We start from the raw sequence: 72089 nt of genomic DNA, 5'->3' as shown, positions 1-72089 counted from the left end.
AATGAGTGCTGGGACCCTGACCAGGACTATGCGGTTCATTGATGATGTATGTATTTTCTGATATGTACCTTCAAGTTCTATAATGCTTTGTAACGTATATCTAATCTGGAGGTCACTCATCCATAAGAGGCTCAAAGTTCATGAGTGAGGGCACCTCTCGAGTGAGGTGTTCCATGCATGTCCAACTGGGAGGAAGCCCGGGGCACTGCATCAATATTGCCCTTGACAATCTCGTGGGAGATGCTAGGAAGAAGGACATGGGGCCCCTTGTGCTGAGCCTGCAGCCAAAACCTCATCACAGAATAAGGCCTTTTCTCGAAGCAGATCTTCAAGACAGTGAAATATTATTGTTGTGACAACCAACAAACAGCAGTGTTTTAAATGGTATCTTCAGAGGAATTCAGTCGAGGGGCATTTCTGTCAGAAACACGCCAAACTGCATGCAAACAGACTGTCCAGCTTCCTCTGACTCACTCCTTTAAACATGCAAATGTGATTAGAGACAGGTGGCTGCTCTTCCCTCACAGTTGCAGAGGATGAGATCCCACTCAGACACGGAAATACTCTGAAGTGAATCCCAGAGTTTTGGACGTCTTTAATGACCTGATTCTATTCTATACGCCTGTCATTACTTGAACATAAATACAAGCCAAGAGAAAATAGAAAAGAGAAATAAATGAAAGCTAAACAAAATAACTGACTGTTTAGGGCGTAAGTAGAACATGATAAAATGCAGCGGTACAATAATGTATTTGTACAGCACTGTACACTTGACAACAAGTTGGGATGGAAAGCCCTGAAGGTTTCCATTTCCATTCATAAAGTTTAATTTAATGTCCTGTGCCGAAGTTGCAGTGGATGTTTCTTTACTTCTCCTTTCGGGAGATAAAGGAAATTGATATTCATTAGGTGGCAGGCTATCTGCAGGGAAAGTTCCTTTGCCCTTCCCGAAACTCGTCCTTGTCTAGAAGAAAAGATTACAGCCGCCTGCTGTCCGTTTTCAGTGACCCTGGCTTCGTGGTGCTCCTCTTACTTTTATTCATGAGTTTACCACTGTATAACATTATTATTGTTATTATTATTATTATTATTATTATTATAATTACAGTCACAACAACACTGAAGGCCTTAAAGTTGCCATTAACTGTGTAGACTTTTGTTGAGTGTATTAATGGAGGACTGCAGCCCACAGATCATGTTTCTATCATCCATAACTGTCTGAAACACAGGGAATCGAACACATCACATCCTCAGAAGTGCATTCATTTTATCAAAATACATGGGGCAGTGAAAATGATAAAGAGCGTCATTAGATCCAAACGAAACGGGATCTGCCCGAATTGCATCTGTCCGTTGGTTTCTTTGTCGACGGTAGCCTTAAATGAAACATGGCCTCACCTCCAGCATATTAATATTGACACTGTGCATTTAAAGCGATTAAGCAGCCGCTGCGATGCTGAGATGAGCAGCAGGACGGTAATTCTGTTGCTTCTGCTGCTAACTCTGTTGTTGCTCAGCACCGATTCTCATTTATCTTCAATTATCGAGCCGCTACGAGTCCGGAATAGTTAAACATGACATTAGGTAGGAGCGACGTATCGGAGCGTCACTGAAAATATACTTGCTCCAAAGGAACGGTGAGAGGCCTTTGACTGCCAAACAACCTTTTACAAAATGTTAAAGCAACAATATGTCGATCTATTAGCTTGAAATCCCACTTTACAGCATCATCAATTTCCTCGTGGTCTGCTCTCATTTCTCGCTTTCAGGTTCCGTGCAGTGAAACCTGATTGTAAACCACTTTATGTGTTGCGGCAGACATGACCTGCTCTATTGATACAGGATTCTCATAACACCTATTTAGTGCCGGCAAGTCGGCTGGTCAGGGGCCGCGAACTGTCGGATCCGTCTAGTTTCAAACTTGCGCTTGCTCTCTCTCACTCCCTGTGGGTTTTGTCTGCGTGGTTGGCAGTGGTAATGCATGAGTTCAGATGTTAGAAAGCACATGTTCCTCAGTGGTATTTGAGTCGTCCCGAGGCCAGGAATTCAGCAGATTTTAACCACGCGCACGCTTGGTTGCAGCACATGTAGCCTGCAGTGTCTCTGTTGCTCTCAGAAATTAATGCGATTTGTAGAAGTGAACAGTGGTGGCCATAAGGGGATGGATGGGAAATAAAACCCTCACTGTGTCAGGCGCTCTTCAAGATAATCATTACATGAGCTGTCGCCTTTTCTTTTTCATTTCAGACGAATCCGGCTCATTCATCCTCACTTGTTCTGTGAATTTGAACATCTGTAGTAGCCTGTGATGTCTATCAAACTCTTTCATACTATGACTGAGTGAAAAGGTGTCAAATGAACTATATCTGTGTTCCTGTTACTACGTACTCAGCAACCATGAAATTGTGGGATGAATTAGAAAACATTTTTTTCTCCATATATGGACCATTCAGAACTCCTTAACATGCCCTTATGCAGAAATAATAGAATTGTTGGTGGGGAGCACGGTGACATCGAAGATCGGTCTGCTCAAAAGATGTTGGCCAGCATGAGCAGTGGCTTTTAAGAACTTGTTGTTGCGCCGGCAGATCTATACATTAGTAATGCTCACCATTAACACGGTGGAAATCCAGGGGATGGAAGTGCAGTGAAGAGCTGCCAATATCTGCCTGTAAAAAGGAGGGTTTGCTTGGTGTTCTGGTGCTTGCCAAGAGTGGGTCTGCTTGATTCAAGGTTACCGTTCATGAGCTTATAATGGTTACGATTCGTCCACCCTTTGTTCACTCTTCTTCTTTCAAGTGTTGAGCAACAGTCTCCGAAAGCTGACAGAGAGGTCATCGGAAAAATATGTTGTTTTTTAAAGAAATTAGCTGTAGAAAAATAGCACAAAAGTGACACAGTCACAGAAGTCGCACACCATTTGGTCTTAAATCTCTGATCGCCATTGTGTGGAAACGGTTCTGCTGCATTGCAAGATAAAGGATTTGTGCTTTCAGTTCGATGTGTGTTAGAAAGCAACAATTCTGCTACAGCAACAAAAGCATTCATAAATTAACCGAGGGTAACTGACAAATATAAATACTCATGAAAACTGGCTTCAGCATGTTGCATTTTGCTCTGCCAGTTTGTGGATGAAGTCTTGTTCTTCTGCATCTCCTTGGTCTTGTTTTTCAAACGCTCATTTGACTCCATGCTCATGGACTCGATTCACAGACTGATTTCAAATGCCTTCATCCAGAGTTCAGTATGAAGGAGTAGTATGTATGTATGAGCTACAGTCTGCTTTTTTTTCTAGTAAAAAGCCAATAACACTGAAAAGTCATTTGACCAGAACCTTTCAGATTGCTGTTCATAAAGTGCTTTACGGACAAAACAGGACATTGACAGGGACTGTGAAGAATTGAATGGTTACAGATACACATGCATAGAAATGCATGGAGACATGAAGTTACAATGTTTAGGTGAGATTAATTTACAGCTTCAAGTTATATAATATAAGTTATATAATAGTCAATGTTAACCCTCAACCTTCGCAACCACCAAGTGTTCAGGGCCACGTGTGACTTAGAAATGGGACACCCCTAAAATGAAGTGAGATAAATAATGTCCATTAACAAAGAAAATACAATTGTAGCTCACTTTCTTTGTCATTTTTTATTGGCTGAAAATATGCAGAGCATTCTGGGTAGTCTGGGTATTCCTCAACCCTAAAGTAGGTGCTTCCGCAGTCTCGCTCAACAACTTAACTTCCTTAGAAATGGGACCTAACTCTTCGCGGAAGCGCACATTTTTGAGGTTGAGGACTGAGGTTGTGGAAGAAGGAAGAAATTGGTATTCACTCAAAGTCTTGCCTCTTACTTACAGAGCACTTTCCATGCTTATCCAGCAACCAGGGTTAAGTGTCTTCCTCAGGGACAGAACGTCCAACAAACAGGGGCAGGAATTGAACCAGGCACCACTCGGTCACAGTTTAACCACTCCTCCGTCTGAGCTGTGATTCTAAGCTATCAAGGTATTATAAGTTATATCTGTAACTGGGTCACTAACTCATTTTCTGTATTTTGAATATGTATATTTGTGGGGTGTTTACATGCGGGTCATCAGTCCGTGGAATGTTCCAAGAATTATATAAGCAAAGAAACAAGTCCAAAGTCAATAGGTCCTCGGTTGGATCTGTTAAACCCCCTTCTCTCCAGAGGCCACAACACTATTTACCCTCTGTGCTCTGACCTGTTGACTCGCCAGGAGGGAAAGTTGTTGAGGGAATGTTTAATAAGTCTCAGTGATTTAAACGGGTAAGGAAAAACAAAGATGGAATGTTTTTTGTAATTTGTAATTGTTTTCCAATCGAAAATTATATATATATATATATAATAAAATGAAGTAAAATAAAATCCTTATTTTCGTTGTCCAAATTGTCCTTGTTGAGAGGAGTGTTTGCTGACTGACAGAAGACACGGAGGACGAGATTAAATTAACAATTTCATAACAGACGAACAAGATACACAGACAAACTGAAGAGAAGAACAAAAGGCGCCGGGACCCAAAACGCGGACCGGGAGCTACATGTAGGGACTGGGGAAAAATCTGAAACAAAGGCGAATTAGAATCAAGCCTGTTTAAAGAGGAGAACACAAACGCACTTGGAGATAAGCTCATGAGACTTACGAAACAAAAAGCGCTCGGTAGTGGCCAAAACACACACTCACACGAGGATATAACGACTTCTACGATAAATGAGAAATGAGGCTAATAGAAACGCTCACACGCGGGTAGATATAGCGGAGGAGAGGGGAGTAGACAGAAAACGGAGCGAGGAAGAACGAGGAACAAAGGAAGTGGCTGAGACGGAACTCGAGCGCGCACAGGAATTGAGAATATTCAGAAAGCGAACGAGAGAGTGGAGTCTTGAGAGAATTTACCATTGGAACGTGACGAAACGAAACCACCTGGTAACTCGAGCTGGCGTTGACGGGGAGATATCCATGGGAGCGCTGATGAGAAGATGAACGCCAGCTGAGTTGCCAGTGAAGCTGGGGAAACACAAGGAAACGGAAACGAGACACAACCGAGGATCACCAAAATAAAAGTGTGACGGACGTGCGCATGACAGCTTCAGGGGAATATGGATGCTGTTTCTCAAGAATAGTATTGCTCCAGGAGTAAAGTGGAAGCACATGATATGCTGGCAAATCCTAACCGGCAAGGGGATATAATGTGCGAATGATTAGGAGAGAGAAGGTAGTAACAGTGAAGGAAAGAGAAGGTTGGAGTTAATTCTGTGAGCCGGACTCATAATACTCATAGGAACAATCAACTTCTGTGAAGTTTTTTCTCTGCCCAACTGTCGGATATAGACCGATCGCCTCGCAAGTAAGACACGTTTCCTTCCCAGGATGAGTTCTTTTCTTCTACAGCTGTTCCTTAAACGAAGAATCTCTCGTATCTCAAACTCAAACTGCCCCTCCTTTTTGAAATATGACATTGTGTGCACAACACACGTATCACATCACCCAGCATAAATATGTGCTGCTGAGCTGAAAGCCCATGTAAAAATGTTTGCTCCCACGCACTCCTTCGCCTCTGCTCTTGCACATAGTGGAAACTAGCTTTCATGTTTTGAAATGCAAATTGGCCAAACATTAGTCCCATTTGAATCGCATTCATTATCAGCTGCCAAACTAACATAGGGCACATTTCCACACTAAGACGCTTGTGAACCTAAAACCCAGTTGACGTACGAGCAATAAATGTTGTGTCAATGGCTGAAGTCTGTGCTATTTAGCGGTCAAAATCCAGAGATGTGTCTTCCCTCTGTACAAAGGTGGCATCAGTATAAATAAATCGTGACGACAACGCATCCAAAATATGCTTCACAGAAACTAAAGATGCTTTCTCATTGCGGGTTCTGTCTCGAGACAAAGTTCTTTCGGCTCAGAAGCCCGAGATGTGAACACAAGCAAGTCGGGTTTTGGCCGCGGACTTGATTCCATCTCGGGAAACTCTCAGCGGGCGGTGAGCTTGTCGACTCAGGCGACTCGGTGCTAGATGCCAGAAACTACGTATACAGCACGACTCTACACAAACATGATAAATGCCAGGCAGTAAAGGGTCTGATCGCTGTCCGGGTGCACAACATCGTCCCCAAAACTACTTCTCGAACTCCCAGAACACTGAGGTGTGCAGCTGGGAGCTGCAAGAAAATTGCACCCGGGAACGGGAGCCGTCCGGGACTCGCGATGTGAGTGGATGTGTGATAACTCACGCCTTTATTGGGCTGATAAACATCTGATTTTATTGACAGACAGATTTGCTTAAATGAATAATGCTGTGCTCTACAGTAACTGTTTTATTTATATATTCAACTGCAAAGAAACAGCAAAGAGGAAAGACTTTGAAATTAAATGGGAAATGTCAAGACCCACACCTTGTTCCAACTGAACCTCTTCATCTCATCTTTTAATATCACGCTAATAACGCCAGCCTGATTATGTTAACAAACAAACGGGGCTGAGAGCATCGCCTCCTTGGTGCTGGTCATTATGTAATAACTTGCTAATTGGTCTCATCATCTATTATTGGAGCACCACGACCACAAACTCCGGTGCTGCTGTTTCTATAGTTACCGGAATCAAGGTTGCAGATCATACATTAGTTCACTGACTGGCTGCGTTAACACCAGCAAGACCTTTGATGCGGTGAGGACCGGGATGATCAATGCTCTGGGAAACCAGTTTACTGCATGGCAAACACTCTCCAGTCAGATTGTTTTGGGAAACAGCGGATCATTTGAACGGAGCAGTAGCACCCTGATGCACCATTGTCACCGTGCAGGTTTCAGAAGTCGGCAGAGCAAAAGGTTTTCACCCTGGAAAATTAATTTTTCAGTTCATAAAGCGCGATGTAAAAAAACGGGGGTTATCTTTGCAATGTTTTATTTTCTTTTTACAACACTGAATGCCAAAAACAGCACACCTCAAATATGGCTATCGCTCATACAGCAACAGATCTGAGTTCTGAGCGGTTTGAGTTCTGATAAAGTCTTGTTTTGTGGAGAACTGTCTTAGAAAAACAAATGGCTGAGTGGTCAGTATCCCCCACTTGGTAGGACCGTAATTTCCAGATTATTGAGTACAACTGAATATTGAATATAAGCCGCACCCACTAAATTTAAGACAAAAATTGGTTTTGGACAAACCATACCTGTCTATATGCGCCGCAGAAAGGTCAGCGTTACTGGTTTAAGAATACATCACTTCTGAACACCTTTTGAAAATAGTGTTTAGCACTGAGATTGGTGATGAAACCAAACTTGGCGATGTTCTGGTAGCGACACATCAGATGAATTAAAGCACAGATGTTTTATTTACATTAGCACTCAATGAGCTGTGTATAGTCCCAGGACTTTCTTCTATTGTACATGGAGTCCATGCGGCAGCTGACACCTGGTGTTGAGGCGGAGCTCCAGAAACACCGTAGCAAATACACAAAAGCAAAAAGAGTGCATTGAGTGCTTTAATGTAAATAAAATAGCTGCCATTTCATTCGTCTGGTGTGATAAGGTTCAATAGCTTGACGGAAAGAAAAACATTTGCCTTTAAAAATCCATGTGCAGTGTTAGTATGCTGCAATGTTTAAGCCGCAGAGTTCAGAGTGTGTCAACAAAGTACTGCCTTATAGCCCGGGAATTATGGCAACTGTGTTTGAACGGAAACATATATTGATGCGAAAATGTATACGTCAAGATTCTATATAGCACGATTCCACTCCAGGCTCCTGCAGGTGATGCTGTGTGGGAGGAAGGAAGAGGTCTGAATTATTAACGCAAAAAAACATGTCCCGGCTAAACTGTCAAAATTGTGCGGATGGGAGGAAAAACAAATCTCTTCTCACAGGTCTACTCCTTGAAAATCTTGACTGAGAGAAATATTCGTTTTAACATCTGCTCTTGATTTCCATTATCGGCACCAAGGCTGGCAATATGTGACACCTGTGCGGCAACGGCTTCGATAAGATAAAATGTTCTGGTTCAGTTGATAAAGAATCCGAATGAAACTATGAGTTTGCAAGGGCCTGGTTTAAACAGGTGGGTCTTCTGTTTTGATGCGAAGTTGTGCAGGATGCTGACATTCCAGATGCGGGGTGGGAAAGAGTTTCTTAACATTGCACTAAAGCAGTCAGGTGAGGTGGACACAAGTGGAGGATCTGAGCGAAACGTCGAGGTTGTGGATAGCTTTGTATGTGAGTAAGACACACAGAACTGCGATTTCAACATCACGATTTCCCGGCAGAACTGGTAAGTACACAGGACAGAAAAGGACGAAAGGACTCAGGCACTGCTGAGTTCTTTAATGTGAATATCTAAATGTATAAATATGAACCCCTCCTACAACAGATCATGGAGCTGGAGAGCGTTTGGTTGAGAGCCCAGTTGTTTCCTTCATTTGAGGTTGATTCATGCTATCTTGACCCTACAGGTCATTGTCAGTGCTTCAGTGAAGCCTGGATGAATTATAAAGTTCAGTCAGATTCTTTTAAAAGGAAAGCGATGTTGCTTCAACTGTGAAAAGTTGCTGCCCTGAATGAAATTATCCTGAAGTTGTGCAGGTGTGGGAGTAAAGGGTTGGTGTCGGAGAGTGACTCTTCACCAAGTGAGCGCTAAGTTCTCATGTGTCACAGTGTGTAACAGTGAGTGAGTATGACATGAGCATCGACATGAATCACTTGTTTGTTCCTCTGGATGATGTGAAGAATAAGTCAATGTTGTGTTTAGAAAACTTTGTCAAGCTGTCTACAACATGAGAACGCTGACCTATTGATGTGAGTTATGATACATGAATAGAAACCTCTGTGTTGTCTGTCCTTTAGATGTTGGCAGACAGTCGACTCTTGTCCTCAGTAATTGGCCCTTCTGCCATGAAAGTGCAGTGTTGTTCTTTCACTGCACAGATGCATAGCATCAAACAAGGCAATACTCAAAAGAGACCCATTTTTCCCACATAAAACCCTAAAGAGTAAGCAGAAGTAGTGGATGTTCCACTTTGTCAGTTAATTTTCACAAGGCATGTTTAATATGGAGCAGACATGGAAATAGGACAAAAGAACAGTCAGAGTTCAGAGAGTTACTGAGTCTGGGAGGAGTTAGTGAGACAGACATCGTGATTGTGGTTTATATAACCGAAGTAATACTAAATATGTGCAGTATAATGTATATGGAGTAGAGTCCTGGCATTAGTTTAGAACTTTTAATGGCAACCTGTTCTCATTCCTGAGGCCCGTCAGGCTTCTGTGTTGCAGCTCCTCAACTTCAGTGATCTAAGTCTGTATTTTGGCTTAAACTCCAGTTTCTTTGAGTCGGGTGTCTGGCCAATGAGTTGGAAACCACAGGTGGCGATGTTCCGTGAGCTTGCTAACCACTTCAATAATTGCTTTGGCATTTTAAGTTTGTTGCTGTCAATAATATTCACAGAGTAAAATGAGATGACAGTTGTTATTTTTGCATCGGCCTCCATGGAACCTGGCTGTCATCCCTGTCGTCTGAGGACTTTTTAGCATCACATCTGTCATGAAGTACGTCTGAGCACGAAACTCTTTCTCCACGCTGCTTGTAAATATATCCTCGTTTCCCTCCGATATCTGTGTGGCACGTACAGTCCCGCAGCCGTCCGTGCGTAATAGCTCCTCCTCAAACGCCGCTAAAATATTCACGCCTCAGAAACAATCAGTCTTGTTTAGCCAAAGCCCTTGAACCTTCAGGATCAGAAACTTTCTGCAATGAATTCCGATGCCATGAATCCCTGACTAATAAATTAGCCCAGCTCGGCACAAACATCAAAACAAACCATCTCCGTCGTGTGCTGTTGAGTCACAGAAAGCACGGGCTGCATGATGCAAACAAGGAGGATTCGCAGTTTGTTTATTAATGTCTTCCCCGCCGCTCTCCATGCGGCGGCTGCCCCATCCCGATTCCCACGCCCTGCCCGACCTCCTGCTGTGAGGCACCATTTTGTTTGAGATTTATGGTCTTCAAGAGGTTTTCACCCCCAAGTTCCACAACGCATCACTGCACCTGTCCTGGTTTTGAAAGCTCAAGAGCCTTGGAGGAGACTCTGTAAAACACTTTACCAGGCCACTTTCTATTTCCACATCTGCCACAGCGTTATTGTCTCTCATTAAAAAGACCAATTAGTAATAAAAATATGAATCCCAGCATAAGTTTCTCCCTGGGTTTTTGCTTCGGATTTAATTGCTTTTACCCACAATGTTGTTGTTGTCTGTTTTTTTCTTCTTTCTTGGTCGACTTCCATCTTGATAATTGAGACGCTGAGGGCTTCTCGGTAGCCTGCTGTTTTAATTGTATTAACTATCCAAATACAAATTGGAAATTATTCCTCTCATCATTTTTTTCGGGCTGCTGTCGACCCACTTTATGGTGTTATGTTATGTTTCACACAATTCTTCTTCGTCTTTACTCGTGTTAGTGTCCCATCACTCCCTGTCAGGGCTTGCCGCAGCCAGTGAGCATGTTTTCACGCAGAGAGCAGTCGGACAAAGGCAACAGCTCCATCATATTGCCGAGTGGGACTGTCCAGATTTTCATGCAATATCTGTTGAGCCAAGTCTTTGAGGAATGATGCTTCTGTGGTGAGGGCTTCTTTTGCTTCAACTGTCCATACTGAAATTGTCAATAGGAAGGAATTATTATTATTATTATTACTATTATTATGTGGGTTAAATTGACAATTTATTTTGAGATTTATTATGCTTGATATTAAATTATGAGGGTAGCTCAGTCTGACTGAGAGCAATAATATTAACATTAACACAATGATATTAACACAATATTAAAGTCTGATCTTAAACAAAAATTCGCAAATATAATAATAACAACAACAACAATAATAATAATAATAATAATAATAATAATAATAACAATAATAATAATAATAATTATAATAATAATTATAATAATAATAATAATAATAATAAATATTATTAATATTATTATTAATAATAATAAATATTATTATTATTATTATTATTATTATTATTATTATTATTATTATTATTATTATTATTATTATTGTTATTATTATTATTATGTGGGTTAAATTGACAATTTATTTTGAGATTTATTATGCTTGATATTAAAAGCAATATCAGGGTAGCTCAGTCTGACTGAGAGCAATAATATTAACATTAACACAATAATGTTAACACAATATTAAAGTCTGATCTTAAACAAAAAATGGCAAATAATAATATTATTATTATTATTATTATTATTATTATTATTATTATTATTATTATTATTATTATTATTATGTGGGTTAAATTGACAATTTATTTAGAGAATTACTATGCTTGATATTAAAAGCATTATCAAGGTAGCTCAGTCTGACTGAGAGCAATAATATTAACATTAACACAATAATATTAACACAATATTAAAGTCTGATCTTAAACAAAAAAAATGGCAAATAATAATAATAATAATAATAATAATAATAATAATAATAATAATAATTCTTCTTCTTATTATTATTATTATTATTATTATTATTATTATTATTATTATTATTATTATGTGGGTTAAATTGACTATTTATTTTGAGAATTATTATGCTTGATATTAAAAGCATTATCAGGGTAGCTCAGTCTGACTGAGAGCATTAATATTAACATTAACACAATAATATTAACACAATATTAAAGTCTGATTTTAAACAAAAAATAGCAAATTATTATTATTATTATTATTATTATTATGTGGGTTAAATTGGCGATTTATTATGCGAATTACTATGATAAAAATAAATAAATAAATAAATAAATAACGTAATCAATCCTATTTATATAAATTGATCATTTATTCGCTTTTATTTTATGGACCATAAAGTGAATCAAACCCATAAAAGGAGATTATTTTCCTTTTTGAAAAAAAACACCTTTGTTGTTCAATAGGTAGTACAATGGAAAAGTTAAAAATTATAAAAATATTATTCCTAGATTTTGGGTAGTCGTGTGAAAATCCCTTATTTTAACAAAAAGAAGTGCAACATTTTAGTCAAACGGTTATGGTGACAGTACACTGAGGTGACCTGCACTGCAAAGATCAACCGTCTTAATGTCACCAGACGTGTTGTGGCTCAGATGGAGGCTCTCGCTGCGGCGACAAAGCATTAGTTGCATGGCACCGGATTTCCGTGCCGCTGTCCAGAAGCCATCTTTGCTTTTGCGATTATCATAACAGCTTGAGAGTCGATGACCCGCCAGATGTTTGTAATCTCACACGGAGGAGCGAGTGGCTGCAATCTGATAAGGCACCGGATTATGAACGGTGACGGTGAGGAAAGAGAGATGTCGAGCGTCCTCTTTTCGCCCCGTCCCAGGCCACATAGTACTGGAATTGCAAGTTAGGTGACCGTGAATAAGCAGGATTCACAGCTCTCAAAGTGTTCATTTCGCTCCTCGGAGTGTGTGTGCGCAGGTTAATGATAACATCTTGAGAGCGATTTTTAATTATGGGCAGATTAATGAGCTTCTCTGGCCCCGAGTTACTCTACTTAGAGAAACATCAAAAGATCTTTCCACCACAGCATCTCCATCTTACTCACTTCATCGCGCTCTATAATTTACCATGCACCGTTCCCACCAGTCCAAACCCTGAAATGGAAAGTCATGAGGGAGCCACAGTGATGAATGAGTACACAATGGGGCACATTAAAAGAAATCCGTCATACATGAAGGGAGAGCAGCCAAGAATCCCGTTGCTTAAATTTATCACAAGGTTGTTGGTCATGGAGGACAAAAAGTTAGTTAAGCTTTACTCACTGCATTTTTCAGTCACAGTTTGTTTGTTTTTTTCAACTCAACTGCGACTCCAAAGTTTTGAAAGTATGCCATTTCTTTTTTTCAGTGTAACTCTTAGCATAAATTCAGTTTTAAATTGCCATCTTAATTATCAGCAGTGCTGTTAGTTCAGCTCTCAGCGAGAAGGTCAAACGGGTCAGGGTCAGTCTCTCGCCCCAGCAGTTTGCCATATGGGAAAGAGATTGAAATTTCAGTCTGAGCGGTCGGCAAAACTGACAAAAATGTGTCACGCTCAGGGTTGGTTTGATGTTTCATAATACACGAACGTCACTGAGGAGGAAGGAGAGGTTTGGACTGGCAGGCAGAACACACATTTCACAAGAACTGGCTTTAGGTTTGGGTTAGAAGTGGGGACGACTGTGATGTCAGAGAACCTGCTCAAGAGAAGGGAAAGAGAAGGTGGAAGAGATGAAGGGTGTGTTTGGGAGTGGCACAGAACAGCACTTCCACTACATGTAAACAATCGTGGTGCTCAGCAAATATTATGATTCAGATGTTATAAATGTAAATTATATCATATGAATCACTCATGTACTTATAATAAATATAAAGTATACATCTGTGCAAATTTACAGACCATAATAAGAACTTTAAATAGTATTCAGCAAATATGACGCTGTTCTCCAAATAATTTAAAATGAAAAATGCACACTGGTGTCTCCACTTCCTGTCTGGTCGTACTGCCTGTCACTCAAGAGTGGTGGCTGCATCGATCAAGAAGGTCGTCCTTCAAGCCAGAAGTCCTGCTTTATCACAGTTTATAAAACAAAGTGGCAGCATCAAAACAAGCGGGAAATAGGCAAACATGGAGTCAGACATTGTGCCGTTGGTTTGTCCACCTGTCCAGACAACTGAAGGAATGGTTTCCCTTGTTTGTACAGGGAAACCCAAACATTACTCCTTCAAAGAATTATCCGTGCTGCAGAAAAGAAAAGGAAAAATACATGTTTCTGTTCCCTCTGACGCTTAGTTGCGCGGGTGTGTCATAGTGAAGAAAACAGAGGCTCCAGACTTCTTTTTTAACTACTTAGCAGTGGAACATGTCTCACTCCATTAGAGAGTGAAAATTGGAGGCATGCAAGTGTAAAGAATTGGACATCAGTCTCTCTGAGCCCCCGAGGGACATCAAGAAAGGCTGGCTTGCCAAGCTCTCCCAGTTAAGAGCATGTTCTGCCTGTGAAGACCGCTTTGCTGCACAGAGGACACATTAATGCAACATGTGACTCCTGCGGACAAACACTCCTTTGCGCACAGGGGGCGCTATTACGCTCATCTCTTCAATGGGGACCACTGCCGTTGCAAATGAATGTTGCGGAACTTGTTTTAACTAATTCAAACAGGGAAAATGTTGGTTGGTCGCTGAAATTTCAATACAAGACATTACATTTTTGCATTCATGAAATTGAACAAAATTATTGAGCGATAAGTGAAGTACAGCAATACTTTCAGAGGTCACATTCTCCGTCTGCAGTGTACGCTTCTTTTTCTGCCAACAGGATTATGGAAAATAAATACATTTGAATTTCATGAAACGGCGATGTGGATGGAGAAAAGCAGGGTAGATTAGACTGCTGGTCAAATGCATGAAAAGTCCCATCATTTTTTTTCTCACTGTTCACCTTTCCATTTTGCTGAATCGAAAGATTCGGGCAGCTCACAGTGCAGCTGTAAAAATTAACCAATGATGTCTCAACTTTATTGTTTAGATAGATGTTTAGTCATCTGCATCCACTGAGTCAAAGCATGACGCTAAATAAAATGTTGGCGTGTTATGCTTTATTTTGGTGAAGGTACGCCTGAGCATTGCTGTGTGTTCACTCGAGGGCAAATCTCAAAATACCTAAGTCACATTCATACCACAAAGTATGACTTCATAATTCATAAGTTCCAAAGCTCGAGTGGTTTCTGTTCTACGTGATGGAAAACAGATCACTGTCTATTTATATAAATAAATAACCGTAAACATTATGAAGGGTACAAATGTCTTAGAGTGACAGCTTTTTGCTTGTTTTGGCTTGTCGGACTCTCTGCTGGAAGATTTGACCGATGACTCTGTTCAGATTAAGTCTAAAAGGGTGTTGAACTTGAAATGCTTTGCAAAGCACATTCACCGACAAATACTTCCCGTCGCTGCAGACACATCATGACGAAGTGTTGATGGTTGTTTACGCTGAGCTGAGAAGCCGTAGTACACCATCTGCTTTCCATCTGCAGTCACTGAAAAAAAAAAAACATCACAGCTTCGAAAACATTCAGTGAAAACGCGTGCTAACAATGACGCTTTAACAACAGAATGATTAAATGAAGTGGAAAAAATGACCCGATTATGTGTCCATGAACACGCAGATGATTTGGGAGGAAAACACTTCACGTTCATCCTCACAGGTTTGTGTGTAGCATCAGGTGGGGATTAGCTGCTCCGACGTCTGGTGTTTGTCTTGTCAGAAGTGAGAAGTCAGAGTCCCTGCCCTGGTTGTGGGCATTTGGTTTGAGAAAGGTTATGGTTCATGGCCAGTCCTACATCATGTTCACAAACAAAACGCCTCGTGTTGAACGCGCCTTAGTTGTGTTTGTGACAAAAGTGAGCATGAAAAGCTTCTTACTCACATCAAGACATATCATTCGATGGGACCACTTACTCAGTCAGAGCTTTCAGGAGTCAGACGGGATCAAATCCCATTGGATGTCTGCCTAATCTTTCACAAATGCACTGCAGTTTGGGACGCTCAGTGAGGGCATGGACGTCAGCATATGCAAAGCATTCATTTGGCTGAATCGGGATTGAGAACAAATTGCCACTCTGCATTCCAAATCCAGACATGATCGAGAAAAAAATGAGTGGCTCAGCCCACGGAAATGGTTCACGAGATTATCCACCTCGGAGTTGTACTGCTCAGATTTGACACATAACCCTCGCAGGTCTTATTATAAACATTATATTGAGGCCTCTTCATGTGACAAAATTGTATCTGGCGTTTCAAATGATGTTACCGTCACTGATGGGGCAGCAGCCCAGAGTCAAATGTCTATGACAAAACCAACATGGCAACTGTGGAAGAAGCATTGACAACCTACCTCTTGCATTGAAGATGAAAACGGAAGCTTCGTGGTATGAGGCGTGGGTCAGTGAGGCTGTCAAATATATCCCAACTGAAGGATGGAGAATATCCACCATTGCCTACTTTGAGTCGGGTAGTAACAGCAACACTGCCCCCACAGCTTCTGGTGGTACTGCTCCGTTTGGTCCGTAGTGATAAGCTTTGTGGGAATGTGCAGTAATTCGGATGAAATAAACGCAGTGCACGGACAGAAGACACCCTCCGCATCCGGATCTGTATGTTACATTGAGCATGAATGGGCCTTTAGAGGGGAATGGGAATTGCACAGTGACTTATAATTCAGCAGCATATTGGACCACATTTGGGAGTTGATAAATCGATGGGAGGAAGAATATATATGGTTCTGGTTTGATGACTAGTAGAGGTGATGTGTGACAGCATGGTGGCTCCAAACCCCCCACCGTGGTACTTGGACATCATGCAGCCACTCCCTCAGTGACTGACCGATACACTGGCAGCGTGTGAAGGAGAGATAGCAGAAATCCTCTGGAGCAGCTGTTAAACCATTGTGTCGTTCCAGTGACCACGCAAACATACACAGGCAGACAAAAAAGCTCTGCTGCCATATCTGCTGCTTCAATGCATTGGTAGTAAAAAAGTTATCTTTCTTATCTCGAAAATATGACAAGACAAGAACATATATTCTGTTAGTATTTTCCTTGCCTCTTCAATCCCTCGCTTTTCTACTCTCTAAATTGCAGTACATCATGAGTTGATAGTAGCATACTCCCTGCTGAAATGCTCAGTCCCTGTCATCCTATGCTGAGAAAGACGTATTTGGGATAAGAGCTTAGCAGCCATTCATGCCACGGTAGTACGCAGGGCAAAAATAGAAATGGTCATCAGTTAAGAAGGATCAGAGGTTTCTACTGATGTGGCTGTCTGTGAGCTCCAGTGGAGTAAATCCCACCAATATTTTCATTCAAGTTCAGCGGGGTTACCCGGATTGTCCAATATACCTCTTGTGTTCATGACAGTACTTGTGTCACAAATTCTGAGCCATCGTTTTTTTTTTCTTCCATTGGGTCTAAATTTAACACAATGAATGACCTCCTTATGTAACAAAAATACAACAGACTTTTGTAGATATTGTCACTGGTACTTCTATTCTAGTAAAGAAGTGCTGAATGACGTTCAGCTCAAGCAAGATAAATCAAGGATAGTTTTGGTTTTTGCAACCACTTTCACAGATCATACATTTCAAACACAAGGCTTGAGGGCCAAACCCGGTCAGACAAATACTTTTATGTGTCTCAGTCCCCCTCATCCTGCTTTTATTTTACTCCCTCCGCTCCCTCTTGACAGTGCGTCAAGAGTGCGTATTTTCGCCTTGGGTTACTTGTGTGTTTTGGGTTTTTTTTCTCTCCTGGTTGGCCACAGTGCCTTAGACTTTTAGTTGTTGCGCTCATTCGGTTCTCTTGTTACAGTTGTTCATGGCGTGTGTTCCCCGACCGTGCCTGCCTCTACTGAACTCTGGACTAGTTTTCTCTGATTCTTGGATCGTGGACTTTGGACAGTGGATATTTTACCTCGTGTTTCACTGCGTTGGAGTTGCTTACTTTTTTGCTGTTTTATTCACTTCTTTTGTGAATAATGTATTTATTTATTTTTACTCTGATCGGTCCTGACTCTTACAATCATTCTGAGGCAGTAAAGTGCCGCTGAAAGGGAATTATATTCAAATTAAATTAACATGTGAGTCTCTCTGGTTCAATGCTCAAAACAAATTGGAGTTCAGTCTTAACAGTGTTCAAATATCAGTTGGAAATTAATTTAAAATTGCCGAGCTTTGCTTTCCTTCTTATTGTTGATACTTTTCCCCTTTTATTTGGAATCAACATGAGTGGGCTCTCTTGAGTGAGCAATAAAAAGGCCTGAATAAACTACACTGCCGTTTGGTGCCTAAGGTAAATGTTTTGGCAGAGTTTTCTCTGTCTGTCTAGCAGCACAACATGTTTGTTTATGGAACTCTGGGAATCTGGAAGTGCAAAGTAAGTAAGTAAGCAAAAAAAAAATAAATGCCGCAACTGAGTTTGACCTTGTTAGCAAACATCAGTGATCTCAACAGGGATTCTCTTTTGCATTTGTGGATGTGGTGAATGAGAACGCGTGGCTAGGGAGGATGCTCATGCTAGGTTAAGGTGAAACAGGTTTACTTTCACAACCCTCATGGGAAGCGATGTGGAAGTAGTTTCTGACTTTACCACAATTATCAACTGTGAAGTCTGAACTACAATTCACAGAAACTAAGAACTTAGTCTTTCCAAAGTCCTTGGAAACGTAAGGTGCGCACTTCCATATTGATATTCCAGTGAGGTTCAGTGCAAAACCTCGTGTTCCAAGGGTTGCTGTTAAAATTACTGACTAATACCATATACAAGATGCGGAAGTGAAACGCTTTAAAACCTCGAGTGAAAATTCTATGCAATGAGCTGTCTAAGCTTTCTCATTTAGACTCTCGCCTCCAGCCATCCGCTCAAGTATTTCAGTCACATTCGCCCAGCGCCTGAAAATAGTTCCTTATTCCTCTTGATCAAAGGTGATGTTTTCTAGAGGAGACACAAGGCGTCTGCTAGAATTTGCATTCGGTGTTGCTGGCAGGTCATTTATGAAGAGCAGGGAGACAACTGCAGATTCAGATTTGTTATTGTGAACTCAGTTTTATCAAGTTTAGGTTGATGCAAAAGTATTTGTTACAATACTGGACAAAACGCTTTCCACAAACATAAAAAGGAAGGAGATGTTTTCAATCAATGATTTAGGCCAAAACAAGTCAAGAAGTTGCTTATATCCGGCCAAGGCACGTGTGAGAATAACTTTCATGCTATCATTGTCTTCTTTTCCGACTTCGATAACTGTAACACAACTTCCCACATTCCAAGCTGACTGGAACACAGCATAAATTCTAATATTGTTCTTGATGTTTTCTACCAGAAGCTTCAGGAAACTTTATATTATACTGTTACTTCTTTGCTCTAGTTGCAGTGTGACTTCTGCGTAGTGTTGCGGATGACCGCAGCATGTCAGCCCCAGCTAATAACAACCAACATTCATGTGGGACCAGGCCCGGCTTATATTAGTTATCACACCATAGTATAAGTAACCATCGTATACCATAGTATTAATAGCATGACAAACAAGTGTTGTATCCCGATAGTGTTTCCACTTTGTGGGCATCAATATTTTTGACAACCTTGGATGCATTATATCCACATGCTCCAGGGATTTTCAACTGGAGTTGTTTTGTTTGTATTTATTTTATTTACATTTTGGATCATGGCTTGTCAATAAGGAGTCATGGTGGGTCTAGACTACGGGAGACTATAATCGCTGCCTCCGACCCTTGTCAAAGAAAGCCTGTCTAAGTTGTCATAAGACACAACATTGGGATATTTTTTTAGTGACCTGGAATGGCAGTTTAACTATGTCTTTATGAGTGTCGGAGATATTCAATTCGACCAAGAGCAGAACCTTGCTGAGGTCATAAACCCCCTTTTTTGTTTGAACAATACAGAGCAAAGAACGGAGAATGGTGGAATCAGAGGCATAGAATGCAATAACTAAGTTCCTGGCCTCCGTTCCCAAACTCAGATGATCCTGTTTCCAGCTTTTGTTGAAGGGACACAGCATGGTAATGCTGCTGACCGTCTCCGAGTCTGCCAGCCAGTTTTAGGGGATTGTGGACTGGTCTGTCTGATGGCTTTTTAGTCTCACTGGGTTTCCTGCTGGGAGGAAATTGGAACGAGTCTGTGGCGAGCTTCTGTGTGCATCAATGTGTTCTTTGTGTGATGTGATGGTGTATGACAGTCAGGCACATTCACTCGCCCTCCGAATGAGAACATACACGCTGAAAAGGACTTTCAAATGACCGCAAATTCCAACCATGACCATTCCAAATGACTGAAAGAGGAATCTTAAGTGTGCGCTGGGGTGAGTGAGGGATCATTGTCCGTATCAAACTGCCCAAGTGAAGAAGCCTGGAGGAGGAAAAAATAGTTCTGAGTGAGCGGCTGCAAAGGCACGAGAAGGTAGCGTGTTATATTTTTATGCAGCAGTGAAACTATTTCCAAACATTGCAGCATTATTTCGCAACTGCACGGAAAGAAATATGTCTTACAACGTGAGCAGTTTTATGAACCATTTATAGGACTGGAACTTAATCGTGATTTGACTCGTTCTCCAAGGTCAGCACACGTTCACCATCAGGAGTGCACAACTGTACAGGTGCGACCCCTTGATATTTTTTAAATCAACAAATCTATATTGAACGCTCACATAAGTGAAGCGGAATCATTTTTTTCTGACACACTTACTGTTTATTTTTCCTCTCATGGATTCAGGGCATAACAATAAATATGCTATTGTCAGAAAAGGCTCATGTTAAGATAATGACTCTGTTTTTTTTACTCAGATGATAACTCCCTCAAGGCTTTCTCGACTCTGATAACAAGTCCAAGATGTGAGTGTCATCTTCTGATATTATCATATCAGGATTTCCATAGGCTGGTGGACAGTTCTCCCACGAGCAGCATCTCTTTTGGCTGCGTTTGTTATATTTATAGCCAGGTCTAATTACATGCAGAGATTTTGACTTGCCTGGGGCATTTCTATCACCATGCTCAGTGTGCAGCGCTGCTTTAAGAATGCAAAAACATTGCAGGAATAATTGTCGCACGCGGATGCTGAACTTTGTTTTAAATTTCACGTCTTGGCATAAATATTGATTTGTTTGATCTCACAGAAAGCCTTGAAGGACTTTTGTTCCCCGAGAGTGCTGGTTGTAACTAATAAAGATCAAACGCAGAGACGGGATATTTAATTCAGGAAAGGTTGCTCGGCGGCCAGGGCTGCGTTGACCTACGCAGAGCTAAAATTAAATCGCTGTTTGCATTTAGCTATAAAAACAGGGTTGTAAATGCATAGTAGGAGGAATAGATTCTGGTTGACTGTGAGTCCAGCAGGCCAGGATTCAACTCAGCAATGCCAATATACATACATTGGAGCCTCTCCCAACTTAATCTAGACCTGTCACTGGTATGAGAATGAATAAAAAACAGATGAAAAATAACAATTGAAACCAGTGGAAGAAGAAGTACGGATGGCAAGTTCACAAACAAGAGAGCGTGAGGACAATCCAGGTTAGCAGAGTATATAGGTCATCCCTACCCCTTCAGCAGTCGAGTAGTGCACTACAAGTCACTGACATTCTTAAATAACACTTCGAATTAAAGGGGCCCTATTGTGTTTTTTTTTTCTCACATTTTAAGTCATCTTCTGTGCAAGCAAGATAATAATAACAAATTATTTATATGACGCTTAGAACGCTGTTCACAAAGTGCTTCACTGGCAAAACGGCAAACATTGTTTTCACTTGCTCGAACACAAAGGTGGGCAGCTGGGCCTTCAGTGAGCGAAAACAAAGGTAATATTAGGAGGATAACATAAATAAATGTGCGCCAATAAAAGTGAGTTTTGAGCAGGGATTTAAAGTTGGCGGTGCACGTTGAGTTTCCGGTCTCCTCAGTTCAGGAGCCAAGACAGAAAAGGCTCTATCACCTCTAGATTTAAGTCTAGATTTAGGTACAACTAGCAGAGACCCACCTGAAGGTCCTGGTTGGCTCATAGGGGGGTAAGCAGTTCTACATTGTAGCCAGGGGCCTGGCCAAGACGGGCTGTAAAAGTTGTCAGTACAATCTTGAAAATCAATTCTGAAGTGGACAGGAGCCAGCACAGTGAAGCTAACACTGGAGTGATGTGCTGCCGTCTGTTTGAAGCCTCGCTGCTGAGCTCTGAACCAGCTGGAGGCGTGAGAGAGATTTCTTGTTCATGCCAGGGAGGAGAGAGTCACAGACGTCCAGGCGGCAGAATGTCAACGCATGAATTTGTTTTTTCAAAGTCAGCATGTGAGAGCATGGGATTGATTTACAGATCATTTTCAAACAGGATTTGACTGTTTTTTTTGTTTTGGAGACGGGGGGCGAGGCTGCCATCGTCCACTTGGTGACATCGTCACGACACGGACAGCAGCTGCACCTTGAGAGTTCTTTATGGAGAAGTACATCTGTGTGTCATCCGCATAGCAGTGGAACGACACGTTTTGAGGCTGGATCATCTGAAAGTGGAAGTGGAAGCCATGTTCGTCCAGCTCCAAGTTCATAGGTTTAAACAACATGTCTGTCTCTACCTGGTTCATTCAACACAGCGCATCCATGTCATCCTCAAAGTATAATGGCACACAGTCCTGTATAAACTCCTCCTCGACTGTGATGTCAGATCTCCCTTTTACTCGGCTTTTACAGTTTACATTTTCTCCAGAGATAGGGAAGTGTGTTTTTGGCTGTGAGAGAGGGAGAATATGTCTTTTTTCCAAGATGGCAGCTGGGCTGTACCAAATTCACCCTATGCAGCAAACATTTCAAAGCTGACAAATTGACAGACGTGAATTGCTGCATTGCAGGTTTGCAGAAAACCGCTCACGCTCACTCAAGGAGCTTTTCCAAAGATTCCTCCTGGATTTGAACTTAGATGTCAATAAACACTTTTCGGAATGAATAAAATGGTGAACTTTCTTTTGTCCTCAGCGAGAATGAGGACAATCATGTTAAGTGCGGGAGGAAGAGAACATCTTTGACAGCAACAACACAGCGCGCCTCAGATTTAGAGTCTCCGTTGGGGCGCCAGATGATTTTGAGGTCCCAAATTGAACAAACGTCTTCCTGAGATGACTTGTGAGTGACTTTTGTTTTGTTTTTTATAAACAAATGGATTCCTTTCAGCTTCTCTACATCTTTTATTTTAGTTTTATGAGATTTGGTTATTGAGGAAAACACACCAATGGGGCCCGAAACATTTGCAAAGCAAATTTGAATGCATATGAAACATTCCTGGAGTAAAATTGCTTCAAGAACAAGATGAAGGTAATTGGTCTTGAAAATATAGAGCTCTTTTCGTTTATGTAATGAATATGAATGTAATGAAACCAACCTAACTATTATAGTCATTTCTAGGGACGTCCGATAATATCGGCCGACCGATTATATCTGCCCAATATTTCATATAGTATTTGTTATCGTATCCAAATTTACCCGATAATGAAAAGCCTACATTTAGCCAAACTGTCAAGGTTAGTCAGAAACTAAATATGATAAATACTACAAAGCAAGTGAGATCAGTTCTGCTTCCATTTCACGCTTGCCTCTAGCTCTGTCACCATGGTGTCCCCACATTCCACCCTTTTTTCACCCCACTTGATCACTGTGCATTAGTGTGGATGCTTGACTCCAATGTCTTCAGTGGCATGGCTCAGATGGTAGAGTGTCCCCTGGACCACCTCTCGATCTCTTGGTATTAATGTGCTCCTGGTGGTTCAGCTGGCACACTCCGGCTGCCACCAGTTTGCAAGTGAGTAAGGATGTGTCGGAACGTTTTGTCTGAAGCACTTTGGGTGCTGAATAAGTAAGTAAGAGATCACCAATCTGAACTTACCTACCTTCACTCCATACTGACGTCAGCTTTTTGAGGCTTCATGAGCTTCCAGTATGCGTAGCGGTTGCTGTTTATAGCGACTTATAACCTTTGTTATGTTCATTGTGTTTCTATTTTATCTTCATTGTATTTCTATTTAGAGTTTCTCCATTGAAACGCCTTCACGTCAACATGCAATGTGGAAGGCTGCCCTTGTCGTCACTGTGGGATGCAAAAGTCCCACTGTCAGTATATTACGCCATGTGAGCGAGGCTATGTTGTTGCAGTATATTGTATAACGCAGGTTATCGGTATATTTCAATCATTGCTGCCCTACTATCAGTTATTTTGTACTTAAGATGGCTGGTAGTCTTCCAAGATTTCTTCTGCATCTTGATGAACGGTGACATGAATGTGAAGAAAATTATGGTTGATCTTGGCCAGCGAGAGCGCTAAACCCACGTGTACTACTGTTGCAACGTGTAACTAGCCACATTTATGTGCTAAATATTCATGATAGCTCGCAAATGTCAGCGATAATAGACAGTGACATTATAATGTATTCTCTTACTGCTTCCATCGAGCGGCACTTTAAGATCGCGCTCTGTTGATCTGAAACTCATGAGTAATTATATTGTTTATTACTTCCGATTACATTTTAATCTCAATTAATCGCACTAGAGGTGTGTTTACCCACGATTAATGGCAAATTACTCACATATTTTCTATCTATTTTCAAGGTAAATGGAGTAAACAACTGTTTACATGAAGAATACAACAATGGCCAGTCTTACTTTGAAAATAATGTTTATAATAATGTATTCATATTTAAAGTTTAATTTTGCACTGAAAGCTGGTCACTTATTTTTGTTTTAAAGTTAAGAAATAAAAAACAATATTTTCCCCTCTGAACATGAATAATTATGATCAATAATCTCGATTGCAATACTGATCCAACATAGTGTTAGATAAATAAACTACTTCCACTCACGCCATGATGGCTTTCTTCTGCTTAAAACTCTTTCTAGAAATTGTGCAATTCACTGAGGGACTACAAATAAAATACAAAAAGTATGAAATAGGAATTTTTATTTATCGTATATTCATACTTTTACACAAGTAAAATAAAATGCATATCTATAGTTCCATTTAAACAAATGACAGCGTCCTTTTGGCTACCATTTTATCCCTTTTCTCATGAAAATAGAACTAAAACTGTGGCAGGTAATAAACATAAAAAACATAAATGTACCCAACAAATGCATCACTTTCAATAAATAATGAGCGGAGATCATTTGTCCTTATGAAACATTCTTTCTGTACGATCTGTCAGTCCATTTCTTCCCAATGTTTTGTTTTTTTTCTTCCTCCTTTTTTTGTTTTCTGTTGGTTCGTCTGAGCAGCAAACTCTTCAGAGTGGGCGGGGGCAATGGAATCTCCAAAGTGTACTTCAGACAACGTACAATAAAGTACATAGAGAACAAACAATTTGGGCACCGATTCATTATTTACATTAACTCTGTAGTGTTCTGTAAAGGCATCCATTTTGTAAATTGTACTCTGTCTTCCTCTGATTTGTCCAGCTTTAACCGTGTGAGGTCAACGTGACCGCCCCTCCAGTCACTGTCCGGTGACGATGCCAGAGCATCTTCAGTTAAAATTGTCATGAGCATCACCAATCTCAAGTGTTCATCGAGGAGATCAGAAGTCCTAAGACATGGCTAAAGATATCCAGATCATTGGAATGACGACAAATGGCAGCGATCGCACATTAGATCCGTGACCTCTAATACAGTGGGAATCCGATCTTGGCTTCTTGGAGCACTTCTTTTTCTTTTTGTTTGTTGCTGTCGACGACTCCAGATTGTCTATGAGGTCTGGGTTTAAATTCTCCATGGACTTGTCCAAGGTGTTGGATAAGGTTCCAAGAGGTCCATCGTTCTGCTTGTTTTGGGTCTCGTTTTTCATTCTGTCCATCTCTTTGTATTTGGTCTTGGACATGTTCTCTTTTTCTTTAAGGGGGTTGTTGGTGATTTGGCGACTTTTACCGGAGAGAATAGAAGACTTGTCGTTATCGCCAAGACAACAGCGGGGAAGGGTGTCACCCAGAGGGTTTTCAGTGGAGAGGAATTTGCCGGATTGTCCTTTAGAGCTGAAAAGACTTGTCTGGATTTGGGGGGTTTCCACGCATCCTTCCAAATCTTCACTTTTTAGCCTCTTCAGGTCCTTGCCGAGCAGGAACTCAGGAACGTTGCACTCTAACTCAGAGCTCGAACCTTTGAAACGCTTGAACCACTCCCACAAGGTCCTTGCACGGCAGTCACAGATCCACTGGTTTCCATTTAGTCGCAAATACTGCAGTGATGCAAGCGGGTCCATGGTTTCCCCAGTCAAGACGGTCAGGTTGTTGAAAAACAGAAATAAAGACTTCAGCTTCCCAAGGTCATTAAACGCCCTGGGTTGGACATACACAACACGGTTTTGGTGGAGCAGCAGCCGATCCAAATTGATCAATCCCCGGAACATGTTGTCGGTCACTATCTTGATTTTGTTGTTGTGTAGGTAGAGATAGGTGAGGTTGGCAAGGTCCAGAAAGGTGTCATCGTACAGCGTTAGAATGTTATTGTCCTGTAAGTAAAGGTATTGTAGGGAGAACATTCCTCGAAAAACGCCAACAGGCAACTCTGACAACCCGCACCTGTGCAGGTGGAGGGTGTGCAGCTTAGTAAGGCCCCGGAAGGCCGTCGGGCTGATGATGCGGAGGTTGCTGTTGTCCCCAATGTCCAGCTCCTCCAGTTTGTCCAAGCCGAAAAAGGCCCCTGCCTCAATGTGGCTCAAATTGTTCGAATACAGCCAGAGAACGGTGAGATTGTGGCAGGAACTGAAGCTGGTGGACCTGACCACCGTGAGCTTGTTGCTCTGGAGGAATATCCTCTGGCTCCGCACCGGGATCTCAGTGGGGATGGAAAACAGTCCTTGTTGTTGGCAGGCCACGGTGGGTCTTGGCTCACTGAAGCACACACACTTGGCTGGGCAGCTGTCAGTTTGAGGCACAAGGTTCAGCCACATCACCAGAAGCAGGAGTCGCCCCCCTACGGAAAGACAGACATTCTGTGGTCAGTAAACTGATGCACATTACGTCAGAATTGTTATGGGAATGATTTGCAATTCCCACTCAGTTATCAGGAAACTAATACAGCATATTTAGGAGGCGGATACCTGGATAGTTTCCAAATACCACCTAGTTTTTAGCATCAAAATTAATGTAAGAAAATGACTAGTACAATTATTTTGAGCTGCAAAAATATCAATAAACACATTTGGACTAAATAAAACCATCCACGAACATGGATGAGGACAAACATATTGTAGCTGTCCTTGACATTTTTTATGAGGTGAAACTGGAACGGAGTCATGGGCACAGCGCATCAGCCGCATTTCTTTTTATAGACACTCATTTGGTGTACCTGAAAAAAACGTTCATTTTGTATTCTTTTTCGAAACAAAACTAGTAGACTTTAAATTGGAGTTAAAAACATGAGAAATTGGGCACAATGTTTGTTCAGCAACGCCCTAAAATTCCCTAAATTTGGCTGCATAGTGCCATAATCGTAGTGCCATCATCCTGGTTTCCATGAAAACGGTATTTCTTGCCAGTGATTTTGGAGAATTAGATTGAAACGGATTCTCCTGCCTTCGTGGATCCGATCATGTACGCCGTATTTGTCTTCTGGGGAAACCTCGTGGTTATCCGCATCCCGGACTCAAATAAAGGAGAAAGTAAACATTATGATTTGAGTCATAAATAAGTAGAGTAAATGAGACAAAACGTTGGAAAACAGAGTTTCAAGGGGGTTAAAGATCACTGTAATTGGTGGGATGTCTAACACTGCTGGCGATTCATATTGCCGATAATTGTGTCCACATTCAAATAAAGGAGAAAGTGAAAATGAGCATTTGACTCTGAAATAAGCAGAGTAATGGAGAGAAGACGTTCCTCAAAATGTGGCACCCACGATGGAAATAGGGGGTTCACATTTCACGGGGAGCATGCTCCTAGAGGGCTCACGCTTTCAGCATTAAATAGTCTTCAAATACAAAAGTGGGACACCAAAATCCTAGCTGAAAGCCTGCTTTATGATGTATGTCTAAAATTCAAAGTGAAACCAGACTGATTAAAAAACTGTGGAGGTGGCTTCTTTGTGTAAAAGGCTTTCTTTGTCTGAGTAAAATGATGTGTCACTAAAACTGTATCTGAAAAATATATCAATTTTTAAACAGCCGTCTGACTAAAATTCTGATTCATGCACCAAGGTGACGAACCCATAACCCACGACTGCAGCATTCGGATGAGATATACATGAGATGCGGCAAAGGCTCAGGGCCAGATTCCTGTACACGTTTGCCCTCCAGGCATCCATGTTTAAAAGGAGTCGTATTGTGCATTTGCTCATATCAATTATTTCTGCCCATGCTGCGCCACAGCCTTTTTATAAATGTGCGAGATCCATGGTGAGTTTCACCAAACGTTCAACGAAGAGCTGAGATTCATTGGACCGACAAGTCCTGTGGTGGTTCAGCAAAGAAGGCAAAACAGAATATTCACTGTTTTCAGTATTGTTTACATCGGGATCTAACGTAAACAATAAAAATATATGACAATAAAAATGACTTTAACAGAAACTATTACGGTCAACAGTACTTTTCTGCATGTACATGATGTATGTGGGCTTTAAACCATCCACTCTCATGCATCAATACATGTCTTGGGATCAGCATACAAAGAGCCTGTCAAATCCTGAATCCTCTATAGCTCATGCCCTGGTGAGAGAGTTCAAATCTCTGCTCCCTTGCACATGTGTGAAAGCCCAAGCCCCTGCATCTGACACGGAGTGATACCCTGGTGGAAATGCATCAGCCTTACTCAGCCTTCCCTCTGTACCTGTTCTCATTGCCCCTGCATTGTGTTGTGGTGCTGCTCATCTCTGGACCTTGTTAAACGTAGCTCTGGTGTGGCCCCGACAGCAGCCCTCCGCTGCACTTTCTCTCCAATCTCCATGCTCAGCCGTCAGACTGTCACCTAAAAGCTGTCAAGACTTCCCTCTCTTTCTGCATCGCAGCACTTTTCCTTTCTCAGCACTGCCTAACAATAGTATAGTATTGCACAGCACGCTTCACGTAGCCCGTCCGCCGTCTTCATTTTTAACCACGCTGCTGTCTGTTCATTAACAGGCTATTTCCACCCACGCGTTGCGCGCCAAAGCCTGGTTTCCTCGCCGCATAATAGGTCCCGCCATTGTTAGCATCTGTTTGAATGACAGCGTAAGCCCCACAATGTCATCAACTCCAACCCTATTATATCTGCTTACTAACAGCCTCATACAGTAGGCAGCTGTCTATACTATGCTTAAAAGCTTTGTGCAAAACATTGTGATAGTTTTCAGTCAAGTACCGCACAATTTCTTCAAGTCCTTTGTCTTGATATTTGCTGTCCTTACAAAAAAAAAAAAAACTACTTTTGTAGCTCTGAAAATACAATTTTATTTTGTTAATCTGAACTGAAGAAAAAAATGTACGTCCTTTGGTTCAAGGTTTCACATGGAAGTTATTCAATAGCTTAGTATTGATTTGTGTGAGTGATTGATGATGTAATGAAGAAGAGAGGTGATGAGTGAAAGATGAATCTTGTAAATGGAACTGATATAAAGCAGGACTTTGCTCAGTCAAAAAATAATTCATCTGGATCGCAAAAATGTATTTTATCTCATGACTTTTCCACAACGAGTCTTTTGGAAGCTTTTGGAATAAGGTTGCAAAAAATACAGTCTTTCTACTTTTTCTTTTTCCACACTCAACCTCCAAACCATTTGTCAAAATTATTAAATAAACCAATGCACATTCAAGTTAGCACCTCAAAAGGTCTGATGCTGTTTTCAAGAATATGTAGATAATAAATATCAGAAATTCATCAGCAATCGTACAAAAACCTAAACGTCAGTGGGAAGCAATTACTATGGAAGACAGAAAAACAGGAGCAAGTTTGTGTTTCAAGTAGAAAAGCCAGTGTCTCTTGTGTTGAGTTTCAGTCAGTCAGTGACTGATAATGAACTCTTCTTTTTATTTATTTCATTGTTTTACCAGCCCATGACTTGAACTGTTTTTTTGTATCACACCTGTAGTTGAGTTTGATACATCTGCTTTAAACTATATCTAGTCCCAATTCCTTCTCAGATCTAGAGTGGCGTGTCGTGTTGAGACCAAGTCGAGACCAAACTGAAGACGGAACAAACTACTAGTGTTTTCTGGATGAGAGCATTTCAGTTAATTTATTTTAACTGTTTCTTTTGCACAAAGAAATAAATGTATGACCTACAGACTATTGCTTCTGAATTCTTGTATTCAGTTTGGTCTTGGTCCCTTCATTGGTATTGGTTTTGACTCGATCTTGGGCCTTAAAAGTCTTGTACTTGTCTCTGTACGCTTCTGGTCTGGGTCTCGGGTTTGGTGGTATCGAGTACATGAAAGCCCTGAATGAATGTTAGTTTCGCACGGTGTTCACTGCCATCATGACTGATGGAAGACTTGAGAGCTGCCCAAAATATTGTCCAGTAAAAGGGTGGTTGGTAAATGATCTAGTCATACTTTTGACTGGCCAGTGCATTGTTTAAAGAGACTCGCAGTCCTCCTCCAGAGTCCTGAAACATCTTTGCGTAACTTGAGCCTTTGTGTGCGACCTGTTTTGACTGGGAACCTGTCCAATGGTGTGCTCACTCTCATTCCATAGTCAGTTAGGATTTGATCTTTCCGTTTTCCAGAAGCCCCCGAGGATTAACACCAAAATGTTTCACACTGACACATCTCATCTGACGGTAAAACACAGGAGCCTCATAACTAAGTGGAAGGCTAGAATGATAAATTATGACACAAACACGGCATAAATCTGCAATACTAAGGAGACGCAAGAGGCATGATCCATTTGTAAGCACAGGAAAGCACTCCAACAATCTTTAATGTAATAGGAGAGTATACTGCCCACATATTTAGCAGTAACAAACAGAATACAACAGCAAGTGCAACTTCCTTTGCAGGAAACATGTTGGATGCTTGGCTCTAAAGAAAACTCAAACAAACGGGGAGATGGGATCATGTTGGTGGCAGCTGTTGGGACGGGCTCAGATCCATCACGGTGACTTAACTTGGAAGGGTTTTAGATTGTGTTGATACTGCGAACATGACAGTCTTATACCCTCGGCCCTGTGTACAAGCGAAGTCTGTCAGAGATGAATCACAGCGGCTCTCTACAGGGACCTTCTGCCCTCTTTCTCAAATCATACATTTTTTTTTTTTTTTATACTCATATCACACGTCATATTGCTGAGCTCTTCCAATCCTATGGCTGTATATCCATATATAAGAAAGTCTCATGCCATATTTAGAGTTAGAAGAAACAGAATGAGACATTTTTCGACTTCAAGTGGTTCAGAAGAGGTACAACAAGAGTGGGGAGCTATGAATCCTTTCTGGATGAATAATACATTGTTTTGGTTCAGGTAAAAGTTAAAACATGCAGCCCAAAAACACAAACATTTTCTTCCCACCATTAACAAAACCACCTCAATGAATGACACTCGGCTCTCGGATAAAGATGCCAGATGTCAAACAGCCTACACAGGACATGACGGACAAGAAAGTTAGGCTGCGCTTCCTTGGCCTCTGATCTGCAAGGGTCGCTGCGATGGCTCCGGCATGCAGACGAGAGCGGTAGATGTAAGACAGAGGCTGGTGGTGGGAGTGGAGGGGGGGACAGATGAAGTCCTGTTTGACACACATTGGACATCGCGCCGACCCAAGCAGATGGCTCATGAATAGCTGAGAAACGTAGTTTGTGTGTCGTGAGCACGACATGCACGGTATACTGACCCACATTCACACCTGTTACACAGTACTTTCAGAGAAATATTCAAGATTTGAATCGGTAACAACGAGATGAAGATAAAAAAAATGAAAAAAATTTGCTGCAACATTACCAACCAGATTATATGAGTGAAAATTGGTGGTGAAAACACTACTACAACTAAATACTACAACTACTACTACTACTACTAATAATAATAATAATAATGATAATAATAACATAGTAATATATAATAATATAGTCATATATAATAATAGCATGTCACTTGGCAATTGTTCAATATCTCATTCAATACTGCTAGAGTTGTTATGCTTTCTATCTGAATCCATATGCTTGTAGCAATGTTTACTGTGAATGCCTAGTTCTAGAGCGAATGTGGCGGGGACATGGCTAATACTTTGCTAAATGTTAAAGCTCAGCTATTCCCACGCTGCTGCATAGTTGACTGCCTTCAGTTACTCAAGAAGCAATGCGTTATCGTGTGAATTGCACTTAGAGAAGGTTTAAATGGCGTTAGGTAGGCTTAAATGTCACAGCAGTGGATTAATAGCTGCGTGGCGGCACAGCGCTGCGGGAGTAGAGGGCAAAAAATGGCACATCCCTCAACACTCCTTTGTACAGTTGGCAGCCAACCAAGTCACCCTCACTGCAGCTGTGGCTCGACTGACACAAGTGTAGGGGTCAACTCCAGCTTCACTGCAGTCATAGTTCCACATAACCCACGTAACTGCATAATTTAAGACATTTAGTCTGAAAACAATGGCGACTTCCTCCAAGCTTTATTGAGTGGGGGTGATTCGATGCACTGCTGAAGCAAACAGACGACCGTAGAAAATGGCCTACTTCTTTTTTTTTGCCAGTACCGCAGCCATGCAGTTTTGCTTTACAGAGCGTATAAGACTTTATCTTATCGGCACACGGAGGGAGAGAAAAGAAATGAGGCTAGCTGTGACTGTGCGTGTCTCATGTGACTGTGTTCCTGCTCTTTGATTTGAATTTAGAACAGGTGTGAAACATTTTACTCGCCTTTTTTGTGTGACGAAAACTGTGTCATCTCCCTGGGCTATTTACTGCTGTAGAACACTTCTTAAATTCAAGTTCAGAACAGGCCACGGAACTCGGCCCTGTCAAAATAAATGACAACAGGCTTCTGCGTTCACAGCTGCATGTCTCGTGGAACCAGTGTGTTAGCAAATAAACTAAAAAAGAAAAGAGCGACGGAGGTATTTAAATTGCATTTTTAGGAAATCGATTTGTGAAATTGATAGTGGCACAAGTAGCTGATGATTACAGTTTTGGTCGTGCCCTGGTGTCCCACTTGCTTCGTCACATTACAGTATTGAGTGTGCTTCAGGACATGACTCCACCTGCAGTTGCATTGAACCCATTGCTATCAATGTGTTTCCACTTGCCAAGAAAGGTATTGAATTATAGAGATTCGATAAATGTAGGACAATACTGGTGTAGATAGACGGATTTCCTGTCTTTACTTTTGGTGTTGAAAATGAATGAATAAATGTATAAATAATATTATGAACAATGTGTTGCAAAAAAATCCAAACTACACGAAATGTTCATCATATAGACATCTTTGTTGAAATGGTGAGTAATTTGTAGAGTAGTCTCCTACACTTCATAGACATCATCAAAGTTTTCTGAAATTCTACTTTACAGATGTGAATGTGAACAATGCCCAAAATTCAAAATGACATATTTAATATGAATTTATAGCTGACAATGCAGTTCCAAAGACACATTATGAACATAAATTAAGAGGAATACGGAAATGTGAAAGAATGAATAACTACTTTTTAGCTGTCATTTGTGTTAAATTATCCGTATTGCGGTGTTTTGAATGCAAAACTGGCTCAGCGCCCCCATACCATTGTTTTCACCAGCCGCCACTGCACTTTGGATCTAACTTTTTGGAATCACTGAACTCTTTTTATACCAGAAAACTGCCTTAAGTTCCATGTTTGAGTCAACGTTTTCACAAACGTTACAAAGCTTGACATCTCTATTAAAGCCTCAAGCAAGCGTTCGCTTTGTTTTTGAAGTTGTGGGCCTCATATCACTTCCCAGAACTATCTCCTTTGATGTAAGGCACAAACCTCGGTAATTTGGGTTGCGCTTGATGCCAGAGAAAGATCCTTTATAAGGGGCTGGTCATTTGAGTTTAGGCTTGACTTTCCACCTACTCAAAAGCTGCTTTTCTTTCAGTGATTCTTCATGATTCAGACAGCTTTGATTTTTTGAAGGACTCAAGATAGGCAGTGAGAAACCATTTTGAATGTCATGGATAAAGAATCTCAATGTCAATGTCAAGCCACAAGGAGAGTGTTTTACTGGGGTGTAAAAATGAGTGTTCACAGCTGAGTCTTGGTTGAATTGGGGGCTTTGTATCATGTTATGTCATTTCATGTCTTGAAAGCAAGTGAATAAGAGGCTCCTTGGCAGTATTACATGATGGCCTCGGACCATGCTGACACCAGCTGGTGTCAGCTGGAGAGGGAAAGAAAAATGGAAGTACAGTGGTACCTCGGTTCTCGATCACAATCCGTTCCAGAAGGCGGTTCGAGAAGCGATTTGTTTGAAATCCGAATCGATTTTTCCCATTACAATGAATGGAAAAAGAAATAATGCGTTCCAAGCCTTAAAATAGTCTTTTGTAGGAGTGCATGTAGAGTGTCTGCTGCAGGTGCGCTGTTCCTCTATGTGTGTGGCCGCTGCATGTGGGAGGGGTTGCCGAGTGAGTGACGTCTCTCCAGAAGTGAAGAGGTGCCCGGTGCGTGTCCAGCTCTGAATGTGCGCTTCTGTGCAGTTTGGCTGTGACAAAGTCATAAACCAAGTCACGCTCTGTCCCAGACTCGCCTCATCCCTGTCCCAGCTCCAGCCCACAACAGGACATCACACCCTGGAGTGAGCGCTCCAGCCTCGGAGGTGTCGAGGGGCACCACGGTCCAGTGCGGAGACAGGAAAGGCTGGCTTGCTCTCCTCTCCAGAAATTATCCACTTCACATCATGAAGGGCTATAGCAACACAATTCCATAGCTTTGATAGAATATCATCTTGAGAGGAAAATGGGGAGCGGCAGCTTGAAGACGGTGGTTGTTGTGAGACCTAGACTGGTGCCCTGAACACTAATCCCAAGGTCACAGGAAATGACTGTCGAGTGGAGTTTGTCTGCAGCACATTTACGTCTCAGAAATTGGACTTCTTCACAGGCAAATAATGATTGACACCTTTTAACTGCAGTAATGTGTCATCCATCCGTCCTCCACCAGCTCCAATTTCACCCTAATGCATTCTGCAGGATTTGACCAGCTGACTAGGCAGGCGAGAAAAAGAAAAAAAAGAAGAAGAAGCAGCCTGAAAGTCTCAGTGTTCAGGATGTTGGAAAAGTTAATCATATGGATCTCTCTAATAAACTCAGCTCACAGAGAACACAAGCACAAGTGTTTCCACCGGTTTCTGGGATGGGAGAACTGGACAGAACTGGAATAATATGAAAACATTGCTGCGTGTATTCCTCATACATTCAGCATGTGAATAGTGTTGAACATAACTTTGAAAATCATGGTCTTGACATGAGGAATCTGCTTCACCGGCAGAAGTCGGCAAAGGACCCGAAGTAGCGCAGAGGGCCGAGACCAGAGCTAGAATGCCGTTACAGCACCATACGTTTGTGTGGCTGCCTCTCAGCTCCGGGGAGACTGAAAGGACGCACTGATGTGTAAATAGGATAAACAAGAAGAGTTGATCTAATAAAAGTACAAGTAAGGTTGAAAGTGACCTTCAACTGTCTCTTGTAATCTTGTGCAAAATTTAGAATTAAATTCCATCCTCCAGGGAGGCGGGTCGAGGACGTTGGACACCAGGTGTAGCGTATCCGTGTTCTCCTCATAAGCCAGCACAAATACGAGCCCTGACATATAATTCAGAATAACACGTTGGCTCCATAAATCATTCTCCACCTGGAAATATGTGCACCTCGTGCTCCACACACAGCACCCACACAATGTTCCTCACGAGGGCCCTATAGCACATTGATGCATATAAATGAGATCATTGGTTCTTTACGGTGAATCGTAGCCACGGTGGAGCGGTGGACCAGAGGAAGCAACTTTAATGACATGGAAACCCGGGTGCCAACAGTGAAGGTGCATGTTCGATTATTCAGTGACCACATGACTCGAGGAAAGGAAGAAGAATAAAACTAAATTTGAGGGAAGCAGTTTTTGCCAAGAAGGACAGCGCTCGGTGAGGAATCCGGCCACGTATGCAGGCGTTCCCAGACATTTACATAATCCATATGTGCCAGCAGAGGTGACAGTAGGAGCCAATGTGTTTGGCAGCCACAAATGTCTCCAGTGTGCGCCTGACAGCGCAGACATATTCACTGCATAAATTACGAGAAAATCCCCTGCTTTCTACGATCTCCGGCAATAGCTGTGGAGTTTTTGAATTGATTTAATATTAGCTCCCAACAATGGCTATGGTGTCTTGGTCATGCAGGTACAAAGCCATTTTTTTTGTTCATGTTTAATGTATGCAGTGGGACCGAAGCCAAACGTTTCTCATCCTGTCACCACCTGAGCTATCCTGTTCATCAGCAGTGCTTCCAGAGATCATGTTTGAGAAGCCGTGCTGATGAAATCTTGTCTGAAGTTTAAGATGACTGAGTCGATGTCTTTGAAGTTTAGTGTCCGAGACGCACCAAGTTGTTGAGCCTTTGACAACCAAGCGATTTCCAGCCAAACACATCCAAGAGGATGTGTGTGTTTATCAAGTATTAGATTTATTTACACATAGAAGAATCATTGGATGAGCTGATTCAATTGTGTATAAATTCACAAAATACTCCACAGCAAAACCAAGTTTTATTAGTTTAGTTATGTATATCATTTTTGCTGGTGATTCAGGCTTCAAAATCTTGGTCTACTTAAAATCGGAATCTTCATGAAAAAAAAAGAAAGTAATAATTTTCCATTGTAAACCAAATATTAATAATATAAAGATAATAAAATAGTCATGTAATGCTGCTTTTTTTAACTTTTGCGTCTTATACGATAAAGGCAGCCATTTGTTTTGCACGTTGATGCATTGGCGTTTCAGTAGAATACAATTTTGTTTTCCCTTGTAGCGCTCTGTAGCAAGGGGAGGTGGAACACGTGCTTCAGTTGAAAGTCTAATGCATCAATCTGTAACACGGAAGGCTGCCTTTATCGTCAGTATAGGACTCAAAAGTTCACTTTGCCAACGTTGCTATATTAGGCCATGGGAGTGAGGATGGGTTGATGAAACACTACGTAGAGCCATAAGCGTAGAAGCTTGAACTCATCGTAACTTCAATTGACTCCTTCGTGCCCAGACAGTGATGTTGGATAAGCAGTGACACAGCTGGACTTCAGGGTCCTGGAACAGTAGCTGTATATCAGACGATAAACTTGGGATGAGAACTAGTAGTTTTTCAACTCTTCAGGGTTGAAAAACTACAGTATACAGCCTGGTGGGGTTTCACCAAATTGTTGTCAAAGGTTTGACAGGATTATGACAACAATATAAATCTTAGATATGTTAAAAAAATGCATGATCAGGATGAAAGAGGAAGTCGGTAGAGGCGATATCACTGCCTTATCTTTGTTTGTCCATCACAGGCTGGTACTCCGGACTTGATATTATCTCGCCTCTCATTAGGTCCGGCGATCACATGCAGGTTAAGTTTGTATTTAGTGAATTTAGATGCAATGAGTCGGCTAAAGCACCTCTAATATAGATCTACCTGCTGTTCTATTGTCCCAAAACGCTTTTATGCATCCAATTAATTCATAATGCATGACATATTGTCACAAGCGCTTCGTCCATTAATTATCCGCAACCCCTAACAGAGCCTCATTTATTTTTGGAACGCGTGAGTCATCCTCTGTGAGCGCTATATATTTACCAAGAGAGAGAGAGAAAAAAGGGAAAGGGATAAAACGATTCTAATAAATAATAAACATTTTTCATCGTTGGCTAATTCTGGGCAGCACTCCTGAAGCTCTGTCTATTCTGGATGGTTCACAGCCCTGGAGGCACGTTGACCTGGAAAAGACGAGCCTCTGCTTGGCTTTCATCTTTGAAGTCGGTTTCTGCAAGCAAATGTATCGGGGCTGATAAAACAAGAAACCCACTTCTGCTGTTCTGCCCTGTAACAAGCCAAATGTTCCCCCCACTGTTTTTGCTCCCATCACCTCCGATTTCACACAGACCTCCCTTTCCAAAATAGCACTGTCAAAGGAATACGTTGGAAGTTGTTGTGCAATGAAAGCTATTGAGGTGGGGAGGGCTACTACCCAGAGCACGGATGTAGGTGTATTAGGTGTCGTGTCTGAGGTATAGGATCTCGTATACTGCAGCCTCTGCACACTTCTGATTCATTTTACAGCCAATATTTTCTACTTTGGTAAAATACATCTTCGAACCAACCCTGTTGTTTTATAACTGAATTGCAAAGACTAGTGAAACAAACTGAGAGGCAAAACACAATGGCAAAAGGATCCAGTCTGGTTAGGTTGTAGAATATACTCATATTTTTGAAAAGCACATATTTTTGTAGGTACATGCCTAAACCAAGTGTTAATATTCCTATGGTACTGTGAATGAGACTGAGAGTAGGGTGAAAGTGAAGTGGTAAAAACATTCTGAAAAATGTCAGAAGGATAACGGTGTCATATTTCATAATAGAAAAACAACAGAAATTTGTGTATAATTCATAAAGAAAAGATGTGTGTTATAAATAGAGTATAAAATAATGTAAAATATACATGACATTAAATGGCAAAAAGCAAAAAATAAAGAGACATTTCATATTAAAAAGGACATTAGATTTTAAAACATGCTCAAACCTGAGATGCTTTTACCAAAAGCTAAAACAATGAATCATGCTTCTGATTAGCTTGGGTGATCTTCAGAGCAAACGCTTCCAAAGAAGGGGGAGAGAGAAGTGGGGGAGGGGGATGCTGCTTTTTGACAAACCCACTTTTTAGAGGTTCATGTGGTGAGTGTTCTCTTTTTAGAGAGAAGTAAAGAGTCTTGTGCATTATTTACCACCCTCCCTGGCACACTGCGGCCAGTGCAGACAAAGCAGCCCACTGCAGAAAAATAGATTTTTCGACAAGGAGCGGAGATAAAAAGGAAGGAAAACAAGGAAAAACAGAGGTGAAAAGGTGCGGATGGAACAACACGTGGGATATCTCTTCCCAAAGCTTCCATCAGCCTTGTGCGATCAGTTGCTCTCCTGACTGTTAACACTGATAAGCGCATCAGAACCGCCTTGGTTCAGTCACCTTTTCAACTGGAAAGGTCAAGTGTCGACCCAAGGCTCAGGATGGTGCTGCTGGTCTTGGTGCTGATCTCTATCAGATGTGAAGGTAGACTTTTTTCAAAGGCCCCTAGGAACCCAAAGATCTGTCCTGCTGATTGGTTTCCAGACTGAAGATATTGTTGAACGTTTGGTTCAGTCACACAGGCTTGCATTGGCTTCAGACAGTCATGGACGACCTTGTCGCTAGAGAAACAAAAACTCACGTTGCTCACAAGCAGACTCGTCTCTCACCAGTCACCAGACACTGGAAATAAGTCTAATAATAAAAGGGAGCGAGACAGTGGAACAAAACAAACAAGAAAGACACAACCAACGCTGCTCACGAAATAGGAAGGAATACAAGGCTCAAAGCTGTCCTGAAAAAGAAATCATGAAAATTTAATAGGAGAGGTTGCAGACAGTCTAAGTCATCTGCACCTTATTTTATAATTCTGATAGTATGAAAATAAAAGACATAATTCAAAAATGTAGTTTCATGGAGATGTATTTTCATTTTGCTGCTGCAGCGGTCAGGACTGCTCAAGTCCTTTCTGCCGCACACACCTGCAACCACGCAAGTGCCACTGCAGTCACCCGAACCATCAACCGCTGTAAGTGATGCACCGCTGCATCTCACTGTAACACAGCAGAGCGCACTGACAAGACGCCGTGCTTAGCTGCCTGGGTAATGAGTCATTCCAGCCTGTGAGAAAAACAATCTGGAATTTCAAACTTCAACCTTCAGTCGTTCCTGTTCCCCCTGAAGCTATGGCTTGTAAGCTTTCGGTGGCTTGTAATGTGAATGCCACTTGGAGTGCTCGTGCTAATGGGCCTCCCAGTCTGAATAATACACAGGCATTAGAGAGCTGCAAACAGCACAATGGGTCAATCCATCCACACGTAACTGGATCAGACTTGACCTGCAATGCATCATAATGCCGTTTGTGCCGCTTAAAATGGCTTATGATTATGTCTGACTGGACGTATTTATACTAATAAAGCTAAAAGACAAAAATAAAATGACAGGTTGACAGATGAGGTTAGACAAGGAGCCCCTTGGATAATGATGTTTGCAGATGACATTGTGATCTGTGGTGAGAGCAGGGAGCAAGTGGAAGATAAACTAGAGAGGTGGAGGTTTGCCTTACAAAGGAGAGGAATGAAGGTTAGCTGCAGTAAGACGGAATGCATCTGTGTGAATGAGAGGGAGCCAAGTGGACAGGTGAAGTTACAGGACGCAGAGATAAGGAAAGTGGGGGATTTTAAGTACTTAGGCTCAACTGTCCATGGCGATGGAGACTGTAAGAAAGAGGTGAAGAAGCGGGTGCAGGCAGGATGGACTGTGGTCAGGTCAGCAATGTTGTATGGTTTGGAAACAGTGGCACTGAGGAAAAGACAGGAGGCAGAGCTGGAGGTAGCAGAGATGGAGATGCTGAGCTTCTCTCTGGGAGTGAGCAGGATGATGATAGGATCAGGAAGGAACCGTTTATTTTAATTTTAATTTCTTTTTATTGATCTTCAAACTCGAATGAATGAATATCTAGAGTCAATCAAATACCAAGGGCTGAGCTGAATCCACATAGCTGACACTAACACACCATTATATCTCATTACTTTATGTACCTCATATTCCAATAAGATGCACACATTTTAAGTGCCACTGCATTTAGTTTTTTCTATGTTCATATATTCTATGTTCATATAGTGGTTTCAGCAGTGACCTTAATACCACGCTGAACTGATCTAAAAAATAATTTAATCGGTGTGAAACATTTTTTCTCCGCCTTGATCAACTCGTCGACCCATAAAGCTTTGGTCACTGTTCTCCGGCTGATAGTCGGCAAATCCCGCTCCACACACTCGCTGACATCTCTGCGAGTCGGGCTGCGAGAAGCCATCAAACCTTTTAAGTTAATCCTCTTTCCGCCTTGACATCCTTGGATTTCCTTTAAAACATGTATGTCTGGATGGATCCTTGTCTCTCTCTGTACCATGCATATGTATGAAGTAGGCGCTTTGTAAATCTGCCTCTCCACATTACAGTTTGGTTAACAGACGCCATGTGACACGATGTGCCCTGATGTGACAGTCGGGGATCAAACCCCCCGCTTGATTCTCTCTCGTATTAAATCCCCTGAAGTGTTGGGTGTGCTTGTGGCAGCACTCATAGACTGCCGCATCATCAGAATCGCCGTCACATGACAGGAGGAAATTCAATTAATTTGCTGAGCTGGTTGCCTGCCGCCTCCTTCTCTCATGCAAATTTCCTTGTCAGACTCTGTTCTGATGGAACAGAACTCTCAGGAACAAACCATACAAAAAAGGACGCCTAGTTTTTCCTCAGCAGGACGTCCTAAATGTCCAAGTATAGTGTAGTATAGTGTAATGCCCTACTAGTCGTGTCATCAAACTGGTTTCCATGAAAAGGATGTTTCCACCCGGTAATTTTGCAGAATATGATAAAAACTTTGAATCTTGACAATTTTGTGGCTATAGCCCGGGCACCATATTTGTTGGCCAGCGTAATCTCGTGGTTATACACATCTCGCAAGTCGCCGCCGATGACAGTAGGAAACCACAGTTGAACTCCAAACTTTATCATTTACAAAACTAACTCATAGCTTTTGGATCAGACGAGTATTTTGGCGGTCCTTTTGGCACGAAGCCCACTCCCCCTGCTCCCCAGTGCCGTGCAGCGAACAGCCCTGAGGAGCACAGAGAGATGGGTTTCACACATCGTTTGGCTAATGCCAGCAAAATAGTTTAACAGGGATCAAAATTCATGTGGTTCTATTTATTTAATGAAGAGACAAGCCTTTATATATATTTTGATTGAATGAATGAATGTTTAAATGTGTGAAAGTTTAAAAAAAGACAGAGCTGATTCAAATACCGTAATTTCCGGACTATAAGCCGCTACTTTTTTCTCGCGGTCTGAACCCTGCGGCTTCTAAAACGATGCGGCTAATATATTGATTTTTACAGGGATATTCCAATCAATCGGCCACCAATTATGAAAGGCTGAACTCGTTGTGATCTGTGAATGCCGACCACTGCCTGTCATTGCTGGTCACAAAATCCGATCACATGTGACAGCAGCCGTTCTGATGAGGCACCGCCCGTGGTTTGTGATGCGTCCGCTCCTCCCTGCCTACTCGCCACTCGCTTGGCAACGGCGTGTCTAATGTGTCATGTCAAGTTTGCATCCTGCAGCACATGCACGTTAAAGGGCGTCAACGCCACGAATTCAATACGATATTTAAAACACCAGCACTTGACGGAGCACAGAGAGTTTTCTGGTGCTCATGAAAGTGAAACTGCAGGAACCAGCGGTCAGTCGCGACACTCGCCGGTCTGAGCGTGACGTTCAGAACGCGAAGCATATTGTCCGAGAAATAATCATTAATTTCACCGCGCCAGATGAGCAGCCTTTCTCAGGTGTCGTTTTAAGACGGAATCAACTGGGACCGAATCCGCTGCAGTCTTGTGTGTGTCAGATGCAGCGTTCGCGGTCAATCTGAAACGTTTGCAACCGTCCAGAGTGAGAACTTTCATGAAAGAGGTTGAAGACAGCTACTACAGCTGAGTGCTCTCCCTGTCTCTCGGAGCATCCCGAGTTTTTAGAGTCTAATGAGCATGCTCTTTGCTGGCAAAAATATTGAGCTTCATCACATCAAACCGATGACATCACGGGCGTTTTATTTACCTTTAAAGCGCTCAAATTGCGCTGTTTTCGCCCGCGTGTCCGCAGCTCTGCTAACAGAGACGATCTACTGGAGGGTGAAAACAGCGCTTTCTGAACACTTTAAATGTAAATAAGATGTGAGGAGTTCATGACTGGAGTTCAGAACATTGGCAAGATTGTTTCATGAGTCAGTCTCGACACTGGACCCCGTTTTCAAAACTAGTACTAGAGGATCGCTAGAAGTGATCCTCATGCATTTTCTGTGGCGCAGACAGCAACGGTGCACCCGCGGCTTATAGAGCGGTGCGGCTTATGTATGAACAAAATCCATTTTCCTTCTTAGATTTGGTGGGTGCGGCTAATATTCCGGTGCGCTCTGTAGTCCGGAAAATACGATATATATATATATATATATATATATATATATATATATATATATATTTTTTTTTATAAATAAATGTTTATGTTTTAACAAAGCAAGATTTTAAGTCAGTCGTTGACATGGTGTGTTGGGAGGTGAATGGACTGGGTGTGGGCTGAAAGCTAAAAGCCTGATTGTGACTATGGAGGTGGAGACGAGAAGGAGAAGAAATGTCACTTTCTACCAGTGAAACGTAAATGAGTCATTAATAAAGGCGTTCACTATGATTATTCTATTTTATATGCCAAATCTTCCTGTACATCCGTCAGTCACATGGCTGCCGTCTGGAAGTGTCACCAGTCTGCCTCTTAATTCTTGCTTTTCATCGGGGATTACCTTTAGCATATTGGTCATGGTGATTGATCTTGAATTTCTCTTGTAATTCTTTTGACACCTTCAAATCTCAATATACCCCCCCCTCCTTACACTTCATTTCCAGTCTCAATCGTTCCTTTTTAGGTCTGACCATGTTTAATGTACTTGCTCTTGCTAAAACAAGATCGTATTGGAAGAGTTCACGGGGAGCTTACGGAGCCGCTGCACTCCGCCGTGAACACGATGTGTCACTTACGATTAACAACTTGGCCACCGGTGGCAAGATAAGAGCTCAATTAGCCATGTGGGCAAGAACCTTGACTCGGCACAGCCGTGACTAATCCCCTTGCTTCTGTTGTGATTAGGTGAAGAAGAGTCTACGCCGTGTCAGTGGTGTTGGTGGTCTGCATGACGGCGGATTCAGTTGCCTTCTCTTTGGCAGCCGAACACATTGGCAGTCTGCAGTCATGCCGTCAACACGTCTTTGTCACTCGTGCCCTGCCATTATCGGCGTCGACACTCGTGGCTGGCGACTTAAGTCCTCAAAGGAAATCATTTCCACCTTGAAGCAGCCTCTTGGGAGTAATCATCTACTAAGCCCACTTGTCCTCCCTGGAGGAAGTCCTGCCTGCGCACTTGATCTCATGCTAGATTCCCTCCAGAGTACGTTGTGGGAGTTCCTGAGGACAAGGAGGAGAGCCAATAGCCTCTCCAAAACTGATCTTTCCAGTTGGTCTTTATGCGACCTGCGACGCGTCCATCACTCAACCCCACGCGTTACCACTGAGTACTGGGGAAAACTGAACCGGAAATAGGCAGATAAAATATTAAAACTGCCACACTTTGCCTTGGAAGTAATGAATTATTGATAGCTTTGCTACCAAGTCTTGCTGATATTGTAAAACCACCATGATTATTCTGGTAAAACACGGCCATCTTGCTCTCAGGGATTCCTCTGAGAATTCCACACATCCATTCACCGACCACTGTAAATCTAACCTACCCCTCGATCCACGGTTTCCACAAGGAAAAAAAAAGAGAAGCCAGTCAAGAAGCAATAGAGACACAAGGAAGCAGATGGGGGAGTTATCCTTGAATTGGTGACAATAAAAATGCTAGTTGTTAATCGTGAGATGTAAATCTTTCTGCCGTTTGGAGCCATCCTGACCTGATCCGTCTCTTCATACTGTATGTCCAGACGGACCTCAGTCATTATGAGGCTTCTTTCGGGAGTTTATGCTGAAAACATGTTGACAACCGTCCACCTCTATGATGTGTTACGTTTTATTAGTTTGTTTCAACGTTTCCATTTCATTTAAATACATTTGAGCTTGTGGGATTTCATCTTTCTGACAGAGAGGTCAGGAGATCTTTTACAGTTATTCTTTAAAACAACTTTATATCAGCAGTGTTTCTCTGACGCCCTGACTTTGGGGCCGCACCCGAAAATGGAAGACCACTCCAGAAAAACATTAACTTAATGCAGACCGAACCTTGAACCTGTAACACAATGGAATAGTTACATAATATACAACAATATGATAGTTGAGTCAAATAAAAGCAGTTTTTTTTTCTATCTCCACTAAAATGTTTCCAGCCCACTTTTAGTTCCCACAAGATGAGACACTGTTTGGTACTGTGACATGCGAATATCACAGTGAAGGAGTTCTGAATGGCTCATGGCTAACGGAGGTCAACTTTTTCAGTTCACGTATCTCGCATGATGCTGCACTCACTCTCTCTCTCACCCTCGACAGGGAATATGTGGACCACCATCTGTTCCCTTATCAGCGGCAGCAAACAACAGACAGACAGACAGACCAGCAGGAACAAGCCGGCACAATCCCGCACCAGCAAACAATTGTGGGAAGCTCTAGGAAGCAGAGCCGCTAAATGTGGGATGAAAGCAGCCATCAGCTGCAGGGTTTTGATCAGGAGGCCTGAGCTGACACCGAACAACCGAGGAATGATGCAAATCTAGACAGACGCAGCAAAGGAGCCGTGTGCACTGAGACTCTCTGCAGCCGATGAGACCGGGGAAGAGATGGTGCTAATTTAGTATGTTCAATGAGGGCGGATCAACTTCGGCTATAAAAGCAGCTTGTGACAACAAGAAGAGTGGGGAGCAAACAAGGGGCGGGGAGAGGAAGATATGAGGATGGATCCATTTTTAATCTGAGATGCCAGAGGTCTGTACGTGCCTCACTCAGAATTCTAAGCAGTTATTTTTGGATTCGCACTCACTGTATGTGGGTGGCTCAGCATATGCATGACTGCATCCATGCAAATAAGAGTTCAAAAGTATGTCACGGGTGAATACAACAGCACTTGGTAAATCCAAATTAGCTGGAGAGGAGAGAACACATGTAATTACCTAAATTTGGTGTGGAAAGGCTTAAGCTTGCCCCCTAGTGCTTGCAAAGTCCCTCGATGCACACACATTTAAAGACTATCTATTCAGTTCCACATTTTGTTTTGAGTATACCATTGAAATGACGCTAGCATTTGGCAATAGCTCATTTTGAAATGTATTTATTTATTTTAGTTTTTGTAATTAGAAAAACAACTAAATAGATCCAGCTGATATAAAGATAAAAAAATAAATAAAAATCCAAATATCGGTTTTGGATAAATTGTTGGTCAAGGTTTGTCTCTTAGCACTGAAGTTGTGCTAGTAACTTCATTTCGATTTTGATCAATGCACAGATCTACAGCTCATTCTGACATTGATTTAAGTGTTAAAGCCAAATAAATAGATAAACTTTTTGCATTTGCAAAATCACAAATGTCAATGAAAAATTCGATTCTGACATGGCGCTAAAATTGAGCTCTAGCCATCTGTTCACAGCTTCTTGGTTATTGATGTTCACCAGCGTGGTTCTAAATCAAAATCAATATTAATAGAAGACTCATTACCAGGCACTTAAGAAAAGAAAAAAAATCATACCATCAACAAGCTCGGCTTCATCTCCTGCCTGGCAGGTCTCCATTTTCAACTGCCAGCAGCTGACTTGATTTAAAAACGTGCCAGGATTCAAATGCCAGCCAGAAAACACAGCGGACTATTTCCAGTCAAATATCTCAGACATAAACAAGTCAGAACAGCCTTCAGCCAGATTCACAATTCAGCGCTAAAATCAATAAACAGCATGTCGATAACATGACATGAGTTCCCCGCAGAGCGGCTCGTTCCATTTGCATCTCTTACATTTGAAGGTTCTATTTTTCACAAGGCGAGCCAGCTATTTGTTCCCATCCATGGGAATCTGTGTCCGGATTAACTCTGTTTATATTTCGTGTTTGCTGGATCCATTTTTATTAAATAAAAAAATAAGGAAATCAGAGTGAAGTGAGTTCAACGGCTTAGCGGTAATCAGCTTAGCGTCACTATCGTCGGTGTATTTTTCAAAATGATCATTAAAAGGGTCAATGGCACCAAACACAGTAAATTCCTGTAATCCCAGCATTGCTTTTTTCCCCCTCGGTTTCCAATAAATGATGTCATGTAAGTGCTTGAATATCAGGTGCACCCTAAAATGTTCTCCTTACAAGACATGTAGTGATCAGAGGCTTTACTTTTGCATTGCTAATATCAACTGTAGCATTACATGTATCTTTATTTTTCAAGTTTTATCATCGTCATTTATTCTTTGTTATTAGTCTGGCTTACGTTACCACATTAGCATTTACTGACATATTTTTATGAAGTGGGTTCCAGAGGAGCAAAGGTCTGGTCTGGTGGTGGAGTGAGGACTGCAGACTGTTGGTTGTTGGTCTCCCACTACCGGGTTCTTCTGTCATGGCTCCGCTTCCAGGCTCCGAGTCCTGGTTTTGCTTTTTTCCTCTCTGTTCCTTTGGCACACGGCTGGAGCCGATTAACCTCTGATGACTTGTGTACAAGAACACCTGGGCTCCAGCAACGTGTGCCAGACCGTTATATATATTTTCTCCCATGGTTTCCCAGGTTCCCTGTGATGTGTCCACTCGCTCCTGTGTTTTTTGGACTTCTCGTTCCCCTTGGTAACTCCTGGTTCTCGTGTCTCTCCCTCTCTGTTCAGCTTCTTGTTTTGTGTGCTAGCTAGCTCATTTAACTACCGGTTCTCATTGTTTCGGTCTCTCATGCTAGCTAGCTGGTTCTCGTGTCTCTCCCTGTGTTCGGCTTTTTGTTCTGTTTGCTAGCTAGTTCATTTAACTCCCGGTTCTCGTGTCTCTCCCTCTCTGTTCAGCTTCTTGTTTTGTGTGATAGCTAGCTCATTTAACTCCCGGTTGTCATTGTTTCGTTCTCTTATGCTAGCTAGCTCATTTAACTCCCGGTTCGGTGACGCTTTCAGTTGTTTTCTTGTTTGTTTAATTATTAAATGGTATTTATCGTTCCCTCCTGCCTCCTGTGCCTATAACCACTCGCACTTGGGTCCTACACCACGTCCTCTATACGTGGCTTTAGCTCCCTCGTCCCTTCGTCCTGCGACATCTTCCTTGTCATTACCCTGGAGCTCTTTTCTAACAAGGGTGGGCCAGTGAGAGTGTTTCCTCTCTCAGTGTTCAGTGTGTACGTGCGTATGGTTATGATTCTGCATCTTTGGGCATTTCATTTTCAGTATCAAGTTTTAATAAGCTTCCCAGCGCCAATGTTTATCATGCACTTTCATTCTGTGCAGGTACTTTGTGGTTTCTTTATATTTTTATCACAGAAGATATTTACGTTTTATCGATTAACAATAGACATTATTATATAGAGATTATTGCTACAGCAATACATAGAATGTGTGATTCAAAATTGGTGGTGTTTCAAGTCACCGTCTGGATCAGGACGCTGAGGGGAACTGTAGAGAAACTCAACTAACTTGTCGTTTTCTAGTGGATTGAGGAGTGTCACCTGTTGCCCCAGGGGACTCATTCAATATTTATTTATTATTATTATGTTTTTGGGTCATAAATAAAATCTTTCTTTTTCTGGCATTTGGTCAAACACTTGGGAAATTGTACACAATATAGTTATGGGATATTTTATATTATAGTATATTATGGTATATTCTGGGCATTGTTTCTCAGTAAAGATTGGCAAAATAAAAGTGAAAAAATACACATGGATTTCACCAAAAAATAGATCACCATAAAGTGCATCATAAATCTGACTATTTAAGGATAGTGGTGACCAGGCAAAACGCACCATCCTAGATGAATCTGCGTTTTTGTGATGTGATCTTGTGACATGGCCATAGGCATGTTGCACAGTTCTCCCAGTCCTAGAAGTCAAACAGGAACAGATAGGCCTATAAATAACACGCATAAATTTGCTCTTTTGATAAAAAAAGCTCTCAAGAATGTCACATGATCACAGCACTCTCCGAGCGACTGACGATACAATCATTTTTGTGTCCAGATAAGAAGTTCTTGGCGACTCTTCTTATATATTTAAGACCACATTATGCGCAAGTTGTCATGGGCAAGTCACTCAACTCAATAAGGGCTGCCGCAGCTAAGAACACTAGCCGAGACCCACTATGGACTTGCCTCCTCCTCAATATTTTCAACGCAAGTCCTCTCATTATAATGTAACCTGCCATAGCAAACACTCCTGCGAACCCCCTTGATACTCCCTTCCGTCCGCTCAGCACTTCTGCTTCCATAAGTAGAGCAAATTGTTTGTCCTAGAACACCTTCCAGCTCAAATATGGAGCACAGTAAGGAAAGCGCTTTCAGCATAAAAGAAGTTCTCACGCTGGGAAAGATTTCTTAACACAAAGGTCACGACCTGAGGTGCCAGATCGCCGCTCTGTGGACAAGAAAAGTGCATGACCTTTATAAGCGGAGGAGACCATTATACAAGGCGGTGCACTCTTCTCTGCCCTCTGAGCTCTGCAGAGAAAATGCACTGCCATCACCTTATTAGTCGGAACCAGACCCCTGGTGCAATTCACGTGATATAGCTGCTTATACAACAGCACAACAGGGATAAACAAATAACAGCATGAAATCTGCCTACGTCTCATTGTTATTATTATACTTTTAAAGATTAAAAGATGCTGTTGATTTAGTTCCCAGTTAGGTGTTTCCATGTGTGTGTGCCTTTCTTTGAAAAGTTCAGAGGGAGATGTTCACAGCGAGCAGACCAGCTGGACATGGTCTCCAGGGGAGAGGATAGAGAATAGATTGCACACCCCCAGAGAGTAAATAAAATTAGCTGGTGAGCTTCAGAAGAAAAGCAAGGCTTTCCACAATTGGAACATGACAAGTTGCTTGTGTCTGACATGGCTGACGTAAAAGTTATGCGTTGTGTGATCACAAAGCTATGTGAGCACGAGCACAGTCATGCTCTTCGGTGTTGAGGTTTTTCCATGAAACACCATGGTTGCAACCCATCCTCACTCCCATTGTGTAATATACAAGTAACATCTGACTTACGTCCACCTGTTTTGATTTTTATTTTTTTATTCAATGTCTCGCACTGCAGCACGTAGCAGCCCAGCAACATGTACAACAGTTACGGCAGCACAGTATCCCAGCATCTGACTCTCACCACTACAGTAGCACCTATAACCCTCGCGTCAGCTATTTTGAATGGCATCCGACTTATGTCCAATCCAACTTGCGACCGGTTGGTCAGAACCGATCCCTGTCATAAGTCGGATGTTACTTTTCTGTCCTATACTGATATCAAACGCAGTCTCTTCCCTCTTCTTCTGTCTCTTCTCCTTAGTGACGGGACTAAAACTTCCAGTAGTTTGTGAAATGTTATTTATTAAGCATAAAATGAAAGGAGCGCCATCGTGTGGCGTACCTAACCCCAACCTCCATCTTTTTTTTTTTCTTGTTTTACGTGTCACGCTGGAAGGCGGAACACCTAATGTGTCAACACGCAACACTGAAGGCTGCCGTGCCGTCAGTATAGGACGCAAAAGTCCACTTTCCCAACATCAATATATTACTCCACGGGCGTGAGGACATGCCGTAAAAGCGAGGACCGTGTTTTTATACCATTTTCTACACTTGTTTCTTATATATGTTGCACGTTGGTGAGAACTTGCGTTGACTATGATTGCTAGGTTGCTAGATTAATTCCATTTCTATTGTCCCTGTGTACGATAAGCTCTGACAGGTTGGCTTTACAGTTCCACCATGAAACACCATACCAGGCCTTTACAACTCCGTTCTTGCAGTGTAGTGAAATTCCTTAGTAACTCCAGGAATCTGTCACCTACTTGGCTCACGTTCAACATTTCACCTAGAGGACTAATCTGATGGCACCTGACACTGAAACCGATGCGCCGAAGATTAGATCGCAATTTGGAGTCTCTTACAGAGCATCTACTTTGTTGTGTGAGCTGAGAGTAGATACACTCCCAAACCCCAGTCGATTAAATATCTGCTCATCAGGATGGCTCGACAGCCTGAGGGATGAGGGCACATCCCTCATGCGCACTCGGACGGTCGCTCAGAGGCTCTGTTCAAACAGGGAGTACAGAGCCTTGGCCCATACATGGGCTTCAAATGAGCCAGCCAGGGACCTACTCCCTCTTTCTCATGCAGACAGGGGTCAGGATGTCATTGGACGGCCAATAGGAGAAGGGCGCAGCCTTGAGAACATATTTATAATGGCTAAATTGTGGAAAACGTATAGTACCTAGTGTTAAATTTATCATCCCCAGTCAGTTGCATTGTTGTCATTTGCAGCATCATAAACAGGATGAACCTAAACCAACTCTGGCATGATTCTCCCCGAGGCGACTTCGGAGCAGGGGAATCACAGCAGCAGCAGCAGCTGTTGTCATCTGGCACCTGTTGACTTCATGTGTCAAGCAAAATCTCAACATATATCAGAGCTGCTTATCAGCTCACTGTCATCATCGCTGCCAGTGTCGAGTTTTATCATGAATAGTCGTTTGATCTGTTCATATTTTCAATTCATCTGGTTTTCATTTCACTTGACAGTGAAAAAAATACAAAGAAAAAAAAATGTGTGCTCTGAGGTCATTAATATTCTGTCTAATGGGAGTTCTTTAAATTAAGAAGTAGGCCAGATAGATAAGAAGGATCATCATCCGTCAGGTTGTAAGCCAGTTCTGCATGCCTGCAATAACAGCTGGCCTCTTACGTGAGCAGCATCTGTTTGTGTGTGTGTGTCACTGGGATATTTGGGCTGACCTGATTTCAATATCCGAGTAGCCGATTGTTTCGCAGCATTTTTGATCTCTTAACTTAAAGTCTCAGTGCCTGCGTTCAGATATCAGAGCCCACTGTCTTGTGCCGATTTGCATCTGTCTTCCAAGTTAAAGCCTGCAACCCACATCTGGCCCAAAACGTGCTTCGGCATGTTTGTTTACTTGGTTAAACATTCAGGAACTGAAGCGGCAACTTTTATCTGGAGCATTAGAAAATACGATTATTTCAGTTTGGACCAATATGGTGTCTTAACGTCCAAATGCATTTTTTAAGTCCAGAGAAAGTGTTTTCAATTAACGCGACCACTGAGAGTGCTTGAGGGAACATAACACTGTACGAGAGACTGCACACAGGCTCTTTCTTTAGAGGGAAGAAATATTTGCAATATTTACGTCCATTATCAAAGGCGTCAGAGACGTGGAGGGATGAAGCTGGCAGCGGATGTGTGGACAACATGGAGGTATCAAAGCAGCCGGGGCTCACAAACTGGCATGTGTCCCCAAAAGTGCTCAGTCTTTGAATGAACATAAATCTAAGATGTAAAGTAAAGCCTTTGGAGAAAAAAAATGCATTCTGCATGTTCAATTTGTCGCCACTCATCTTACGCCTTCTCAGTTAACTTCCCGTCTGGAGTTGGCATTAAATCAAGCTTTGTGAAATCCAAGTTTTGATGAATTATCTGGAACCGATGCAGGTGTAAGGCTTTGAAAGTGAAACTCCAATTTGAACTCCATCATGCTGAAGAAAGCCCATTTTCAAACATTTATAGCGCCGCTGTGAAACAACTCTCCTGAATTCCGCAGCAACAGAGGAGAGTGGTTCTGTGCCTACAACTAAAGTGATGCAATTTAGAATCACCCAGTGAAAGCTATAACTTTGATGACAGGCGAGACGGTGACGCGCGTCCCATTTTATGCACAACTCATTGGTGTTTGAATCACCCTCTGGTTTTTGGCTTGCAAATTTGGGACTTTGGTGTCAACAGTTATGCTGCTATGTGGAAGGTGAAACTAGAACCACCGATATCAATCCATAACTTGTCCCATCATCGACATTTTCTGGAAATTCAATTGGAACTAAAGATCCATTTATGCTCAACGTTACGGCCGGAAACGGACGCAGCCTTCTGTCCGTGCTCTGCGTTCATTTTGTCAGTATTTCTGCATGTTTCCACAAAGCTTGTGGATACGGACCAAAGAGAGCAGTACATGCATGAGAGCATAATGTCTTGACTGCAACATGCTGTTCGGGTGAAGAAACTGAGAAAGAGGGAAGAGTGTTTCTTGTAAAGAAACGTATTGCTTGTTTTTTTGGCCTGATCAAGTCAAGCAAGTAGCACAAGTCTGATCCACAAGCGTCTTTGACTACAGTGGCCTGAAGTGGACATAAAGCATATCTCACAAAAGAGGGATTCATGAGCTTTATCAACCGGCTTGAGAAAGGATCAATATTTAAAGAAGCTGCGTTAACTGCTTTGATATCCAGTGTCTTCATTTGAGTCATTTGTTATTCGTATCAATATGCTCTATGCTATAATATGCTTCATATATGAGAAGATGATAATTAAACTCATAATCAGTAAATCATTTGTAACTACATACAGGAGACAAATGTCCCTCTCCTTGTTGTCAGTCATGCAAATTCCCATCAGTACTTATAAACATTTATAAGCCATTACAGCCAAAGTCTTGCCCACTGGTCCAGTGGTGGCCACAGCTGCCATCAGCCAGGAAATTTCATTCAATGAGCCAAGATCAAAACTTGAGAGCACTGAAGCAACTGGAATTTACAAAATAGAATAAAATTCAATAGAAATGGAATTCTTTTAACTCATCAAAGCTCACTCCAGGCATTCTTTCTAACATAGACATCAAATATTCCTCTGAAAGTTCTTTCCAATACCGTTGCAGAGGTTCCTACAGTATAGACATGCAGGTGTCTTTCATTCTCCCTTCTGTCCAGTTCATCCCAAACCAGCTCAACGGGGTTCTATAGTGTCTGTTATTCACCTTTACATCCTATGCAGGACCAACTAGACATTTATGAGAGTGAGTATCGCATTGTTTCTGGTTGCCTCTCACTCTGCACAAGTCACCAATCCTGGATCCAGCAGAACAGCCCAGAACTGTCACTCTCCCTCCGACATGGTGCCAGTTGATGATACCTCACACACAAGATATGGTGATGTTTTATGGCACTGGCAAGACTTTTTTGTCTTAGACTGACATCTTACCAAGGCTTTCTTGCCACAGCTCTTCCTGTACAACTTGGAGTGTGAAGTCTCCTCTTCACAGGTGACTCTGATTCTGTTGCCTTTACAGGTGGACTGCTAGATCTTTCGACCCAGATTCTGAGCCCCTTTTGATGGCAAGGGACACTACTCACTGACAGCTATACATTCTTTGCCAATGCTCAGCAGGAAATGCCTCCATGCTTAAGGGTTGTGATTGATGACCTCACTTCCTTTGTTGACTCCCGTTTTTGAAACACACTCTGTTCTGCAGTACACAACTGTTCAACTGATAAGCACGAGGATGGTGGTACCGTACTGTGGACTATTTCAAGCTATTGATCGCATTGATACATGCACAGATAAGCTTGTTGCACAAATTTAAACTAGTGAAAGCACAGTGGACACGACAGATGACAAGGAACTTTCTCCAAAACATCTGCTATTGGCCAATATTTTTTTCAAACTTACAGATGAAGGCATACTCTTTGTGCAAAGTTATTTGATATACAATATACTTTACACAGGGAAGCTACAGCGTACTCCAGCAACTATTCTTTTTGACAAGGATGCAGAAAAATGAAGAGTAGGAATCATGTGTAAACTACTGCTGCTGTATTTTATCGGTTCATTTTACTTCCAGAGATGCTTTTTTTCATGATGTGGTCGACAGCTTTTTCTCAGATGTGGTCGACGGTGGTGTGGATCTCAGAGCGAGGTCAGGAATGAAGGTCACATACAGTACAGTAGCAGGATGTTGCAAGTCCTCAAGCTCCATCACGAAGTCAAACACATCAGTGTTACAGGCCATTTCCAGCAAACAAGACTCTATCAAGTTCCACTGGGCCTGGATTGAGATTGAACACATATTTCCTTCATTTCTCATCCTGGATACACTCTAACATCTCCATCTTTGGTCCATCTTTGGCAGAGATTTTGTGGCAGTTTTCAAGAATTGACACACTTCCCGAAGATGAATGTGTTTTCTGGAAACTATGACATCACTTGGCGCTTCTCTTGAATCCAAAGCCCGCTTCTGCTGCCAAACTGCAGAGATATCTCTGGTGCTTATTATGCAGTGATTTGTTTGAACAACTTAACGTTTCTCCAAAACAGCGTGGTGTCAGTTTACGCTGTGATAGTAGCAGCAGATTCACAATCTCTGAGGAATGCTCTGGATCTTGTCTCTTGGATTCAATAGTACAAACTAAGTCCTTTGATGCTATCGTCATGCTTCTTTATTGAAAAAGGCTAAGAATTTTAAGCCACTTCATAAAACCTCCTGCATTTCCGTTTTGTAAATATGAATGTGATCGCACTACCAGCACAATGGTCCAACAATTTACATAATCTATGAGCCAGGAGAGGTGGGCATCAAACATTCCCTCCACGTGTTATGTTAAGCTGCCATTCGCATCAATTACTCCGTCCTGCTAGCGCCGCGTCAGGTGGACACCTTGTGGTAATAAGTCAGGATGACAGATTCATGAAACGGAAGGGAAGCATTTTTTCCATGATTCATAATCACTTTAGAGCAGAGAAGTTGCGTGCGCAGTCTAATAGTGTAGGAGGCATCCTAACGTGACGATTCTGAAGCGGAAGTAAATACGACCTTTGGAAGGAAAGAAAACGGAAGGATGCAGGGGACGCCATTAGTATGCTGGGCTCATGCATCAGTCTCGGTTTTCTGTCTGATCTTCTTTGCCATCGCCCGTCCCTGCGACATCGTCGTCCCAGATCCCATGCTTACATGCTAAGTCGCTGACAGCAATGTCACATGGGGATAGAACAGCTGAAATCTTGCTTAAAGAAGCTCAAGAAACTGCTGCAGCACTTGATCACGGAGATTGTGCTGCCGGCTGAGAAGTGAGACGGATGCACACTGCTGCCAAGGGGACGTGGATAAAATCTGCAAAAACACAAACGCAGCTGGCAAAGATACTTTCAAAGAATTGCACGGCCAATGAAAATCTATTTATATACAGCAGGCCACGCTGGCTGTGAAGGCAACGGGGTCGTTTTGGTTTTGACTTCACGTTTTGATTTGCAGCGACAGTGAGCTAAAATAGCTCCCTGCCACTCTATAGAGCAGGCTTCACTGGGTCATATAGACTTTGTTTAAACCACAACACCAATTCCTCTGGCTTTGGTTTTTAACATTTCCGCACCATGGTCGCTGGGCCACATTCGCTCATCGGAATTCCAACTCACCCGATGGCATCAAAGGGTCCAGACAATGAAACTATTCAGCACAACTAGTCAAGCACTGCAGCGGACAGCAATGGCTTTTCAACATGCATCGCCTCCTTCTCCTTCTCATTTCTTTGTCTCTCAGATCTTTTAGGTTACTTCAGTCATGCTGCATATTAATTTAGTCTGGCATCTTTGAAATTAAAGAAAGATAAAAAGGAAATGTTAATATCTCTTTGAAGATGGAGTCTGTCCTGGGAAGAGAATGCAGAGCTCCTATTTTCTCTTCCTTTTTCCTCTTCCTGTATTCAGCAGTGTGGAGGAGAGACTGCACACTCAGCTGAACAAGGCTTCACCTCAGTGAGAGAAGACCTCTGGCTTTTATCTCGTGGCACAAACTAAACGTGTTCTTCTCACTGACGTTTGTGTTGTGATCATGCTGTCCCTCGATGGTGGACGACGGCCTCACCTGTCACACTCTCTCCTCAACCTTCCAAACAAGTGATCCTGACAGCGCGCCTGACGAAAGAAGTTCAAATGGTGTCATTGGATCTCATTGCTAGCGCTATCAGCTGTAGGCTGCTGTCAGCGGCTGTTTTGGGGGAAGCGGATGCACAGGAATAATGACTGCATGGGAGCAGCCGCGGCCGTTACGCAAGACCTTCATGCATTTAAACCTGCATAATCCTCTATTAGAATAGCAGATGATGAAAACGCTGTAACTCAGAAGCAACCTCATGTCGCGCCCTGCCAAAGACATCTCTTGGAAAAACACTTATGATGACACGACCCAAAACTCAAACTGAGTTGCGTCAAAGTAAGCCAAATAAAATAATAAAGCAGACAATCCCCCGATTCACTTTCAATGTTCCACACAACCTTGAGGTCCAAATAAGGTTTCACTTTCACTTTCAACTCGGGGACCACTTTAAAATAACTTTGATTCCACTGCTGAAGCTGATCTGCTTACCGTGTTTATGTTATGTTTTTGATGTATATGGTGGCATTAACAAACTCAAGATGTGATACGCAGTGTTGCCCGTTTGAGGGTGAAACACAGAGTCATGCAAACAATTCATAAAACCTGATGCAATTGCGTTTTGTAAATATGAATGTGATCCCGTGGCCCACAATACCAGCGTAATGGTCCAATAATTTACATAAATACTCCGTCCTGCTAGCGCCGCGTCAGGTGGACACCTTGTGGTAATAGTCAGGATGACAAATTCATGAAACGGAAGGGAAGCATTTTTTTCATTATTCAGTTGTGTGCGCAGTAAATAGTGTTGTGTATGTTTTTGATGTATATGGTGGCACTAATAAACTCAAGATGTGATACACAATGTTGCCTGTTTGATGGTGAAACACAGAGTCATGGAAGTGATGAGACAGATATCCAGTTTTTGTACATCATAAAACAGTATTCCATACTCTTTTGGGCCGCATACGATATTGAGACAGGCAGATTTGGGCCCACAGGCCTTGCGTTTAAAAAAAATGCACCTAAAAGATTCAAGGAATTTCAATGTCATGTTTCATTCTGCGTCCTTTGTATCCATAAACTGTGCCTTAAACTTGTGTTATCTTGACCCCAGAATGAGAGCCTGGATGTCACTCTGCTGGCTGAATAGCGCTTTAATTACTCTCATCTCGCCCCGCCACTTCAATGAGCCCCAATGTCGCCTCTGTTCCTCTTATCTCTGCATAAATGCATTAGCATGTGTCCCCTTTTAATGGCATTACTTAGCGCTGAAAGTAGCTGATTTCCCTCTTAAGTGGTTGAGGAGTCGATGCAGTGCGGCCCCAGACGCGCAGGTCAAACTCCATCCACGCGGTGACACAGACACACTGGCTTGTCCAGCAGCGGGCACGGCTGGACAAGCCAGGCCTCATCCCTCCTCTCTGTATCAGAGATACGACAAGAACAGCTGGCTGCCGTACTGCTGCATAACAGACCCCCTCTCTCAATGTCGGTTACATAAAGAAAGTTTGGGGAAATAGCTGGACAGTTTCTGTTAAGGAAAATGAGAATGTAGGTGGATCAATGACAGCGAGAACAAACTACAGATACATACAGATGATTTTGCGGATGAGTAAAAGCAACCCGAGTTGTTGTTCATGAAAACTTTATCGGAGGACGTTTCCGGTTTCACATCCAGAGTCGGGTTTCGCTCTCCCGCTGAGAGCTTTTGTGCAAGCTAATGGCCGTCTATTGTTCCCATTGCAGGAGTTTTATTATAACAGGTTTCTAATAAAGGCTACAGATACAGTCAATTGATGGGAAATACTGAAGCCACAAGTCAATTCCCCCAAGTTCGGAATGTCCCGGCCTATTCACCCATCTGCATATAAAGCGCTCGTAAACTAGGAAAACATTCCACACCCTTCTTATGGCTGCTAAGTGATGGTGATGATCGATACGTTCAGGAACTGTTACAGGTTCTCGGTACAGGAAGTGTTGAGCACACAAAGCTGGGTAAAAATGGAACGTTGTCTGCACTACATGTTTCAGTGTCTGTAGAAAGCATTTGATTTCAAATGAGATGTGAATACGTGAGATCCAGTTCTTCAATAAGAAAAACGCATGCCCCAAAACTTTGAGGTACAGTACCTCAAAACCACTCTTTTTCAACCTGGAGTGAGTCAGTGAGCAACAGGTGTGTGTTGGGTGCCAGTCATGCAAATCCTGCTCAAGACAATGTAAACAGAGGGGAAAGCTGGAGTGAGCCGAGACTCCTTTCTTGTGTTTTTCCACGATGTAATGTAGCGCCTATTCATGCGATGATTTCTGAAACGCATGGTGGGAATATCCTCACAGTCAGGCACGGAACTCAAAATGCTAATGCCTTCCTAGGGAGCCATGGAGGCAAGAAACATAACCTGTCAATTATGCAAGGCACAACTACTGAAAGATTTATTGCCTGAAACCTCCACGAGACAAAGGAGCATGGACAAGTGGTGAATCAGAAGGTGCTGACAAAGTAGCTTCATTTTTTTTCTTTTTTTTTTGGCAGTTGCATATGAAAATGGCAGCTCTAAATTAAATGTATATAAATGAAAGAGTTAGTTATATTTGACGTGTTTATATATAGATGAATTATATCTTACTTATGCAATATGGGGATGAAGCATTCGCAAAAATACATTCCTGACCTTGAATCATTGACTGAAGCATATAATACATGCAGTATAACTCATTCCAACGAAAACTAATGTGTCTCATGAATCACAGTCTCATTACACGTCACGGCAATACTATGATTATTTCCTATTCCGCCAGCTGATGGGACAAGCTTTTTTCCAGTTTTGTGTCGGTCACATATTAAGCCATCTTTCCACTTTGAGGTTCAGGTTAAAAAAAGAAGAAAAAAAAAAAACTTTTTGCCCTTAAAATGATTGCTGCGTACGGATGACTCTTTAGTGTTTGCGGTCATGGCTGATGCGTCATTTTGATCAAGACACGTGCAGATAGAAGGTACAACTTTTAGTCCTTCCTCTGCAGTGAGAACACTGTGCTTGGTAGGGTTAACAACAAGGCTTTCATAATGCATAAACATGCATTATGAAATTACCATTTATCATCTATAAAGTTGGTTTTGTTGAATCAGGATGCTAAATAAGTGTAAAACTGAATTTAAATTCAGCGCTGTGTTGACATAGACAAACACCAAGTGATGACACCAATGAGAACCAAGAGAAGCAGCGGGGTCAGCTTCTTCGTTTACCCACAAGCATCATATATTTTAAACAGCTGACTCTTAAGGGAGTCTAACACCCAATTTATTTTGATCTTTATTTTTTTAAATTTCATATGATCATTGGCTGTTATGGAGCCACCCGTCTGATGGCCATCTCTTCCCCCTCTTCTATGCACTCAGCCATATTTGTTTACACTATTGGTACCTCTGGCGATGCCACAAGATGGCGCCTCCATTTGTCGACCCAGTCAACCCGCTGTGTCATTTATTTATTTTGTATACACACAATGCTTCTCTTTTCATTTATGTCTTGGCTGACTTTACAGTATATCACTGACCCTCTTAATATCAACCCTGCTGAATCCAACACTGCTCTCCAACGTCACTCAAATCATGACAAAAAGCAGCACCTCACGGAAGGAAAATGTTGCACATCATTCACTGTTTAGAAAACAATATTTGCTGCTAACATTTTCCACAATTAATATTATGCTGATGCTTGCCCTTCATAATAGATGTGGGCAGATAACTCCTCCGCAGTCCCATGGGTCATATTTCCAATCATCACAACAACAGATTGTGTAACATCAAATAGCAAGTTATGAAAACAGGCCAATCATAACTATTTCAATGTGACTTCATTCCTTTTTTTTCCAATGAATTTGCCCATCGAAGCCCATCAGGGCGAGTTGTGGCAGGAGATGGAAGAGCTAGTCGGTCCATCACAGACAACCACTTGCACTTAGGTGCAATTTTTAAGCCACCAATTGACCTCTGTATGTTTTTGGACAGTGGGAGGAAAGCGGAGGCTAGGAGGAAGGCCATGAAAGCCTTTGGGGAACGTTAAAAAAAGTCCACTCCCAAAACAGAGAAGCATCAAGCTTGCAATCCTCTTGAACCTTCAACATTGATGGATGGATTGTGACACCTCACTTTGTGTTGTGTTTGTGTTGTGTAGTCAAGACGGTGTTGAGACCAGAGCCTGCAGTTAGATCCGCCCTGCACTGGTCTATGTATGCTCAGGTCTCTACACCATCTTGACTCCAACACTGAGTCCCACAGCTGCCAACGAAGTTTACAGTCTGCCTGCTCTCTCTGCATCCCCAGTGTACACTCTGCCTCTGTGTTCATTTTTCTTCCGCCATTGTAAGATCGATAAAAATGATATCAAATGAAAAATCATGAAAACTGCTGCCATTATGTATTCATAAGTGCCTGCTCCTCCTCGGCACAGTAATCTCTACTCATACCTCATGTTATCTGCTCCAGCTGAATCTGGCTGCAGAATGTTTTTACTCGTAGGAGGAGCCTATGACACGTGTGTGTGTGTGTGTGTGTGTGTGTGTGTGTGTGTGTGTGTGTGTGTGTTTGATGAGGGACAACATACATCTACGAGGACTCAGTGGCGCTCTGTTTCAGCTACAGCAGAGTTTTGCCCTCTCAGGGGGCTCTGCTGGCTCAGGACCGGGGGAGCAGCTCTCTGGGACCATCAGAGCTGCAGACATCATCGAGACTCCTCAGTGTAATTTGTTTACAGCTCGGCGATGGAGTGCTGGCAGCGCTCGTCTCCCTCGCCGGAGTAATTGCTGTGATGATAGGGATTTTTGCCGGGAACATGTACAGACATGTGAAAGCAAGCATCATTTTTGATGAGAGAGTTTTGTAGATGGAGCCAAACCGATATGTCTCCAGCAGCAACACAATCTTTTTACTCATCCGATCAATTCTTGTTCTGTGGCACGTGATCCCGGATGTTAAAGAAAAGCCACGCTGGCGCCTTCAGGTGTGGTCATCTAGATTCAACACCACGTGCCGATGTTAGCATTTTAGTGCAGTTCACGATCTGCCTTCTTGTTGTTGTTGTTGTGTGGGAGTGACTTCTGCTCCACAGGAAGTAGAACTGGGAGAATGTGTGTAGAATCGACTAATGGCTGGATGGCTAAAAGGGCCAACCCATCTGAAGATGACATAATGGTGAGATGATGGACTGAATAGTTGAACAAATGGATTCATGAATGGGCAAATGGGTGGATGGATGGATGGTTTAGGTAGGTGGGACACTAAGATTTGTCGAGCTGTTGGAAGATCATGAGTGCCTGCTATGCTAAGTCGACAGATGTGATGTGTAATTGCACAGAACATGTTCCAGCTTCACAGAGATGGAACACTCGCTCAATACTTTTCCATCCTTGCTGGTTTTGTTCATATTGATTTTCACTGATATGAGTCGAAAGCTTTCAAATGTTGGTCCTTGTGGGTCCAGACTGATATTTTTCCCTTGCAAATATTCTGACTCCATAATACATAGAAGTGAAGTCACAATGAACTGAAGGACATGCGAGTGTTTTTCTCAATGGTGTTCAAACCTGACAGTTTGTTTCCCATGTTTCAATTGTGTTTTGTGGCGCAGAGCTAATGCATTTGTAGACTTCCAAGACAACTCAACACTTGCAGAGAGTCGCCAAGCAATTGTTTTCCACTGTTGTTTATTTTTCATTATGGGATTATTGTTCAATGTGCTGAGCCTAGACATCACATCCCACCACCTCCATTCCAATCGGCGCTGAGAAAACACATTCACACAACATTTTCATTTACTTTCTACAACCATCCATCAACAAAGAGTGCACTTTTTTTAAGGAAAAATACGCTTTCTGTAGCAAGTGAGTCGATCAAGGAGGCAAAGTCTTAAACTGAGCCCCTCTCACAAGCCGAACAAGATTCATGTGTATTGCAGACACCCTGGATTTTCACCATGCGTCAACATAGCGACGTGCTACGTTGTTGAATTTAAGGCTGGTTTGGTCCTCAGGCCTTGAGTTTGAGGTCGGTGCCCCGTAGAATGGCAGGAATTCATTCAGATTTGAGTGACTGAATTGAAAGAATAAGCTTTTATCAAGGAGAAAAATGAATACGTGTAGAAGAATATTTAAACTTGGGCATCAGATTTGGGGAATGACTGCATGTGGCCTCAACTCTTAACTTTGCCATTGCACCTTTCAAACATCCATCACCAGTCTTACACTGTGAAACTTCTTATTTGGAGGTTTGGAGCGAACACAGAGTGCGGTCGGCCATGTGCTCCTACTATAAGTCCAGTGCTCCGACTGGTCAGCGCTCAGACCAGGGTGGACAAACAATACCCCTCCATCTTTCCCTTCTTCCCGCAGCTCCCCTGGACTCCAGCCATCACAGACACCATTATAATGGTCGTCCTAGCAGGCGAGCCGCGGTCACGTTTAATTTGCCTTGGTCTGGTATCTGCACCAGATAATCAGCGATTCCACCTGAAAGCGAAGAGAAGACAGGCGATGTGTATATGTGGGCGAAACGCTGATGGAATTAGAGAGGGAGAATAATAATCAGCACGCTGTGACAGGTCGAGAGAATGCAGCAGGAAAGAACAAAGCAGGCAGGGATGTATTCTGGACTGAATCCACGGGGTCAAAAACGAGATGACACCAACCTGTCAGATTTGCATTTTGATACGAATAGCCGTCTTTGGACCCTGGAGAAGCCAAGAGCGGGAGCTAATTCACACGGACGTCCCTGAACATTACATCTCAACTTCACACAGCCTTGCCAGCTACAGTCTGCGCCACAGCATGCAGATAAACAACCGCACTACAGTCTCAAATCCACCGTTGCAGGGCAGAACCGGAGTCGACAAGAGCAAACTTGTATTGATTTTACATTTAAGCTTTCGCATGTTTAGAAAGTCGACTCTGCTCCTGCGGCATTTGCAGGATTATGCATTCACAGCTCAACAGATCCTTTTACTCCCACCTGCCAGTGAGGACATTGATTTGTGTATGAAAGAAGGTTGCATTTGTAAATCCACAGAGCAGGTCTGTTTGATTCCTGTATAATAAGCTACAACAAATATGATCAGATCATCAATGAGAATACATTTGATATTGCATGTCCATTACTACATACCTGTAAAACAAGTCACCTTGTTTCAATGTCATTTGTGGGAAAAAACAACATGAGGAATCATCAATTTACAGGAGAAAAAATGAAATGTTCATATAAATACAACATTGAAAGTGCACCATAGAATGACAAAAATGTGACGTGTTTTCAGATTATCTCAATTTTGACGTTCGGCAGTGAAACTGAAATGTTTCATAAAAGCAATTGTTTTGAAGTGCCACACCAAGTATCAAAACTGATCACTGAATCACAGGTGACAATTTGAAATGTAATATTTTTTTAGATAAAAAAAAAAAAATCCAACAAACGTAACGCTCAATAACAAGATTTCACTCACTTGTGAACTTGTTCACAGCTCTGATAACAAAAAAGAAACCATGGCATATGGAAGTTGCATAAAACATGGAGAAGTTTTCCATTTTATCTCACTGACACACGGATTAAGACATGTATTTTGGAATATTGAGATCAAAGACTGAATGATCAATTGTCCCTTGCAGCCATTTTCAGCACCACCTTTGAAAACAGAATGCATTTGCTGTAGAGAGTTGACCCCTTTCCCCAGGACTCAGATTTACTGAAACTTTAAGATTTGAGCTGCGAGCTGGGAATGTAGGTAAGACCTCAGCTAAAGCCACAGGGTGGCGCTTCCTTCACTCCAGACATGTAAGTTCATCTCACTTGGTATGTAAAACACCTCATGTGATCATGCCTTTCTCGCACAGTGCACAATTGTTGGACCCGTGAATCGAATGTGTTGACATGAAAATGAACCCTGACAGAGGGAAAACATTTGACTCCACTGAAACGCCTGCTTCTACGTCAACATTAGACGCAAAGACCAATAGGTGATGATAGACATGAAACACTTTAAAAGGTGTTTGAATTTGAATGTGACACAAACAACAGCACGTCTAGCTACGTATGTGCCTCCTCTCATGTTAACACTATGATCAATGACGTTGCTCTTAGATCAGCAAGATGCTTCATCCGTTTGAATGACACCCGTTTAAAGAAAAAAAAGTGGGAACGCAGATTTGACATATAAGGCTGACATCGACTCCATTCACGCGTCTAATTTGAGAGCGGCTTCTACTCCGTGTAATTAACAATTTACGAGGCCATCAGTCAGCCTCCCCATTGTGGTGTACTCAGCGCCATCAGGACTCAGACAGCTCTGCACCCTCTCACATCTGCAGCCAGATGAGAAGGAGCCATGCAACTTTCATGGCTACACGCATGGGAAACTAGGCACACAGAGTCCCAGGGACGGAGAGGAGGGAACATGATACTGTCTCCAAGGCTGAGATGGAAATCCTCCCTGTATATTATGAATGTACTACGGAGGCTCCAAATGGATTTTACACACCAGTTGAATTGGGAACGGTTCACGGCTGATTTCCAGTAGTGATGTTTTCGTCGTCGATGCAGCTGTAATTGCATATTTTACAGCACATTTCAGTAGCTTTGACCCGGCACAACTATGTTCTAATTTCATGTTACAACAGAGCAGAACATTTGTACAATTAGACAATGACTAGTGATTGTCTTTACGAGTAATACGAAGCTGATGGATCAGTGTTGTCATTCTCACAGCTCCCTGCTTTATAATAGTCAACTATTTAAAAGCAGATGTCAAATAGCGACTCTTGTCAAGTGAGTTTTGTGTCGTATGTCGACGCAGAAGACAGCTGTCTGGCTGGGTTGCATGTTGATGACGTTTAACAGACGGGGTTGCTGGGTTGGCCAGCCAGTGCCAGGTAGTGCGCATCGTGACTGAAGTCGAGTCGAGTCATAAGTCGGATGTTACTTGAAGGCATTATTTGATGCTTGGGAGTGACAATGTGTCGTTCATTCGTAAGCTGCTTTGATCAATGAGTCAAATTATTGATTTGCATCAGTGTCTGCTTGAGTCCAAGTACAAGTAACATCCGACTTACGACCTGCGCGACTTACGTCCACCCGTACTTACAACCACGGGCAGCAGACGGCTATTTCTTTCATTCAATGTCTGGCACCGCAGCACGTAGCAGCCCAGCAACACGTACGACAGTTCCGGCAGCACAGTACCCCAGCATCTCACTCTCACACAGCCATCTACCACTACAGTAGCACCTATAACCCTCGCGTCGGCTATTTTGAATGGCATTCGACTTATGTCCAATCCGACTTACAACCAGTTTTTCGGAACCAATCCTGGTTGTAAGTCGGATGTTGATGTATACAGAAGGTGTTGTAGCTGCTGTGACGTAAATGAATGAATGAATGTGTTCTTGCGAAAACGCCTTTCTTTATCTTGAGTAAAGATTAAAGTCAGTGAAGTAAAGGAGTGAAGTGAAGATGCATGCGCATGACTGCAAACAGTCTATCTATTTTGTATAAGCGCTTTTGCCATTTAATAGTAACGGGCGAGCAACCACGATTATACAGCAAGTACAAGGGCATTCCTTCACTGAGACAAAATAAAAACACAAGCATGTCATTATCTCAGCTACCATCTGAATCTTAGGATTATATATGCAATATACATAATATATGATTGATTCTCATGTCACTCAATAGCATCTGAGTCTGATTTAACTAGTGAATCCGCAGCCTGTTGGCTTACTTATCCAGTACTGGATATTGAATTTGACTGACTCATTGACGCTGGATGACAGATGGACAGTGGTACCGCGTGGCAGTCGATGCTTTGAGCAAAGTGCGTCTTATTAATGATATACAGTGGTAATCGTGTATGACCTGTTTATGTGTTTACGCTCTTTGCTTCATTCGCAGCAGAAGGCTGGGAAATTGAAGACTTCCAAGGATGTTCTCTGCGCTGCAGTGTGTGGATGTGCGTGCTCTGGATAGACAAATACAGAGCTGTGTTAAAGGTATGGTCAATGATAAGCAGCCCCTGTAGGGGTGTGTTCATCAGGATGCAGTGAGCAAAGCAGATCTGATAGCACTGTAGCTCATGCATTAATACCACTAAGACTTCAGCATGAGTTTCTTCTTCCTCTGTGTACGTTGGACGCCTTCACTTTGAGAGGGTGAGAACCCAAGGTCTTCTCTTAGGAGATAAAAATCCCTCCGCCTGTCCTCAGGGAAAAGCCCAGTCAATTACCAGGTCATATTCTTGTCAGCTTCATGCTCAACAGTTTAAACCGCTTCATTTCAATGTGACAAACCAATGACTCCTGTCTAAACCCGCATTGAAGCCTTTTCAGAATCCAGCAGTCGCTGTGTAAAATACAGACTTTTTGCCGAAAATATATCCCTTTCATTCTCAGGGAATCAAAGCAAAGTGCTCCATCCCTCCCGCCACTGCCGGTTTACAGGCCTGTCTGAGGGAGATATTCGAGTTCTGAAAAGTTGTACTCGCCTGCAGCTCATTGGTGGCAAGATGAAGACGAGATTGCACAAACGATTCGGGCTTGACTGAAAGTTTGCAGAGAGCTTTGATTCATTTGGAACAAAAGTGGTGTCATCCTTCCTTGCTCTTCCGAAGTCTTGCTGTCCGTACACAAAACTAAGCTAAAACTTGCACCCACAATGAGAGTTGCCATGTAACAACTATCACGCTGCCAGGACTTCACCTCTTAACTGGACTTTTTTTCCCTGGTAATGGGTTGATCACAACTTTTCAGATGCCACTAGAGGGCACTGTTAGCTGGCTAATATTTGAACAGATACTTTAATTTATCATCACATAATTTTTAAACTAAGGGCGCCACCTACTGAGTCCTGAAAATTAGGGAAATCTTTGCGTGAAACCTCATCAACCGCCACTATTCAGCACACCCCATACAGGACCTGTCATCTCAGCAGTCTGTCAGAGTCTCTCAACCGAATAATGATCTATTTTTTAAAGATGAAATCTTACAAAATCAAACAAGAAGAAGGTGGAAACATCAACACATCAAAGAGGTTGTGGTTGTTTTGGTGTGTTTTGAATAGAAAAATCACAAAATAACTCACACTGGCCAAACATATGATGAGACAGACCGCGTGAGGACAGCTACACACAGGACAGATACACTTCTTGTTTTTGTTTTCATCACTTCAATAAAGTCAAAACTTTCACCTCGCTGTTTGTCTAGTGCTTCTTCATTGGCTGTGTTCTGCGTTTTTTTTTTTTTTTTTTTCATTTATTTACTTTTTGGTTTGGGGCCGATAACCAGAAGGAGCTCCGCAATGATTCCAAAAAAAGAATAAAAAAACATATCATTTCTGACTTAGATTATACAGAGGCAAACAGGGCTCTTCAACTGGAATTAATGACGCATAATTAGAAAGACGAATTTCGACATTTAGCAGCTGGAAGGCTTTTAGAAGAGCTTGAAGAAATCGTGTTGAGGCCAGCAGCACATATGTAGAAGTCATTGCACCCACTGGCAGAAACTCTCCAGTCTTCTCTTTGGACCAGCGAAGTTGAACATCAATATGACGTCGTTCTGGTGGCTGATCTGGTTTGTTCTGAGATCACCACTGCCTCCACCAGCTCTTCTGTGGAATGTTTTGCTGTGCAGGAAACAGCAGTGTTTTCCAAACAGCAGACAGCTTGTTTGTCATGTTGGAAGACAGACTTTTTTTCTCCCCCACAGCCACCGAAGCGACAGTGCACTCTGCTGACGCCTGGTAATTATCAACGCTAGTCATCTGCTGAATCTCAGCACAGGATAAATGTTGACGTACTGTATGTGACATAGACCGCTGTTTAGCGTTGCCACATGCGTCTTGTCGCATTTCCTCGAGCCGTGAGCAGACCTCCCCAAACACTCATAGAAATCCACACCCACACACACAGGCATTATCCCTTTCAGCACACCCGCCCACCCTCCGCGCTCATATTCTCACCCATACAAACACAAAGATGGATCAATTTCACATTTCCTTTCAGGCAGCCGTGTCTCATTGTTAGTTTATGGCATGAAGTGTGATCCTGCCAAAATCATCGTTCATTCTCACTCCAGTCTTGTTATATCCCAAACAATTGTCTCACCACCTCAGATGCTCCTGCCTGGTTCTATATTGGGAACGGCTCTTTGACTCATTAAAGGAAGACGTCTACTGTGAAGTGGTTTTAAACTTGGGGAAATAAATCGGTCTGTTCCGGCGTAATGGTTTTATCCATTCATTTGGGCTCTGCCTGGCAGCAGCCGGGGGAGAACAGCATCCCTGAGCTGCTGCCTCCCCACAGCGGCATGTGATAGTGAGCTGGCCGGCTGGAAAAAATGAAAGTAAGAGCAAGATATGACCGGCCATATTTCTCAGCTACATCAAGGTCAGGAGAGATGGATTGCAACTGTGATTGTAGGCAAAACCCATCCAACACAAGCGCGGGTCAAGACCCGCAAGTCCTGCATCATATCTGTTGAGGGAGATGAAAAGCAGCCTCATTTGCATGGACAACGGTGAGGCAGCTATCGATTCTGTACCTGCATGAATGAGAAACATTGATTGTGTTTCTGAGCTAAAACAAAAAAAAAAAATCTGCTGACATGGAACCGAGCGGAGACACATTTGATTTGCATTGATGCTGCGCTTTGCTTTCGTTTGATGATTGTGAATTAGCGTTGAAAACCATCAAAATCATCTTGGTCTTTTTTCTTTTCTCAATGATAATACCATTTATTTTGATCTTGTGTACCGAGCGATGTCTACGCTCACAACCTCACAAGACTTCCATGAGATGCAGCTAATACATGATGTTGAAATCCACATATGGAGTGCAGACCCATCCACCCCACAAAACACACATTTGTCATGAATAATAAACTTCTGTAATGTCCAAATAAATGTGAGTCAAGTGTGTTTGTTTGTTTGTTTTTGTCATTCAATGGAGAACTTTAAACTGAAAGTCTAGCTCATCCCACTTACTTGTATTTGAATATCGCTACAAGACAATTAGTTCTGTAGCTAACAACTATTTTGGTAGTCGACTCGTCACCAACTATTAGTCAGCTAGTCGGGTTACGGGACGGCAGATACGGGTTGATGAATATGCCAACATGATTGTAGTGTTGTAGATAAAACATAAATTACTAAAACTAACTAAAAAAAAGTACGTCCAGTGGTGTAAACAATTGTATATAATATAATGTTATTTTGAAACTTAAGAGTTCAGTGTTTATTGCTCAAAATGTGTCCTTTGATGTCTCCTTTTGTGAAATGGTCCTACAATTTAGCAACTTTACATCACTGCACACTAAATAATTTATATTAAGCGTTGTGTCTGTTTAACCCCGAAAAAAAAAAACCCTCAACTGTCACTTTTTAGAAGTGAAGAAGGAGGTTTCTGGGGAGAAAAATCTGGGTCGCTTTGATCTGGCTGCTGCCCCCGTGACTCATCAGAGCCGTTAAAAGCTCACTCATTTTTATGATCCAAAATGGCTGACCTTATTGTGACCTTATCAAGGTCTTACAATCAGACTATTGCTATAAATAATCTGTTCCGTACCTTCCAGGAGCTTGTCAGCCCTCTCACCATTAAGGTGCGTTCACTTCCATATACATCTCTGTGTGACATTTCAAAGGGAATACACTAGTAGGTGTCTGCCTTTGATTTATTTTCTTCTCCCCCTCTACTTGTTGTGAAATGGGAACTGACTCTTCAGGCCCACAATAATCTGCAGCTTTGTTCCCATAATCCTGTAGTTTTCGCCAAGTAATGAACAGCTCAGGGGGAGGGAGTGTGTTGCATAAGCGGGCGTGATGAGCCGGGTGGGGCAGGAGAGACAAGGGGCTTTCCCACAAGCTCTCAGCGGAACAAATTGGATGCTACATGTATGCATTTATCTCACCAGGCGACTGCATATCAAACGTCACACGCCACACTGTTGCTGCTTATTTGAGCGTGAGGGGGAAGAATCAGGAAACACACTGACCAGAGAGGCAGGTGACATCCATCCTTCTCAGACTCTTGCAAAAAATACGCAGCCCAAATTCCTGGAACTTTCACTGCTCCCTCTGTGGGACATGTCACTAACAGTGCTATATCGATGAGCTGACAAGTGGAGCTGTTGGGCCGCCAAGCGGACCGTCTGTAAACTCCACCTGGATTTCAGAAGTGAACTCTGAGACAGCGGGAAGCTTGGCTAGATTCAGGAATCAGTCTATGGCGCACGGTTGCTGCGTTTTGATAAATAAGTGAGCAAAGTGCGAGCCATTATTCAAGTTGATATTTGGCGGGAGGAAACACGAGCGCACATTGTCAGCCATGTGCCATCCACCAAAACAACGAGGCAGCTGCAGGCGACAGTCATCGCAGGAGTGATTTATCATTTCCCGCATCTGCTCTCAGTTGCGCCGCTGCGCGTTTCACTTGGATTTATGGGGACAAGTTTGCAGATGTTCAATCCGTACTCACCATCAATAATTGCGGTCTTCATGGTTTGAGTAGAAGTGAAATTAGAAGCTGTATAAATCCAAATCCGAAGACGCAAAAGGTATCCAGTGTTTATTGTTGTTTTGGCAAATCCACCAGAGACGCACCGCCCGGAGCAAATCCTGCGCCTCTCAAACTTTAGCCGCAGGTCTTCCCGAGTGGGGAGCCACGTCTCCGTCTGGACCCGAGCTCAGTCATTTGGGCGAAGGGTTTGGGAAAAAAAATATAGTCAGCGATGAATATCCCAGAGAAATTAGCCGCAGGAGGACGCCTCCCCGAAATATAGGGCGCGCAAACACTGGGGCGCAAAGAGTTCAAAGTGGATGATCAGCGACGCCAAAGCAGTACGAGATCCATGGAAGGAGGACGGACGTATCCACTGCGATCCACGCCGGAGAGCTCCCGCGGACACGGAGGAAAAGTGGAACCAGCCTGCGCGAGGTTGCTGTGGAGCGCGTCAGTGAGACTGCACCGTGGGGAGGTGCGCGGGGAGGGCGGGGCGGGGAGGTGCGTTCCGTGAGAAGATGGAAGGAGACCAAAAAAACACCCCAATATTTAAATCCAAACGACTTGTGAATGACTATTCCCTGTGTTGATCATGTTCACAATGTAAGCCACCGTGGCGGTTTCACAACCAAAACTTGTGAGAGACAGCGTTTCATATCTGATCTCTTATTCAGCAGCTCTGCGCTCTCATGAATGTTTCATGTGCAGAAGGTGGTGGGTGGGTTGCCGGTGTTAGTGGGTGGGGATGTTGGTGACGTGAGGTGAATCTATTTGGGTCGGATGCGAAGCAGGCACGCACGTTTGTGCCGCCCCCTCCCTCCTGGATCCGACCTGCTGGTGGGGCCCGGGGCTTCCTCCGGGGGACAGTTTGTCTACTAGGTGTACTGAAATAAGAATGATAAATCAGAGGATGTCACCTACTTTTATTTCGCCTTAGAATCGATTCGTTTAGTGATTTTTAAGATCCGAGTTACTTTTCTCGATCATCCTGAACATCTGCTTATGGAACTTTATAAGACGCATCTCTATGGTTTGATGAAATAATGGATGTTTCCGCGGGCTGATTTTGGAGTTTATACTCACGCACACTTGTCTCTTCTCCAGCTGCAGCTCCGAGAACACGGAAGAGTCTCCGCGCCCCCTGCCGGTATGTTTTAGACTGTTTCAGCACCACTGACAGAGACACCTCTGCTATTCGCCTATAAATAGCCATACAGTATATGACCATCAATAACACGTTTATTGAGCCGTAGTAATGTTTTTTTTTTTTCGATTCTGCTGCCTTTTATCACAAAAATATTGCTCCAAATCGGTGTGTTTTTGGTTTGCCTGAAATGAATGGTTTTATGAATCCGCT

General features: G+C 42.4%; 1 protein-coding gene across 1 annotated transcript; it reads right to left on the bottom strand.

Annotated features, from left to right (window-relative positions):
* Window positions 1–24559: 24559 nt before the first annotated feature.
* On the bottom strand, window positions 24560–71193 carry rtn4r (reticulon 4 receptor). Its single transcript, XM_053869940.1, has 2 exons — window positions 70709–71193; window positions 24560–26548 (listed from the first exon to the last, which is right to left on the bottom strand). The coding sequence occupies exons 1-2, from the start codon at window positions 70728–70730 to the stop codon at window positions 25167–25169; spliced, it is 1404 nt and encodes a 467-aa protein (XP_053725915.1). The 5' UTR covers window positions 70731–71193; the 3' UTR covers window positions 24560–25166.
* Between the last annotated feature and the right edge of the window lie 896 nt (window positions 71194–72089).

This window comes from Synchiropus splendidus, chromosome 7 (genome assembly GCF_027744825.2).
Source record: "Synchiropus splendidus isolate RoL2022-P1 chromosome 7, RoL_Sspl_1.0, whole genome shotgun sequence".
NCBI lineage: Eukaryota > Metazoa > Chordata > Actinopteri > Syngnathiformes > Callionymidae > Synchiropus > Synchiropus splendidus.
The sequence above is the reverse complement of the archived record's forward strand: the minus strand, read 5'-3'. Positions and strand labels throughout refer to the sequence as shown.

Coding starts and splice junctions, on each gene's coding strand:
- rtn4r (XM_053869940.1), bottom strand. CDS start 70,730: ATGAAGACCGCAATTATTGATG. Junction 26,549..70,708: donor GAAGACCGCAATTATTGATG/GTGAGTACGGAT, acceptor GTCTTTCCGTAG/GGGGGCGACTCCTGCTTCTG.